Raw genomic sequence first — 72,089 nt, 5'->3', positions numbered from 1 at the left:
ACCGTTCCACCAAAACTGGTGACGTTTTTTTGACAATGTCACTCCGAAATGGATAAAGGTCCATGCAACGAGAATATTTAGTCTTTCACATGGAGTTGATAAAATCCCCACATGAGATATTTAACATGGAATGTGAAGCAACAAACTGTCAGGGATTGAGGCAAGATGACTCTTTAACAAAGCAGCTTTGGCAAAGCGTCACCTGGACTCGAAACGTTAGCTCTTTTCTCTCCCTACAGAGCTGCCAGACCTTCTGAGATTTTCCAGAATTCTCTCTTTGGTGTCACGGATTGAGAATTGGCTAAACAGAGATAAGGAATAAGTGTGCGATTCTCATGTGGCAGCCTTTGACTAATGGGGTACTGGAAGGATCAATACTTTGGGTTAAAATCAGAAAATTCCTGATAATCTCAAGAGATGTGGCAGCATTAGTGGATAGACGCAAAGTTCACGTTTTGGTTCAAAAGTTCCTGCTGCAGAACCATTGAATTCATTCTGCATTATCTGTTATTTTTGTTTCAGATTTCACGAAGCCGAAGTATTTTGCTTTTAGGTCAGTACGTAGGCCCCAGCTGTTCACAATCTATTACAATGATTTGGATGTGGGCGCCAACTGTAATATTTCCAAGTTCAGGCATGATACAAAACTAGATGGGAAGGTGTTTAAAAATCGAGCTTTGACAGAGGGTCATCTGGACTCGAAACGTTAGCTCTTTTCTCTCCGTACAGATGCTGCCAGACCTGCTGAGATTTTCCAGCATTTTCTCTCACTAGGTGGGAATGTGTTTTGTGAAGAAGATGCAAACTGATTACAGGAGGATTTGGACAGACTTAGCTAGCGAACGGGCAAGAACATGCAGAATGTGCAAAAATGTGGGGTAATTCATTTTATTAGAAGGAACAGATGTGCACAGTATTTTCTAAATGGTAAGAAACTAGAAAGCATAGGTACACAAAGGGAAGCCTGTGTCCTTGTCCAGAAGTTACTGAAGGCTAGTATGCAGGCGCAGCAAGTTACGAGAAGGCTGAGAGATTTTCTGCCTTTGCAGTAAGAGTGAGGTCTTGCTTCAACTGTATCGGAGTTCAGTGAGTAACTACTGTGCACCGATTTGATCCACTTACATCAGAAGGGATATTTTTCTCACGGAGGGGAAACAACAAAGGTTCACTGGACTTGTTCCGAGGACGGAGGGATTTACACAGGTTTCTTCAATTTATTAAAGAGGAATATACTGACATTGAAGGTTGTCCTGAGAAGGTTGCCCGGGTTGATTCCAGGAATTTAAAGTTATTTTTGAGGAACGGTTGGGCATATTGGATCGGAGACAAATGAGAGTTGACTGTAGCTGAAACCCACGTTGACAGTTGGTGTGTGGCGCTGTGATCGTACGGTGGTTAATACTCTGCGTTGTGGCCCCAGCAACCATGGTACCAATCCGAGCCATGGCAATTATATTCATTGGATTATATTCATTGGAGTTTAGGAGGTTGAGGGGAGGTCTAATAGAAGCTTACAAGATAACGAATGGCTTAGATAGGGTGGATGTAGAGAAGTTGTTTCCATTAGCAGGGGAGACTAGGACCCGGGGGCACAGCCTTAGAATAAAAGGGAGTCACTTTAGAACAGAGATGAGAAATTTCTTCAGCCAGAGAGTGGTGGGTCTGTGAAATTCATTGCGACAGAGGGCGGTGGAGGCCGGGATGTTGAGTGTCTTAAAGACAGAAGTTGATAAATTCTTGATTTCTCGAGGAATTAAGGGCTATGGAGAGAGAGCGGGTAAATGGAGTTGAAATCAGCCATGATTGAATGGTGGAGTGGACTCGATGGGCCGAATGGCCTTACTTCCACTCCTATGTCTTATGGTCTTATGGTCTTAATGGGTAATTTGCTGCATTATCTCCAAAGTGAATGCATTGAGGAATCAAACATTTTCGTTCGTAAATACATTTTTTTCATGACACACTCTACTTATTGTTTCCAAACTGAGTGCATGTCTATGCCCTTGTTAGTGAAATGGTGAAACATATTATCAAGGGACAGTAGCTGTGCTAGCCTATGTATCACGAATACTCAGGTCCCACAATTAATTCTCAATGTCAGTAAACTTCCACATTCATCAAAACGTTCACACAGTGGAAAAACTTTCTCCGATGAAGTCTGTAACCTCAGCTTTTCAGAATTATCGAGCCTTGTGAATCACCGGCGCATACACATGGGGGAGAAACAATTCAGATGCGAGGTATACGAAAAATCATTGTCAAAATCATCAAACTTCCTTTCAGATCAACAAAGTCAGATGGGGATAAACCATTGAAATGCGCTTTTAGCAAAGAAGCTTTTGTAAGGTATTCGAACCTTCAGATAGTCCAGAGAATTCACATGGGAGAGAAACCCTCAAAGTGTGAGATGCGTGATCAAACCTTTTTGAAGTCAGAGAAACTGCACACACATCAACACATGCATACTGGTGAAACCATTTAAATGTGACATATGTAACAGAGGCTTTGCACAATCATTGGCTCTGCTGGATAACTCTCAAATTCACACTGGTTAGAAAAACTTCGTCTGTGAGGGGGGAAACTGAACAGTCACAGGGTCATCGACCTACCGTGAAGGCTATCAGTTTCACATGGGGAGAAACCATTCACCTGAAATGTGTGCAACAAATCCTACTCCAGATGATACCAGCTTCCGCTCCATCAGATTTATCATTCTTGAAATAAAGAGACAGCAATGCATGCACACAGGAGAGAACTGACTATAGGGCGATGTTTGTGACGAGGCTCTCACCCACGACGCTGGCCTCCCAAGACACCAGCGATCGTACACGGGAGAGAACGTGTTCAATGTGAGAGGTGTGATACAATGTTCACTCACTCATTGACACTCCGCACACACCAATGTACGCTAACAGGGGAATGAATATTGTCCAAGGAGTACAAGAAATCCTTCTCGAGATCGTAAAATGCCCTGCTTCAGCAGATACGATCCTGGACCAGTCTGCAACAGTTGCTGGATTACTGGACAGAAATGCAAATATTTTATTTAATTTCGGAAGACTCTGATCTCCAGAATGATTTTTATGCACAAATAGGGATGTGTGGCGGGATTCTCCATTGTCTGACGCCGAAATCGGCAAAGGTGATTGGCCGGCGTATAAGTTCTGATGTCAAAATCGCAGCGGCCGTCACTTTGATGTCAAATTGCAATTCCCGTTATCTCAGCAACAGTGTCAATGCGGTCGGGAACGCCCGTACAGTAAACACCGTTGACATGGCCGCATGCTCTGATCCTGAGGCTAAGTGTTGATGCCGTCATAAATGCCGCCATGCGCATGTCTGGCCAGGGACCCAGCAATTCTCCGGAGCATATCGGCAGCTAGAGCCGCATGCTCTATGCTGCTGTCCTGCTCGCCCTCAGCAAAGTGGGAATCTGTGGCCCTTTCGCGCCAGTTTTCCTGGTGCACGGTTCCCACACCGGCGTGGGACATAACCCTAGAATAGGAGAATCTAGCCCAGGATAAATCTTCCACGCCGGCGGGAACTCGGCCCATACAGGGCTGAGCATCGGGTGATGTCCCGAGGCCGTCCAGACAGCGTGCAGAGTACTCTGCAAGTATGTTGTTTTGGACGGAGCGGAGAATCGCAATAGAGGCGCCACCCTCGATTTTGGACCACACGGGGATTATCCGGCCGATCACCAAATGGAATTTCGGCGTTGTAGACCAGAGAATTCCGTCTGGAGACTTGCACTTGGCACTGATGCTATGCCCTTAACAGTAGCCGGATCAGTCCATGTGCAGCGCCAGTTTTACTGGCATGAAAGTACTCGAATTCTGCGCCAGCATCAATGCTTAGTCTCATAAACGGAATATCCCACCCATGGTATATTAAAACAAATTTTATTACTGACACAATATTAGTAATTTTAGCATTACAAAGAAAATTACATACAATTACCCATTAATAATGTTTAACAATACAGTGAAAATAATACCCGTATTCTCTCACAAACAAAGGCATCTCAGGTCACAATACACTTTTAAACACAGTTGCAGAGGCTTACATACTGGTTTAAGAGATGTGCTTTGAGACTTTTTTCAGAGATAGGTCTGAACACTGACAGAATAATGCAGAAGCTTTGTGTGGCCTCTTCAAAAAACTGTCTTCATAGCTTGACTTGCAGGAACCAAACAGAAAGCTCTGCCTGGTACACCGCTAAAATGCCTGGTCACCTAACTTCCTCCATTAGTTATATCATGTTACAAAGATTAACACAATGTCTGCAACTATCTACTCCCCAGGGAACCCTCTTAAGACAAACAAAAAACCAAGAGCCCAAGCTTTTACGATGTTTTAATTGCACGTCTAGTTCCAACCCAGCTGCCATTCAAACCAGGGTTCGTTTAAAACCATGATGTATCAGTCACATACGAACACAAATTTGTAACGCTTACTGCAGCAAATACACATCATGCAATATATCTGAAATTCTGACATTCATCAAACCCCTTTAAAAAAATGAACCAACAATATGAAAAGGTGGCTTAATTGCTCAAAGCCTTTCAACTCTAAACATTACTGTTTACTAAACACTACCAATACTCTGTAAGATATATATCATGTTACATTTAAGCATACAAATTTAAACATGAGAATGGTCGATTTCAGTCGTTCTTTTCCACATTCCACCTTTCGAGTTTTGTCACATTTCAAAGTTTTGATAAAACATCTTCAATCATATTTCCCGTCCTTCTACATGTGAACGTTTGGAGTAAATGGTTGTAAGCAAAGAACTCCATCTGAGCAGTCTTGCATTTCCACCCTTCGTCTTTTCCCAAAAACTTTAATGGATTATAGTTTGTATATATAATTGCCTTCGATAAATGGTTCGCAACAAAAATGCGAAACTGTTGTAATGCCAATACCAAGCTCAATATTTCCTTTCCAATGTCCGAATATTATTTTGAGGCATTTTTAATTTCTGAGGAAAAATACCCCACACGTTGTTCTAATCATTCGTCGTCTTCCCACAATGGTACAGCACAAACAACCACATCACATGTAGCAATTGCTACCTTAAATTGGTTGGCATAATTAGGTGTCACCAACACTGGTTCCGTGGTTAAATCAGTCTTCAGATTACCTCCTGACATTATGATATCAAATACATTTCCTGGGCGGGATTCTCCGTTGGCTAACGCGATTGCGGAGAGAATCGGATCTGATGCCAAAATCGCGGTGGATGCTGATTTGATGCCAAATTGCAATTCTCTGCCACCGCGACAGTGGCATCAAACCACATGTACAGTAAGCACTGTTTGCATGTCATTAGGGGGCCCGACCAGTATTTTCCGAGCGAATCTCCATCTCTGATGGCTAAAGTCCCCGATGGCGTAGTTCAGTTGTGCTTTTAAAAATCGTGAAACCGGCGCGTGGCTGCCGAGGGAGAGAGCGAGAGAGCAGGTAGGTACCAGAGAACTGCGACTGGGGGCTGCCGGCCCGGACATTGGCTGGGCTGGCCGGGGCGGGGAGAGGCCCTTTCAGGGCCAGATGGGGAGGAGACGACGTGGACGGACGGCAGAAGAGGCCGAGTGATCGGGGTGACACCCCCCCCCACACAGGACCGGGGTGGTGTCCAGTCGCAGACTGCTATGACCGGGGCCTGCAAGCCAGCCATTTTGCTGCGCACCGCACTGACCACACACCCCGGCCCCATGTTCTGCAGACTGACACCGCATGTCTCGGTTCCCCAACCCCCCCCCCCCCCCACGCGCACATCCCACCCCCCGCCAACCCCCCACCACCCCCTCCCCTCCACCGCCACCCCCCACCCGGCCGCAACTTGCTGGCACCCCACCCAGGGCACCGCCCACAGTAGCAGCTGCGGAGGCCACAAATCCTACCGCTGCCTTGTATAGTGCTCGCTGATGGTACCCTCGCTGAAATCAGGGACAGGCGCCAGTGCCAGCAGCCCCGAACCTACCAGCCACCTGGGATGCAGGGATGGAGGGAGGGAAATGTGGGGGCAGAGTCCGCAGTGCAAACCGGGGCCACCATGTTGGGTACGGCAAACAAACCATCGTAACTTGTCAGCCTTTCACCCACTGCGGACAATGGATATTGGAAGTCAAGCAGTAATGGCGCCACTTCTTGCTCATCGTCACAGCCATGTGAGATACCCTACGGCTTTACAAGGATGCCCTGCTTGAGGACGAGGAGGAGTCTGCAACAGGGGGGCAGCCACCCAGGATGGAGAGCGAGCCACCCAACAGGCCGAGGAGGAGGAGGTGCAAACTAGGCACCACATCAGGCCTTGTGTGTAAAGACACCACCTGTCATTCGTGGATCTGCCGGACCAGGCATGCTGTCGTAGACTCCGGCTTTGCAGAGGGAGAGACAGTGTGACAAATCTGCCAGATGATGGAGCACGTACCAGAACGGGGACAAAGAGAAAGACACCCACTCCCGGTGGCATCAAGTCAATGTGACTGTCGCCTTGATCATTTACTCCACCGGGCCTTTCCATGCCCCGAATGGGACCCGTCCAGGAGCTCACAGACCTCAATGCACAGGTCCATCCATGCCGTCCTAGCGGGCCTATATGCCTGGCCGCGTCAATACATCCATTTCAACATGGACCAACTCCAAAGGACAGCCTGGGGAGCAGGGTTTGCCGCCACCATCAGGATGCCCTTGGGTGCAGAGGGTGATCAACAGAGTGCATGACACCCTGCGAGCACCTGCAAATCACATGCCGCTCTACACAAACCAAAAGGGGTTCCACACGATGAACGTGCACCATCAGATTCACATCATACACATCTGCACAAGATACCCGGACAGTGGACCTGACATCTTCACAATAGCAAACTCGACGATTTTCTGACAGGTTTGAGACCCCCCCCTCCCCCACCTCCCTCCACACACACACGCTGGGGGGATGGCATCTGGGTGACAGGGGTTATCCACTGGAGTCATTGAAAATGACGCTTCTCCGGAGGCCATACTCGAGACCGCTACAACGACGCCTGTGGAGCGATTAGGGGCATGATCACGCGGTGTTGAACCTCCTGAAGATGCGGTTCAAGTGCTTGGACAGTTCTGGAGGGGACCTCCAGCATGATGCTGAGAGAATCGCCAGCACAGTGGCGGCATGCTGTGTCGTCCACAACATCGCGCATCAGAGAAGCGATGATCATGAGGGTGAACGCCAGCCCTTGTCCAACGAGGAGAATGCCGGGGAGGGCGAGGGTGGGCAGGACATTTAGACTAGGCAGGCATGGTATGCCGCAAGACGTGTGCACCAGGGCCAACATGTACGTGACGCTCTGATCACCTCCAGGTTCACCAGTTAGGGGAGGGGCTGGCCAGCGATACAGATACCACATCCCCCAGCCAAACACCTTTACTTCCTCTCGCTGGCCACTCTCTCCTGCAACTTCCCCCCTCCATGTGACATACCTGTCACACTATGTAGTAGGGGCACTGGGTCGACAGGAACAGCGAGTCTTCTCCATTAGATGGGGGATGATGAAAACCCGCTCTGTGATGAGCTCTGGTGTCCTACATTATTTGGAAATTTATGACTCCTGCCCACAGTAACACTTTCCATCGTCCACCTGTGTGATTCCAGCATGCGAGCTGTCTATTCCATGAAAGAGTCCCATCGGATCCCTGGGATGACAGTGGTGAGGAAAGTCAGAGGTTGGGGGGGGGGGGGGGGGGTGGGGCAACCGATGTGTAGGCCAGGCACCCGACTGGGTCGGCCCATACCCCGAAACGTCCGACCATCCCCCCCCCCCCCCCCATGTCCTCCAATTCCCCCCACACTGCGGGAGTCACCGGCACTGGTCCCATCATTTCCTCCTCCTTCGGCGTGCTCGTTGGCTCCTGGGCTACCCCACGGGATGGGGGTGCGGGCGGAGCTAACCCCCGAGCTTCGCCGGCACCTGGCCCTGTCAGCCCTGAAGATCCGCCCTGGTCTCGGACAGGGTCCGCGCGCTCAAGACCATTGAGCATAGGGAGTGGACCATCGGTGTCTGGGACTGCGTCACATCACCCATTGACTGGGCCACCACCTTCTGGCATTGTGTCACATCAGCCAGTGACTGCGCATCTCCCTCTGGGAATGGGCATCTCACTCAATTTCTGCACCACATCAGCCAGTACCTGGGCAATGCCGCCGATGTTTCAACTCATAGTCCGCTGTGATTAGGTCACGCTCAGGAGCGTCACTACGATGTTCAGGTGGCTCTGACCCACGACTGTCTGTGAGAGTTCAAACGTGCATAGAATGCCCGAGTCCTTGGACATGCTGCTCCATAGCCACGACGTTCACCCTCTATGCCTCCACAACAGCGCCACACGTGCAGTATTAGGTTGGGTGGCACACATGGTCAGCACCATTCCCTGCACCTGTACGTGGTTGGACTCGTCCAACTGCACGTCGAGGTACTGGATGTTCGCCGATTTCCCCTCATGTAGTACCTGGCTCTGCAACTGTATCTCCACCATCGATGGGACTATCTGTCCAAGACACCCGGGACCCACCTGGGCGGCATCTAGATCCTCGGGCCGGCCTGCCCTCCGATCGTCCACCCCTGTGTATTCCTACGTGCACCTGTTGTACCGCATCAGTTGTGTAATGTCCACAGAGAGTGTCCCACGAAATTATTCACTCAAGTTCCCAACTGAGGTGAGTGTCTCTGGAATGGTGAATTGTGTTGGACACAGCTGTGATGGAGAAGCACTATCACGCTTCGCCCCGAGATCCGGGGTCTCTGAGGCTCGTGTGTACGAGCTACTCCCATCGCTGCTCAGCTCACGGTGGGTGGAGGGGGCTCTGGCTGTGGCACTGTCAGTGGGTGGAGTACACCAGATGGACCCATCCCATCAACAGCAGGTCCTGTAAGACTCAAGACAAGACACTTGATTAAACCCCAGTCCGGGGTGGTGTGTGGATGGCGCAGGTGAGGGTGGTGTGAAGATGAGCGTGGTGTGGAGGTGGCATTTGGGCGGAAGGTGAGGGTGTGAGAGTGCTCTGTGGGTGGAGTGGATGGGGGTAAGTGTGCTTTGCTGGTGAAGGGTGGTGTGGGGGTGAGGATGGTATGGAGATGAGGGTTCTGTGAAGGTGAGGATGGCGTTGGGGAAGGGGTGAGTGTAGTGAGGTAAGGGAGGTGTTGGATTGAGAGTGTTGTGGGGGTGATGGTGTTCTTGGGGGTGAGCGTGGTATGGGTTGAGGGTGGTGATGCGGGTCAGTGTGGTGTGGAGTGAGAGTGGTGTTGTGGGGCTGACTCACGTGTCACGGGAACCACAACTAAGGAAGGTCTCACTTCCTCACTCATGACAGAACTACACATTGGGCGACCTCCCTTTCCACCAGGCTGCCAACCACGCCCAGAGCCCTCTGCTCTGTCATGGTGAGGGGCCGCAGGCCCGGCGGTCCCCCTCCTATCTTCTCCCGCTGCCGGTATTTAAGCAAAGCCTTCTACTGTGCTGGCGGGGAATCATATAAAATTACTGTGCTAGACAGTCCGACTGATGCACGCCGCCCAGCGGTGTGTAGCTGCTGGGCGCAGTGGCCAGAACACCCGGTCATGGCGGCCGATATGGGTACCGGCATGTGAGGCAGGATGCGGGCTTGGCCGCCCTCCGAGTTGAGTGCGGTAGGGTTATGGGTGTGTGGGACTGGCGTTCCTGGCGAGGCAGTGTTGTCTAATCACCCTGGCCACTCTGAGGAGGTTGTACAGGTTTTTACGGCACTGCTGGTGGTCCGGACGGTGTTGCCCACAGCAGCCACGACCTCTGCCACCTATGCTCAGGCATAACAAACTGTGGTGGCTGGCAGTCTCCTTCCCATGCTGGGCATAGAATCATGCTCGTCTCCTCTATGGCATCCAGGAGGGTCTCCAGCCCGGTGTCAGTGAAACATGGGACTGCGCTTCTTGATTCCTTCTTGTTGGCTGGGATGGAACCTGTAGGGGAGAATTGTTTATTCCTGAGTGCCTCCTGAGTGACCATCGCGAATCCGGATAATCCGGAACCATTTCTGATTGGAATCGACTGTATCCCATGTGGCGCCAGTGCTAGCCCCTTAACAGTAGCGGAATCGGTCCAGGTACGGCGTCAGTTTTACTGTCATGAAAGTCCACCAATTCTGGGTTGGCATCAATACTTAGTCTCAGAAATGGAGATTCCCGCCCCCTATGCTTTTTCAGAGATCCAGTCAGTGGCGCAACCAGACTGCTAAAATTCAGCATGAATTCAGCATGAGAACGCTTCATACCTCTGTGCAGCTAGAAGTATTTCAACCTGGCTGTGTTCATTCGCATGCTCGCCAATTGAGCAGCGTACAGTAGTTTCACCCAGGCAGTGAACCTGATCCAAATCCAAACTATTCCAGTACCTTTATGAGGTATTTGTACTGAACTCTGTCAATGGTCTTTACTACATCCAAGGAGATGACCACTTCTGGTGTCCTCTCCCGAGATGGGGTCATCATAACATTCAGCAGGCGCCTGAAGTTCAATATTAGCTGCCTGTCCTTGACAAGTCCGTTTGGTCTTCCGCGACCATCTCTGGCAAGCAGCTCTCCAGTCGCCCCAACAGGGTGCTTGCCAGGGTTTTCACATCTGCAATAAACAGCGGGATGGGTCTGTCGGACCTGCACTCAGTCGGGTCTTTGTCTTTCTTTGATGTCAGCGATATTGCGGCTTGCGCCAGTATTGGTGACAGGGAGCCACTTACCAGCGAGTCTGCAAACGTCCCTTGCATGTAAGGGACACATATTTGCCCAAATCGTAGTAGACGTCCGTCAGGAATCCATTTGAGTCCGGCGTCTCCCCATCCCCCTTCCCACCTCCCCCGGCTTGGACTTTATACTCTGAATTACTTCCCCCAGTACTCCCAGGCCCCTCATCTATCTTGCCCCACGACTGTCATGTCCAGTTCAACGAGGGACAGATTCATCTTCGAATCCACCGAAGAGGGCGAGGAGGTGCATAGTCCCCTACAGAAGGCCTTGAATGCTTCGTTGACCTTTCCCAGTTGAGCTACCAGCCTGCTCTCTTATGGTTGCGTGCTGCGTCTCCAGCCGCACCTCTGCCTTTCCCAGGGCCACCTGCAACGTGATCTGTGCCTCTGCCACTGTCACTTTGACGATTGCCCTCATCGCTGCTTCGATGGCCTCCTTAAGGTACGAGTTATTTTGTAAGGAACATCCTCCATCCGTTATTCGGGGAAGGGGAGCTCTCTGCACGGGCCTGGTGGTCTCTGTCGGCCAGGAGTGGCCGGGGCCTCCTCACCCCACATGCTTATCTCCTCGATTCGTCATTCAGGCTTTTGCTGCCTTTTCCGTTCTTTCAGCCCCTGGACCTGCTGCTGCTCGGTATATCCAGTGCTGGTGTTGTTGGAAGAGGGCGAGGATTGTTTTGTACTGATTTTAGAGGGTATTTTTGAGCATACAGTGCTAAATTCCAAGTTTTCATGAGGAGACCCACCTTTCGTGCGTCTGTTCAGGTCATCCCCCTCACCAGAAGTCTGGTCCAGTTTCTCTTCGGACAAATCCCACCCCCCTTCCTAAGTTTTCAATTAGCTGAAACAATTTTCCCCAATCTACACGAGCTTGTCTCCTTAAAATCTTCAAAAACTTCGATCAGACTTTGTAATTTCAGGAAAACTAACCTTAGTATTTACAATCTTTCTTTTAAATTATCCCTTCGAGTCCATGCAATATTTTGGAAAAATTGCACTTTGTTCCGCTAAGCCATTATATTCTCGCAAGGTCTGCTTCCCGGTATCGCACAAAATACACAGATACAATCTCATCCATGTTTTGTACAGCTGAAACGTGATTCATAGAGTTTGACATATTTCTTCGAGATTCAAAGGGCAGAATTCCAGTAGATTTCCCGACGGCGCATTTCACCTGTGCTCTCAGTTGCCGGATGTCCCCAGCGCCACCTCAGACGGGCGGGAGCCGTGCTGCTGGTGGGGCGGGGGGGGGGGGGGGGGGCTTCAGCGAGGGCGAGGGGAATGGTCGGGAATGGCGAGAGTCCAGGGGGGCACGTCCTAGCAAGTCGGGTCCGCGTGCAGCCAGCGCCATGTTGTACGGCAAAACCGCTGCAAGTTGTCACCGTGCGCACGTGTGGCCACGGACCAGGCGATTCTCCAAGCGGGATGGTTGTCAATTCTTCGTGTCGCAGCTGCTTGCCCCTCACCGGTTCTGGAATCTGCTGGGGCCTCGTCGACATTTTAATCGCAAAACTGGACACATGCTCCGGAAATAGCCACAAAACCCGAACCAATGATTTTGTTTCCCTCCACCACAGTCAATGCCATCCAGTTTCAAACCAGTCAGTGCATAAAAAAGGTTTGTTCACATATCTTCATTTCTTGTTTCATCAATTTGAAATTATAATGTCCTCTGGTTTTCATGGATTCCACCAATTGGAAGATTTGCTCTCTATCTGCTCTGCTGAGAACCGTAATGGTTTTGAACATACCTATCCAATGTGCTTTCAGGCCTCTCTTCGCTAAGCTAAACAAATTTCAGCATGTACAATCTAACCATGTAGCTCATACATAGCTCATACATGACTGGTGAAATGATGGAAAGATATCCACGGGGAAACAGAGAGCATAGCGGCTCACTCTCTGCAGATAACCTGCTCCACCACGTCTCGGAACCCCAAGCCAGTATCATAAAGCTCTCAACGGAGTTTGGAACCTTTTCGTCTACAACCTCAGCCTGAATCCAAGTGAAATATTCCCGTGAACCTGCAAGGGAGAGGGACAACGCCGGGGTGATTACGATTCAAAGGAGCCAAAACAAATTCTGCTACCTGGGAATCCAAATTCCCCGCGACTGCACACCGCTGCACAAATGGAACCTGAAGAATCATTTCGAAAGCAGTGGCAGGATCATTCAGAGTCAGCATGGATTTATGAAGGGAAAATCATGCTTGACAAATCTGTTGGAATTCTTTAAGAGGTAACCAGTACAGTCGATAAAGGGGAGCCAGTCGATTTGATATATTTGGTCTTTCAGAAGGCGCTTGACAAAATCCCGCATAAGAGATTATTGTGCAAAATGAGAGCGCATGGGATTGGGGGAAATGTATTGAGGTGGATAGAAAACTGATTGGCAGAGAAGAAACAAAGAGTAGGGATTAATGGGTCCTTTTCAAATTGGCAGGCAGTAACCAGTGGGGTACCACAGGGATCGGTGCTGGGACCCCAGCTATTTACAATATATATTAATGATTTGGGTGAGGGAACAAAATGTAACATCTCAAAATTTGCAGATGATACCAAATTAGGTGGGAGGGTGAATTGTGACGAGGATGCAGGGATACTACAACAAGATTTGGAGAGGCTGAGCGAGGGAGCAAACCAATGGCAGATGCAGTATAATTTGGAATAGTGTGAGGTTATTCATTTTGGAATCAAAATCAGGAAGCAGATTACTACCTGAATGGTTGCAAATTGGGAGAGGGGAGTGTTCAGCGGGACCTGGGTATTCTTGTGCACCATTCGCTGAAGGTATGCATGCAGGTGCAGCCGTCGGTAAAGAAGGCTAATGGTATGTTGGCCTTCATTGCAAGAGGTTTCGAGTATAGAAGGAGCGATGTGTTGCTGCAATTATACAGTGCCTTGGTGAGGCCACATTTGGAGTATTGTGTGCAGTTTTGGTCTCCTTCTCTGAGGAAGGATGGTCTTTCTCCAGGGATGGCGGGACTGTCATATAAGGAGAGATTGACTAGGTTGGGATTGAAGATGGAGCCAGTCCCAAAAGTGGCCTTTTTCTGGGTAAAATCAGCCACAGATTTATAATGCTCCTAGTTTGACTATGTGCTTTCTTTATCTTGTTTTCTGTTTTGTATGTTCCTTCTCGTTTTTTAACGACCTACTGCACAATTGTAAATATAAATTTCTCTCTGGTTGTTTGGCTCAACAATATGCGCTTTGATGAACTCTGTAAAATATAAAAGTACAAATTTGGATGTGTAACACAAAATGTGAAAACCGATAAAAACATTTCCAAAAAAGGATATAGAACCGATCCTTCAGTAGTGAATTTGGGAACGACTTTGACATACAAAGGGTGTTTCTGACGTCTTTCCACAAACACATTTTCATGATCGATAAATTTAAAACTGACATTGATTTTTGTTCGCCAGAGGTATCAAAGGTTCTGAGGCAGAGGAGGGGCATATAGAGTTAGACTGCAGATCTGCCATGATCGCATTGTGGCAAAGCAGCCTCGAAGGGCTAAACTAACATCTCTTATTCCGATATTATGGTTGTTACCGGATCAGTCAACGTTCTGATCTTCTCTTAATGTCCTTCCCAATGAAAATGGACTTGGGGAGCGGTGGTAAAGCATCCCCAAATGAAAGATATCACCAGTCTGACATTATCAACACATGTAAATATTATAACCATTGATTGCCATTGGGAATAAAATCAGGCAAGCATTGAAACAGGCAGTGAAGCAGTTGAGGCTCCTTCTTTAAACGTTTTTAAGAAAAAGATAGATGTCTTTCTAAAGAATAAAGGGATTCGGGGGTATGGTGTACGGGCCGGAGAGTGGAGCTGAGTCCACAAAGATCAGCCATGATCTCATTAAATGGCGGAGCAGGCTCGAGGGGCCAGATGGCGTACTCCTGTTCCTAGTTCCTAGTTCTTATGTTCTTTACTGTTTCCTGTAATCAACAGTGACTTTGTCCAAAACTAATTCTGTCTTTATTGGCATTTATCTAGATTGAGTCTTATTCCTTCAATAATTGTGTCATTTTACAGATATGTTGAGCAGACAGAAGTGGAGAGAGACAGCAAACAAGACAACATTTTAACGTGTCATTGAGTTTCAATTTCCTGGAGGCACTAACTTTATGAGAGTCAACGGAATTTAAGAATACGTTTTCATTCCTCTCTGAATTTAGCCTGAGCCACTGCATAGATAACTGTATTTGTCCATGAACTCAAACACTGAAGCATATATCCAGTCTGCTCCGTGATGGCGAATGTGTCATTATAATCTGTGAGCATAAACTGAATGCCGGCGAAATGTTTAAATACAGAATGAAGAAAAGTCACCATTCATAACAATATAAAGCAGTCAGAGGTGTTCAGCATTAATATGATCTATTTTCTTTGGTTCTCCATCTCTGGGTCGTTGTGCTCGTCACCAGTATTACTCCGACTCCGGCCCTTTCTCACTCTGTTTGCCTAACACTGTGTCTGATGATGAAACATTGAGCAGCACAATCAATACAGCGGTGCAAATGGAGTGCAGGTGATGTCAAAGAAGAGGTATGCTACCCATAGAGGTAAATTGGAGAGGCTTGATTTCACACTGCAGAACCAGGCTACAGTATCAATCATCCCCAAATGCTCGGTTTCAAAGTACATCGGAATGTTTTCCACAAAGCTCAGTCCAAACCCAATGGCTAAAACTACGTTCTCATTTCTTTCATTCCATTAGTTTTCTTTCAACCTCTGGCAACAAATGGCGATGAATGAATCAAAGGTGAACCAGACAGTTAACCAGACCGAACAATCAATGGCTGTGAAAACCAGAACACCGTTGAGACGGCAAACGGGTGTGTAGTCCAAGAATGACTATGAGAGATAAATCTCATTCATTTCAGAACGTATTACATAAAATATTATCACCAGTAGATCTGCCACTGACATGGCACCAGGAAACAAGTGATACATTTGGAAAGATGCCATATTCCACAAGAGAGAATAACAATTGCCATTAAATTACCTGCAGGAAAAGGGAAAATAAAATGATGCACTTCACAGCAGTAATCAGTTTGAGAATATGTTAGACGTACATTGTGTGGCATGAAAAGAGTAACCATGGCCATTTTGAATGGACATCTATCGAAAGGAAACCCGGTGTACAGGGGCACATCCTCAAGGTGAGTATGGGTGATCCCGCAGGAACAGAAACCACCCACCAGGATAGTCACCTGAAACTTTGGGGGATTTATCGGCACAGTGAAAACATAGAACATAGAAAAATACAGCACAGAACAGGGCCTTCGGCCCATGATGCTGTGCCGTACTTTTGTCCGAGATTGAGAACAAATTAATCTACACCCCATCATTCTACCGTAATCCACGTACCTATCCAATAGCCGCTTGAAGGTCCCTAATGTTTCAACCTCAATTACTTCCACGGGCACTGCATTCCATGCCCCCACTACTCTCTGGGTAAAGAACCCACCTCTCACAGCCCCCCTATATCTTCCACCATTCACCTTAAATTTATGTCTCCTTGTAATGGTTTGTTCCACCCGGGGAAACAGTCTCTGACTGTCTACTCTATCTATTCCCCTGATCATCTTATAAACCTCTATCAAGTCGCCCCTCATCCTTCTCCGTTCTAATGAGAAAAGGCCTAACACCCTCAACCTTTTTTTCGTAAGACCTACTCTCCATTCCAGGCACCGTCCTGGTAAATCTACTTTGCACCTTTTCCAAAGCTTCCACATCCTTCCTAAAATGAGGCGATCAGAACTGCACACAGTACTCCAAATGTGGCCTTACCAAGATTTTGTACAGCTGCATCATCACCTACGGCTCTTAAATTCAATCCCTCTGCTAATGAACGTTAGCACACCATAAGCCTCCTTCACAGCTCTATCCACTTGAGTGGCAACTTTCAAAGATGTATGAACATAGACCCCAAGATCTCTCTGCACCTCCACATTGCCAAGAACACTACCGTTAACCCTATATTCCGCATTCATATTTGTCCTTCGAAAATGGGCAACCTCACACTTTTCAGACTCTCTTTGCAGCCGCCAACAGCCCTCCTCACGATCCACATCTCCACCAATCATTGTATCGTCTGCCAATTTACTGACCCACATATCAACTCCCTCATCCAAGTCATTAATGAAAATCACAAACAGCAGAGAACCCAGAATTGATCCCTGCGGTACGCCACTGGTAACTGGGATCCAGACTGAATTATTGCCATCCACCACCACGCTCTGACTTCTATCGGTTAGCCAGTTCATTATCTAACTGGCAGAATTCCCCACTACCCCATGCCTCCTTACTTTCTGCATACGCCTACCATGGGGAACGTTATCAAATGCCTTACTAAAATCCATGTACACTGCATCCACTGCTTTACCTTCATCCACATGCTTGGTCACCTACTCAAAGAATTCAATAAGACTTGTGAGGCAAGACCTACCCCTCACAAATCCGTGCTGACTAACCCTAATCAAGCAGTGTCTTTCCAGATGCTCAGAAATCCCATCCCTCGGTACCCTTTCCATTACTTTGCCTACCACCGAAGTAAGTCTAACTGGCCTGTAATTCCCAAGGTTATCCCTCCCCTCTTTTTTGAACAGCGGCACGACATTCGCCCCTGATCCAGAGTTGTGAATATGTACGTGCCCAACTGGGATGACACAGAATTTATAATGAAGACCATGGTGGAAATCCCTGATAGATACGCAACGTCTGAAGTTTGGGGGCGGGTGGGGGGAGAGAGGGGGGGGAGGGGAGGACTTTAACTGTGCACAGGATCTGCTGATGGACAGATCAACCACTAGAACAGGGAAAACGGCAGGCTGGTAGGGAACTGGGAAGGTTCATGAGGCAGATGTGGGCAGTGAATCCATGGTGTCATCAGCGCACAAGGTCTACACCTGTATCGACTTATTTCCAGTGGGGAAATTCGTGCTTCCAGAAAAAGTAAGTGTGGAATACTCTGCGATTCTAATCTCTGACCAAACTCCACTTTACATGGATCTGAGGTTGGAGACGGGCCATGCCCAGCACCCCACATGGATGTTTTACAGGATCCTCTTGGTCGACACGATCGTCTCTGAGAAATTAACTCAGGCCACAGGCGGGTATGTAATAAGCAACTGCAATGGGGAAGTCTGACTGTCCACATTCTGGGAGACATTGAAGGCTGGAATTAGGGGAAATACTATTGCCTACAAGGCACGCAGAGATAGGGAAGATAAGGCGGCTAGGCAGCAACTGATCGACTCCACACCAAAGACCGACAGACCGTACTCCGAGGTCCTTACCGTAGATTGCCTGCGGAGAGCAAGACGCTACAAATGGACCATTACCTGCTTTCCAACAGGGAAGTTCTGTACCAACTCCGCCACACACAGCGGACCTTTTGTGGGCATGGAGACAACGCTAGTCGCTCGCTGGCTCACCAGCTGAGAAAGCAGGTAGCCACGAGGGAATAGCCAAGGTAAAGGACAAAAGAGGCAGAAGGTGGCACGGTAGCACGGTGGTTAGCACTGATGCTTTACAGGTCCAGGGTCAAAGCTTGGGTCACTGTCTGTGCGGAGTCTGCACATTCTCCCTGTTTCTGCATGGGTTACTGCCTGATGCTCCGGTTTCCCCCCACAGTCCAAAGATGTGCAGTTTAGGTGGATTGGCCATGCTAAATTGTCCTTAGTGTCCAAAAACTTTAGGTGTGGTTACTGGGTTACGGGAATAGGGTGGAGATGTGGCCTTAAGTAGGGTGCTCTTTTCAAGAGTTAGTGCAGGTTCGATGAACTGAATGCCTCCATCTGCATTGTAAGTTCTCTGATTCTCTGATTATATGGTAGACAAACCAAAAAATGTCAACAAAGCAGTTGAGATGTTCTACTGGGGACACCTACGAGCCACCGACAGGGACTCGGCGATAAAGTGGGTTATCAATGGATTGGGCTTGCCAGTCGTGGGGTCTCAAAGATGGAGGGAGCTGGACGCACCATTCTTACCGGGAGAGGTCATGAAGAGCAGCAACTCTATGCAGGCGGGGAAAACTCTGCGCTGACTTTTACAGAATATTCGTGCCAGCACCCGAGGGAGATGTTTGCAGACTCACTCGTGAGGGTCACTCTGCCTCCAATGCTAACACAGGCCACTATATTGCTGGATCATACAAAGCCATTATGCTGCTCAACGTAGCCGTAAAAATACCCGCAAACCTCCTGGCCAAGAGACTACAGAATTGCATAACACAGGTGGTCACAGAAGACCAGACAAGGGTAGGCAGCTAACTGCGAACATCTGACGTTTGCTGAATGTGATATTAACCTCATCTATGGAGGGAACACTAGAGGTATCGTCTCCCTGGACGCAGAAAAGGCCTTCAACAGAGTACAGTGGAATTACCTCTTGAAGATGCTGGAGTGGTTTGGGCTGGGGATAGGGTTCACCTCATGGGTGAAACTCCTATATGACACTCCTAACATGAGCGCATGGACCAATCCAACAGTCCTAAACACCTCCAGCTGCACAGAGGCAAAAGACAGGGATGCTCGCTGTCCCTGCTCTTATTAACCCTGACAATTTGCCATTGGCAATCACTGTGCAGGAATCAGGAGGCTGGAAGAGAATCCGAAGAGGAGCCAGCGAGCACAGACGCAGTAGCTCTGATGTAGCTCTGGCGTCCACCCTCAACCAAGAGGGCAGACCCGTGGCCTTCTTCTCTCGTACCCTCCATGATTCCTAAATCCTCCACTCCTCAGTCGATGCCCAGGCCATAGAAGAAGCTTTGCGACATTGGAGGCATTAGCTTGCCGGCAGGAGATTAACTCTCCTCACGGACCAACGGTCGGTTGCTTTCATGTTTGATAATGCACAGCGGGGGAAGATAAAAAACGACAAGATCTTGCGGTGGAGGATCGAACTCTCCACCTTCAACTACGAGATCTTGTATCGTCCCGGGAAGCTAAACGAGCCTCCTGGCGCCCTGTTCCGCGGGACATGTGCAACCACACAAGTGGACCGCCTCCGAGCCCTCCATGAGGACCTCTGCCACCCAATTTTACCATTTTGTCAAGACCCGCAACCTGCCCTGCTCCATCGAGGAGGTCAGGACATCCCCCAGGGACTGCCAAATCTGCGCGGAGTGCAAACCGTACTTCTAACGACCAGAGAAAGCGCACCTGATAAAGGCTTCTCATCCCTTTGAACGACTCAGTATGGACTTCAAAGGCCCCCTCCCCTCTCCCGACCGCAACACGTACTTCCTGAACGTGATTGACAAGTAATCCCGGTTTCCATTCGCCATCCCCTGCCTCGACATGACCGCAACCACCGTCATCAAGGCCCTCCAGAGCATCTTTGCACTGCTCGGGTTCCCCGCTTACATACACAGTGGTAGGGGTTCCTCCTTTATGAGTGACGAACTGCATCAATTCCTGCTCAGCAAGGGCATCGCCTCGAGCAGGACGACCAGTTACAACCCCCGGGATAACGGACAGGTAGAGAGGGAGAACGGAACGATCTGGAAGGCCGTCCTATTGGCCCTATGGTCCAGGAACCTCCCAGTCTCCCGCTGGCAAGAATTCCCCCGGATGCCCTCCACTCCATCCGGTCACTGCTTTGTACGACCACCAATCAGACTCCTCACAAATGCCTCCTTGTCTGCCGTAGGAAGTCCTCCTCTGGGACCTCGCGCCCGACCTAGCTGGCAACACCCGGACCCATCCTGCTCCGAACATACGTGCGGGCGCACAAGTCGGACGCGTTGGTCGAGAGGGTCCATCTGCTCCATGCTAACTCAGTACGCCTCCGTGGCGTACCCCGATGGCCGACAAGATAGGGTCTCCCTACGGGACCCGGCGCCTGCCGGAACCCCACGCACTTCCCAGCCACCACTCCCACCCTCCCCTCCACGGCAGCACCTTACAGGAGGCTCGGTCCTTCCACCGGCCCCGTCTAGGCCCCCCACCCACGGACGCCCCCGCAGGTGCTTCGTTTTCCCCACCAGCCGAAGGGTGCCGAAGCTGCCATGGAGATCGAAGCCACGCTCCCGGAGTCACAGACGCCCAAGCCTCCACCGGAGTCACCACCGAAGCTCCGACGATCACAATGGACGACCAGGGCCCCCGATCGACTCATTGCTTCATTTCAATTGTAAACTGTAAATATAAACCATCAAATGTACATAGCTATTAGAATTGTAAATAGTTACTAAACACTCTACGGAGGTATTATGGTGCCTCCAGAACTAATTATACCACGTTGCCATGTTTTGTAGTTTCAGGCCACCACCCCCGCTGGACTCATTGTTAACTGGGGGGGGGGGGGGGGGGTGAATGTGGTATTATAGGTATTACGGTACCTGATAGGCTGAAGCACCATTGGTGGAAACTGTATGCTTTCTATTGTTTAGAATGTATGATAGCTCCGCCCTGCTAGGCGGGGGTATAAGAACCAGTGCCTCCCCTGCAGCCTTCATTCTGGACCTGAGCTGCTGGGGGAAACATCTAACTTATTAGAGCCTTCAGTTGGACTACAACCTCGCTTTAGTGGTCATTGATCGTGGATCACCCAATTAAGAGACGGTTGCACGAAAATTATTCAATTCCAGTCCACCGCAGACCCGCACAGCTTCTTTGAGGAGGTGCGCCAACAAATGGTTCTGTACGGCCTAGATGAAAGGGTAGTAACGCTAATACTTATGAGCCTTAGCCAGTCCGTAAGGTCAGCCCAGCCAGAATCCCAAAATGTAGCAGGAAGAACCCTACAGGAAATGAAAACAGCCATATTAGATGGCATCGGGTATAACAAATAAGAGCCAGTTGGGGGTTTAAATCACTGCAGACAAAAGTAGAGAGAACACCCGACCGCGTTTGCTCGTCGTCTCTGGAGTCATTTCATGGCAGCCTACGAACAATTGAGCCGCACACACCTAAATGAGGAGGACACCTTAGTCTCGCATGCCACAGACGCAGGTCAAAAGGCTTGTGCAAACTACGACCCCACAGACAACACACACACAATGAGGTTTGGTTACTTAAACGACTTTCTAGAGCATGGGAAACCACCCTACACCGACGGACAGATCAGGACGATATAGAAGCAAACATGCACGGTAGCACAGTGGTTAGCAATGTGGCTTCACAGCGCCAGGGTCCCAGGTTCGATTCCCCACTGGGGCACTGTCTGTGCGGAGTCTGCACGTTCTCCCCGTGTCTGCGTGGGTTTCCTCCGGGTGCTCCGGTTTCCTCCCACAGTCCAAAGACGTGCAGGTTAGGTGGATTGGCCATGATAAATTGCCCTTAGTGACCAAAAAGGTTAGGAGGGGTTATTGGGTTACGGGGATAGGGTGGAAATGACGGCTTAACTGGGTTGGTGCAGACTCGATGGGCCAAATGTCCTCCTTCTGCACTGTATGTTCTATGTTCTATGCACCCAGTGAGGACTAGCCAGTGGCCCGCATGGCTAAACGAGGGTCGAGGAAAGTCACATATCCCAGGGAACCATACCCAAGGGAGCAATACACCAGAGAGCCTGCTCCACCTTACGCGCCCCAGGAGTCATGTTACAACTGTGCGCAGTCAGGACACTTCGCCAGAGATTGCAGGAGCACCAGCTGGACCAGCACCCAGACATGAAAGAGAACACCACCATTAGAAGCTACAAGGCCCCAAATTGTCAGGGGGATAGGAAAACGAGCGGTAGTCCAGAAGCCAGTGTTGAGAGTAGTGAGGTATTGAGGAGGGTATCAAGGTCGCAGGAGTGACCGGCAGACAGGAAGGTGTTTTGAAGTGTGTCTACTTCAATGCAAGGAGCATCCGGAATAAGGTAGGTGAACTTGGAGCATGGATTGGTACTTGGGACTGCGATGTTGTGGGCATTACGGAGACATAAGACCATAAGACATAGGAGCGGAAGTAAGGCCATTCGGCCCATCGAGTTCACTCCACCATTCAATCATGGCTGATTTCAACTCCATTTACCAGCTTTGTCTCCATAGCCCTTAATTCCTCGAGAAATCAAGAGTTTATCAACTTCTGTCTTAAAGAGACTCAACGTCCCGGCCTCCACCGCCCTCTGTGGCAATTAATTCCACAGACCCACCACTCTTTGACTGAAGAAATTTCTCCTCATCTCTGTTCTAAAGTGACTCCCTTTTATTCTAAGGCTGTGCCCCTGGGTCCTAGTCTCCCCTGCTAATGGAAACAACTTCCCTACATCCACCCTATCTAAGCCATTCATTATCTTGTAAGTTTCTATTAGATCTCCCCTCAACCTCCTAAACTCCAATGAATATAATCCGTGGAGCCTCAGACGTTCATCACATGTTAGGCCTACCATTCCTGGGATCATCCGTGTGAATCTCCGCTGGACCCGCTCCAGTGCCAGTATGTCCTTCCTGAGGTGTGGGGCCCAAAATTGCTCACAGTATTCTAAATCAGGCCGAACTAATGCTTTCTAAAGCTTCAGAAGTACATCCATGTTTTTATATTCCAAGCCTCTTGAGATGAATGACAACATTGCATTTGCTTTCTTAATTACGGACTCAACCTGCAAGTTTACCTTGAGAGAGTCCTGGTCTAGGACCCCCAAGTCCCTTTGCACTTCAGCATTTTGAATTTTGTCACCGTTTAGAAAATAGTCCATGCCTCTATTATTTTTTCCAAAGTGCATGGTTAGAACAGGGACAGGAATGATTGTTGGAAGTTCCGGGGTATAGATGTTTCAGTAAGAGTAGGGAAGGTGGTAAAAGAGGTGGAGGAGTAGCATTGTTAATCAAGGATAATTTAACGGCTGCAGAAAGACAGTTCGAGGGGTATCTGCCGACTAAAGTAATATGGACTGAAGTTAGAAATAGGAAAGGAGCGGTCACTTTTTTCGGAGTTTTCTATAAGCCTCCAAATGGTAATAGAGATGTGGAGGAAGAAATTGCAAAACAGATTATGGATAGGAGTGGAGGTCTCAGGGTAGTTATCATGGGTGACTTTAACTTTCCGTATTTTGATTGGAACCTCTATAGGTCGAACAGTTCGGATGGGGCAGTTTTTGAACAGTGTGTGCAGGAGGGTTTCCTGACACAATATGTGGATAGTTTGACAAGAGGTGGAGCCACATTGGATTTGGTACTGGGTAATGAAACGGGCCAAATGTTAGATTTATTTGTGGGAGAGCACTTTGGAGATAGTGACCACAATTCGGTGTCTTTCACTGTTGCAATGGAGAGGGATAGGGCCATACGGCAGGGCAAGGTTTATAATTGGCGGAGGGGTAATTATGATGCGATTAGGCAAGAATTCGTGAGCAAAAGATGCGAACAGAAACTGTCAGGGAATGGCACAAATGAAAAGTGGAGCTTGTTCAAGGTACAAATACTGCCTGTCCATGGTAGGTATGTCACTGTCAAGCAGGGAGCAAATTGCCGTGTGAGTGAACTATGGTTCAGAAAAGAGGTTGAATGTCTTGTCAATAGGAAAAAGGAAGCGTATGTAAGGCTGAGGAAACAAGGTTCAGTTGGGTCGCTTGAGGGTTACTAGGTAGCAAGGAATGAGGTAAAAAAAAAAGGGTTTCGGAGAGCTATAAGGGGGGCATGACAAGTCCTGAGCGGGTCGGATCAAGGAAAACCCTAAGGCTTTTTACTCTTATGTGAGAAATGAAAGAATGACCATGGTGAGGTCAGGGCTGGTCAGGGACAGTCGAAGGAATTGGTGCATGGGGTCAGAGGAGATAGGAGAGGCGTTGAATGAATATTTTTCTTCAGTGTACACCAAGGGGAGGGGCCATGTTTCTGAGGATAAGAGTGTGATGCAGGCGGGTAGGCTGGAGGAGGGAGATGTTCTGAGGAAGGATGTATTAGCAATTTTGAAAAACCTTATGGTCGACAAGTCCCCTGAGCCAGATGGGATATATCCTAGGATTCTTTGGGAGGCAAGGGATGAGTTTGCAGAGCCTTTGGCTTTGATCTTTGGGTCCTCACTGTCCACGGGGACAGTGCCAGAGGAGTGGAGAGTGGCGAATGTTGTTCCTCTGTTCAAGAAAGGGCATAGGTATGACCCTTGTAATTACAGGCCGTTTAGTCTTACTTCGGCGGTCGGTAAGTTAATGGAAAAGGTCCTGAAGGATAGGATTTATGACCATTTGGAAAGATGCAGCTTAATCCGGGATAGTCAACACAGATTTGTTAAGGATAAGTCTTGCCTCACAAATTTGATTGAATTCTTTGAGGACGTAACTAAGTGTGTAGATGAAGGTAGAGCAGTTGATTTTAGTCAGGTGCTTGGTAAGGTTCCCATGGTCGGCTCATGAAGAAAGTAAGAAGGTGTGGGATAGAGGCACATTTGGCCAATTGGATAAGTAACTGGCTATCACATAGAAGACAGAAGGTGGTGGTGGATGGAAAATTGTCAGACTGGAGACCAGTTACCAGCGGTGTACGACAGGGATCAGGGCTGGCTCGTCTGCTATTTGTGGTTTTTATCAATGATTTGGAGGAGGGGGCTGAAGAGTGGGTCAGTAAATGTGCTGATGACACCAAGATTGGTGGAGTAGTGGATGAGGTGGAGGGCTGCTGTAGGCTGCAAAGAAACATCGAAAAAACATAGAACCAAGAACATTACAGCGCATTACAGACCCTTCGGCCCTCGATGTTGCGCCGACCTGTGAAAACACTCTAAAAGCCATCTACACTATTCCCTTATCGTCCATATGTCTATCCAATGACCATTTGAATGCTCTTAGTGATGGCGAGTCCACTACTGTTACAGGCAGGGCATTCCACGCCCTTACTACTCTCTGAGGAAAGAACCTACCTCTGACATCTGTTTTATATCTATCTCCTCTCAATTTAAAGCTATGTCCCCTCGTGCTAGACTTCACCATCCAAGGAAAAAGGCTCTCACTGTCCACCCTATCCAATCCTCTGATCATCTTGTATGCCTCAATTAAGTCACCTCTTAACCTTCTTCTCTTCAACGAAAACAGCCTCAAGTCCCTCAGCCTTTCCTCATATGATCTTCCCTTCATACCAGGCAACATTCTGGTAAATTACCTCTGCACCATTTCCAATGCTTCCACATCCTTCCTATAATGCGGCGACCAGAATTGCACGCAATACTCCAAATGTGGCCGCACCAGAGATTTGTACAGCTGCAACATGACCTCATGGCTCCGAAATTCAATCCCTCGACCAATAAAAGCTAGCACGCCGTATGCCTCCTTAACAACCCTCTCAGCCTGGGTGGCAACTTTCAGAGATCTATGTACATGGACACCGAGATCTGTCTGCTCATCCAGACTGCCAAGAATCTTACCATTAGCCCAGTACTCTATCTTCCTGTTATTCCTTCCAAATGAATCACCTCACACTTTTCTGCATTAAACTCCATTTGCCACCTCTCAGCCCAGCGCTGCACCTTATCTATGTCCCTCTGTAACTTGTAACATCCTTCCGCACTGTCCACAACTCCACCGACTTTAGTGTCATCTGCAAATGTACTCACCCATCCTTCTACGCCCTCCTCCAGGTCATTCATGAAAATGACAAACAGCAGTGGCCCCAAAACAGATCCTTGTGGTATACCACCAGTCACTGGACTCCAGTCTGAACATTTCCCATTAACCACCACCCTTTGTCTTCTTCCAGATAGCCAATTTCTGATCCAAACTGCTAAATCACCCTGAATCCAATGCCTCCGTATTTTCTGCAGTAGCCTACCGTGGGGAACCTTATCAAACGCTTTACTGAAATCCATATACACCACATCAACTGCTTTACCCTCATCCACCTGTTTGGTCACCTTCTCAAAGAACTCAATAAGTTTTGTGAGGCACGATCTACCCTTCACAAAAACATGTTGACTATCTCTAATCATAGGATGTAGAGCTGGGCCGCAAAATGGCAGATGGAGTTTAACCCTGATAAGTGCGCGGTAAATCATTTTGGTAGGAAAAATTTGAATGCGGATTACAAGGTCAACGGCAGTGTTCTGAGGAATGTGGAGGAACAAGGAGAACTTGAGGTTCATGTCCACAGATCTCTGAAGATTGCCACTCAAGTGGATAGAACCGTGAAGAAGGCCTATAGTGTGTTAGCGTTTATAAACAGGGGGCTTGAGTTTAAGAGCCGTGGGGTTATGCTGCAACTGTTCATGAACATGGTGAGACCACAGTTGTGTGCAGTTCTGGTCACCTCACTATATGAAGGATGTGGAAGCATTGGAAAGGGTGCAAAGGAGATTCACCAGGATGCTGCCTGGTTTGGAGCATAGGTCTTATGAGGAAAGGTTGAGGGAGCTAGGTCGTTTCTCTTTGGAGTGGAGGAGGATGAGAGGCGACTTAATAGAGGTTTATAAGATGATGAGGGGGGATTGATAGAGTGGACGTTCAGAGACTATTTCCTCTGTGGATGCAACTGTTACAATGGGGCATAACTATAAGTTTCAGGATGGGTGATATCGGAGGGATGTCCGAGGTAGGTTCTTTACTCAGAGAGTGGTTCGGGTGTGGAATGGACTGCCTGCTGTGGTAGTGGAGTCGGACACTTTAGGAACTTTCAAGCGGTTATTGGATAGACACATGGAGCACACCAGAATGACAGGGAGTGGGATAGCTTGATCTTGGTTTCGGACAAGGCTCAGCACAGCATCGAGGGCCAAAGGGCCTGTTCTGTGTTGTACTGTTCTATGTTCTGTATTCTATGTCCCAGCTGCCCCCAGCACACTGTGAGCACTTTCCCGCCACTTCTCATGGCAGGGACACTTCAGCAATGCCACTTTATTTTTGTTTCTCTCCTCCTTCCTCTCTTCTTCGGTCACACTACACTGACTCCATATGCCAGTTACACCCCAGGCCAAATGTAATTGCGGCTAAGAAATATAGAAAACTGACCGCCTAGCAATTCGGCTGGTTAAGCAAAGCCGCAACCTCCCATGGTTGTGAGCTAAGATGGAAACTGGTCGAATAAATTGTCCACCCACTCCCCGCATCGACCACAAGCTGCGAGTGTCTCTGCATTTTATAAATTTACATTTCTTGTCTCTCCAAAATGGTATTTTTTTTAAAAATGAGGGAGTCACACATTCATAACGGGAGTAAGGAGAGACAGACTAATAAAATGAGATATTAACCAAAGATAATAATAGATACTATGCTTGCATCCCCAGAATTACACGGAAAACAGAAAACACAGGATGAAGCAAGGACTGCTGACATGCGTTTGGATCCTCGCTGGACTTCTAAAACTGCGCGCGCAACGAAATTTCGTTAGACACTATAGCAGCCCCGAACCCTACCACCCAACAGGCCACCACCAGCCCGGACACTACACCACACATAAAGACAGACATAGAAACCCCCGCCTGGTGCAAAACCATTGCCAAATGGAACCCCCTTCATACATAGTAGACGCCGTTCTATTAATTGCAATAATCTACAGTGTCATTCAGACACTCCGACTCTGTAAATGGTGAGCAAAATCCTCCCGTTCCTCGATATACACAGTCCGAGCCCCCTTCTTTGGAATTCAACAAAATTGAACTCATGGAATCATCGCTGCCAAAAATAAACCACGTACCTCTTTTACTTTATTAGGATTAAGTAGAAATGTGATGCTTCTGTTTAAAATGTTGTACTGTATATAAGTTCTTTGCTATTCACCAGCAGCATGAGAGTAGCTTAGATAGCCTTAGCTAGAGATGAACTGTGCGGATAAACTAAATGTTATAGTGACCTAAATGATAGTAACCGTTAGAGATGAATTAATTTATGAATATATTCATGGAATATTAGGTAAATGTCCCAAACTATAAGATAGACTAGAGTAGAACCTTGTCTTTACCAAGGGTGACCGGTCCACCAAGGATGAACAAGGATCAATAGTGTGATCCACCACACTTCACGCTCAGGATCAAAAGGACGGAATGTATCCATCTAAGATGGCCACCTGCAAATCCACATGGACCAACCCAGGACTCAGATAGAAAGTATATGTGTTTCTCAAACACAGGTAAACAGACCTGACCGAAACCCCCCGCTCGTTTCCATTTTAACGGCCCATTTTCCCAGGATACTAGAACTCCAATCAAGCAACCAGTACAGCCACAGACTGATCGGTGCCACTCCATTGCTCAGAAAGCACAACTGACAAGGTCAATGACAGCTTAGTACCCGCCCAGCTACCAAGGCTCCCACCCCTTTATTGGCCGAAATCAAGAGAGTGATTAGGGTCCTGTCGAACTATTGGGTCCAAGGATTAGGACCACACCAATAGGCGTGAAATGCCAGTGGGATAAAGGAGAGCGCAGCCATGTGTTTTTTGGATCCGACCTGTGCCAACCCAATTGCAACAGGAACAGCCAGCTAAGTTCAAGACCGCTACCTGGTGGATGAGGCCAGCAGAGACAGAGCCACTTTCTTCGAACCAGCCAAGTGAAATCCAGATAAAGAACTTGAATCATTTGCACAGTGCCGGTCGCCCTGATGTTAAGTATAGGTTATTGTAGCTGATAGGCGTAGTTTAACTCGTAGCAGTTATTGTGTTTGCATGTTGAGATAATTCTTGTGTCTGTAAATAAACCATCTTTTGAACTAACTAACTGGTTGTGTGGTAATTTGATTGATATAAGGGAAAGGCTTGTGGTTCACAGAGATAAATAGAAATACCCACAGTATTGGCGACACTATTGGGACCTAGAAACAGAACAACAGCTAGCAGTGCCCTGCAGTAAAGTCTATTTAAAAAGGGTCCCCTAGTAAAGTCTATGTAACCAGTACCCTTCAGTAAAATCTATTTCACAGTGCCCTGCAATATAGTCTGTTTCAACAGTGCGCTAGAGTAAAGTTCATTTAAACAGTGCCCTGCAGTAAAGATTATGTAAACAGTGCCGTACAGTAAAATCTATGTAAACAGTGTCCAAGAGAAAAGTATATGTGAATAGTGTCCCACAGTAAAGTCTATGTAAACAATGTCCTACGATAACGTATTCAGAAATGTCTACGTAAACAGTTCCCTACAGTAAAGACTATAGAAACATTGTCCTACAGTAATGTCGATGTAAAAAGTGCCCGACAGTAAAGTCTAGGTAAAGCGTGCATGCAGTGAAGCATATTAAACAGTGCCGTATGCTAAAGTTTATGTAAGACTGCCCGACAGTAAAGTCTATGTAAACAGTGCCCTGCAGTAAAGCCAATGTAAACCAATGCCCTCAGTCTATCTAACCAGTGCCCTTGAGTAGTCTATGTAAACAGTGCCCTACAGTAAACTCTATGTAAAGTGCCCTCGTGATGGACCTACCCCGCCCCCCGCCCCCCCAACCCCACACCCCCACCAGGGCGGCCGCAGAATAAGTCCGCAGCCGCCACTCCGAGCTCCCGTCAGGTGGAACCATGAGTGCACCACACCGGCGAGAACACGGCCACTTGTCGGCGGAGAAACGCAGCGAGAAAGAGGCAGCGGCCTCTTTCAATGGCCCCCACCCGGTGTCACGTCAACCGTGCACGCACGATTGGCTGCAATTCTCCTTTGGACCCACGGATGAGGGGGGATGAGGGGGGATTGATAGAAACCATCCCACCATCAGCCTCACAATGAACTACTCTCCAGAATCCGTTACATTCTTGGAGACACTCATCTCCATCAAGGGCGGTCACCTCAGCACTTCGCTTTCCCGCAAGCCCACGGATAACCTCACGATGCTCCACTTGTCCAGCTTCCACCCTAAACACATTAAAGAAGCCATGCCCTCTGGACAAGCCCTCTGTATACACAGGATCTGCTCAGATGAGTAGGAGCATAACAGACATCTACAGAAGCTGAACGATGTCCTCATACGAGCGGGATATTGCGCTCGACTTATCGATCGACAATTCCAACGCGGCACAGCAGAAAATCACACTGACCTCCTCAGAAGACAAACCTGGGGCGCAACCGACAGAGTACCCTTCGTCATCCAGGTCTTTCCCGGAGCGGAGAAACTACAACATCTTCTTCGCAGCCTTCAACATATCATCGATGAAGACGCGCATCTTGCCAAGGCCATCCCCACACCCCCACTACTTGCCTTCAAACAACCTCACCGTCTTTGCAGCAAACTACCCAGCCTTCAGAACAGCAACCACAACATCACACAACTCTGCCACGGCAATCTCTGCAAGACGTGCCAGATCATCGACATGGGTACCACCATTACAAGTGAGAACACCACTCACCAGGTACGTGGCACAAACTCGTGTGTCTCAGCTGATGTTGGCTACCTCATACGCTGCAGGAAAGGATGTCCTGGAAAGTGGTACGTTGGCGAGACCATGCAGGCGCTGCGACAACGGATGAACAGACATTGTGCGACAATCGCCAGGCAGGAATGTTCCCTTCCAGTCGGGGCACACTTCAGCAGTTAAAGGCATTCAGCCTCTGATCTTCGGGTAAGCATTCTCCAAGGCGGCCTTCAGAAAGCGCGACAACGCAGAATCGCCGAGGAGAAACTTATAGCCACGTTCCGCACACATGAGAATGCCCTCAACCGGGACACCTTGGATTCATGTCTCATTACAGTCCCCCCCCCCCACCCCCCACCATCTTGCCTGGGCCTGCGGAATCCTACCAACTATCCTGGCTTCAGACAGTTCATATCTCTTTAACCTGTAATTATCCCTCGCTCCAGTTGCTCCGTTTGGACCTGTAAAGACGTAATTACCTGCAAAAACTCGCATTCAAAGTATCCTATTGCATCTTTGACTTTGTCTATATAAATGTTTCTGGAGCATACCTCTTCATTCACATGAGAGAGGAGCAGGGCTCCAAAGCTAGTGATTCAAAATAAACCTGTTGGGCTTGAACCTGGTGTTGAAAGACCTCTTACCATGTAAACTGTGTCCTACAGTAAAGTCTATTTTACAGTGCCCTACAGGAAAGTCTGTTTGAACAGTGCCTTACTGCAAAGTCTATTTAAACAGTAAAGTCTTTGTAAATAATGCCTTGCAGGAAAGTCTATTTAACAGTGCGCAACAGTAAACTCTTTTTCACAGTGCCATACATTAAGTCTATTTAAACAGTGTGCTAAAGTAAAATCTATTTAAGCAGTGCCCTACAGTAAAGTCTAATTAATCAGTGTTCTACAGTAAAGTCTATGTAAACAGTGTCCTACAGAAAAGTCTCAGTAAATAGTACTCTACAGAAAAGTCTATTCAAACAGTCCACTAAAGTAAAACCCAGTTAAACAGTGCCCTACAGTAAAGTCTGTTTAAACAGTGTCCCACAGTAGTCTATCTAAACAATGCCCTATCTAAATACCTTGTAAACAGTGCCCTCGATTAATGTCGATGTGAACAGTGTCCTAGAGTAAAGTCTATTTCAAGGATTCCTGCAGTAAATTATATTTAACGTGCCATACAGTAATGTCTACTTAATAGTTCCTTCCAGTAATTTGTATTTAACATTGCCCTACAGTACAGTCTATCCTGGGCTAATGGTAAGATTCTTGGCAGTGTGGATGAGCAGAGAGATCTCGGAGTCCATGTACATAGATCCCTGAAAGTTGCCACCCAGGTTGAGAGTGTTGTTAAGAAGGCGTACGGTATGTTAGCTTTTATTGGTAGCGGGATTGAGTTTAGGAGCCATGAGGTCGTGTTGCAGCTAAACAGCACTCTGGAGCGGCCGCATTTGGAGTATTGCGGGCAATTCTGGTCGCCGCATTATAGGAAGGATGAGGAAGCAAAGGAAAGGGTGCAGAAAAGATTTACCAGAATGTTGCCTGGTATGGAGGGAAGATCTTATGAGGAAAGGCTGAGGGACATGAGGCTGTTTTCGTTAGAGAGAAGAAGGTTAAGAGGTGACTTAATTGAGGCATACAAGATGATCAGAGGATTGGATAGGGTGGTCAGTGAGAGCCTTTTTCCTCGGATGGTGATGTCTAGCACGAGGGGACATGCCATTAAATTGAGGGGAGATAGATATAAGACAGATGTCAGAGGTGGGTTCTTTCCTCAGAGAGTAGTAAGGGCGTGGAATGCCCTGCCTGCAACAGTCGTGGACTCGCCAACACTTAGGACATTCAAATGGTCATTGCAGAGACAGATGGACAATAATGGAATAGTGTAGATGGGCTTTAGAGTGGTTTCACAGTTTAGTGCACCATCGAGGGCCGAAGGGCCTGTACTGCACTGTAATGTTCTCTGTTATATGACTCTGAACGGGTAGCGGGCATCCTGAAGGGGGAGGTCAAACAGGCATTGGTCGGTGTACATATTAGTACTAACGACATAGGCAGGAAAGGGCGTGTGCTCCTGCAGCAGGAGTTCAGGGAGCTAGGCAGCAAGTTAAAAGACAGGACCCCTCGGGTTGTAATCTCGGGATTACTCCCAGTGCCAGTGAGGCTAGAAATAGGAAGATAGAGCAGCTAAACACGTCGCTCAGCAGCTGGTGTAGCAGGGAGGGTTTCCGTTATCTGGACCACTGGGAGCTCTTCCGGGGCAGGTGGGACCTGCATAAGAAGGTCGGGTTGCATCTAAACTGGAGAGGAATGAATATCCTGTCTGGGAGGCTTGCTAGTGTCACAAAGGAGGGTTTAAGCTAGTATGGCATGGGGGTGGGTACCGAAGCAATAGATCAGAAGGTGAAAGCATTGAGGGAGAACCAGGGAATAAGGCCACTATGGCTCTGAAGAAGAGAAGGCCGGGAGATGTTTCTGAAAACAGCTGATCTGGTGGCCTGAATTGCATCTGTTTTATTGCAAGAAGTATTACGGGTAAGGCAGATGAATTTAGAGCTTGGATTAGTACTTGGAACTATGATGTCGTTGCATTTCAGAGGCCTGGTTGAGGGAAGGAAAGGATTGGCAGCTAAACGTTCCAGGATTTAGATGTTTCAGCCGGGATAGAGGGGGATGTAAAATGGGTGGCTGATTGCGCTACTGGTTAGGGAGCATATCACAGCTGTACTAGACTGGTGTGTAGACTGGTGCAAAAGATGAAGTCACATGGGATCAGGGGTGAGCTGGCAAGATGGATACAGAACTGGCTCGGTCATAGAAGGCAGAGAGTAGCAATGGAAGGATGCGTTTCTAATTGGAGGGCTGTGACTAGTGGCGTTCCGCAGGGATCATTGCTCGGACCTTTGCTGTTCGTAGTATATATAAATGATTTGGAGGAAAATGTAACTGGTCTGATTAGTAAGTTTGCAGACGACACAAAGGTTGGTAGAGTTGCGGATAGCGATGAGAACTGTCGAATGATGCAGCAGGATTTAGATAGTTTGCAGACTTGGGCGGAGAGATGGCAGATGGAGATTAATCCGGGCAAATGTGAGGTGATGCATTTTGGAAGCTATAATGCAGGTTGGAAATATACAATGAATGGTAGAACCCTCAAGAAAGTCAGAGAGATCTAGGTGTACAGGTCCACAGGTCACTGAAAGGGCCAACAAAGGTGTAGAAGGTACTCAAGAAGACATACGGCATGCTTCCCTTCATTGGCCGGGCATTGAGTATAAGGATTAGCAAGTCATGTTGCTGCTGTATAGAACCTTAGTTAGGCCTCACTTGGAGTCCCGTGTTCAATTCTGGTCGCCACACTACCAGAAGGATGTGGAGGCTTTAGAGAGGGTCCAGAAGAGATTTACCAGGATGTTGCCTGGTATGGACGGCATTCGCTATGAAGAGCGGTTGAATAAACTTGGTTTGTTCTCACTGGAACGACGGAGGTTGAGGGGCGACCTGATAGAGGTCTACAAAATTATGAGGGGCATAGACAGAATGGATATTCAGAGGCTTTTTCCCAGGTGGTCAATTACTAGGGGGCACAGGTTAAATGTGCGAAGGGCAAAGTTTCGAGTAGATGTACGAGGCAAGTTTTTTTACACAGAGGGTAGTGGGTGCCTGGAGCTCGCTGCCGGAGAAGGTGGTGGAAGTAGGGTCGATGGTGACATTTCAGGGGCATCTTGAGAAATACGTGAATAGAATGCGAATAGAGAGATACGGACCCAGGAAGTGTACAAGATTTTATTTTAGACGGGCAGCATTGTCGGCACTGGCTTGGAGGGCCGAAGGGCCCGTTCCTCTGCTGCACTTTTTTTGTTCTTTGTTCTATGACTCCTTTCCCCAGTTTCTTTCCCTCGCAGGCAGAAACTGATGTCGGAAACCAAACTTTGATTTATGAACTAATTCATAATGATCTGACATTTCTGCTGCTAATCTCGCTTTTAACCCTCTGCTCTTCCAGATGAGTTCTCAATACATTAGGAATTTAAACTCCTCCAAAATTACCATTTCTCTAAGAGGTTCATATGTTTGGACTATTTTCAAAGCCTTTATTCACATGGCAAAATTACTCTGTTTGATCCTTTCAAACTCCATGTGTGTTTGACCAAGTTCTTTCCTTAAATTTCTAAACCTTTGTCTGTAGGCGTCAGGCACTAATTCATATGCACGTAAGATGGATTTTTTCACCTCCTCAGCCGCCCCAGATACCGCCTCTGATCGTGATGCAAACACTTCAGTATCTCTACCTACCAACTTTGTTTGAATCAGTAATATCTGCATATCCTGTGGGCATTTCATTTGGTTAGCTACCTTCTGAAATGAAATGAAAACGGCTTCTACATACATCTCATCAATCTTGGCAGTGCTGCGACATATTTAATTAGAACCCCACCAATCCTTTGACTGTGACACTCTTTCTCAATATCCTCATCGCTATCCTAAGACTGTAAATTTCTCTTTACCTCTGCCAATTGTAACTGACTTTCACGTTTCATGGCCAGTTTCTGAAGTTCAAAGTCTCTCTCGTTTTCTTTTTTCTCTGTCTCTTTTTTTTCTCTGATCTACATCTCCCTTTCTCTGGCTTTTTTGTTCTGCTCTGGCTATTCTTTCTTTTTCCCTTTCTTCTCTCGCCTTTTCTTTTTCCCTGATCTTTACCTCCCTTTCTCGTTCTTTCTCCCTCCTTTCGTATTCGAGCTGCTTTAATTATTTTTCATCTTCAAGCTGCTTCATCTGTAATTGAATCCTTGCAATTTCCAATGATTCTGACTGTGTTTCAGGCAATTTTAAATGCTCAGCGACCGCCGCAATTATCTCGTCTTTTTTTATATTTTCAGGCAATGTTAACTGCAATGTCGTTGCCAAATCTGAAAACATTTTTTAGCTCTCCATTTGTAAGGTACTGCATGTGACTTTCTCCACCCACCGCCACCGCCCCCCCCCCCCCCGCCCAAAATAACTTCTGAGCCCGTGAATGAGCCATTGTACACAAAACACTCTCTATTTAAACTTGAATACAACACCTGACAAGCAAACAAATATATGCTCACTCCTCACTGTCCTTCAGTTCACAATGTCAACCCAATCATGAAAGATAGACTTTTATCCCGGACGAGCCCCCCTATATATTATGGACCAGGGTTTAGAAAACTCCAAAGGAGATCTTAGAGTTCACCAGACCTAGAACTTTTTATTGAATTTGCCTAGGATGAGCAGAAGAGCCTGTCTTTCAGATGTTATTCAACAGAGTTGTTATGCACTTTTAATCAAAAAAACAAGCTATCTTCAACGAATTTAGTTAACATTTGTATAAACACATACAGCAAACCGTTTTATCAGCTCCAAAAAAAAACAGCCACACACAGCGACAGCAATCTATGTTTAATCCTTGATGTGTTCCCCCTTGACTGTTCGAATTCAATAACAAAATCCAAGTAAAACCAAAAACTCCTTTTCAAAGGTGTGGCCCATCACATGGCATTCTGACTGGTATAAGACTTGTTATTGATAATCGGTTCCCCTTTTCAAACAGCAGATTTGAATTCCTTCCAGGAAGCAATTGTTTGTTTTACGTTACCAAGTATTCTGGACACAGGTTTAAAATGAAGATAGAGAAACACTTATTTCAAACTGTGGAGTTGAACAAAGAACAAAGAACAAAGAAATGTACAGCACAGGAACAGGCCCTTCGGCCCTCCAAGCCCGTGCCGACCATACTGCCTGACTAAACTACAATCTTCTACACTTCCTGGGTCCGTATCCTTCTATTCCCATCCTATTCATATATTTGTCAAGATGCCCCTTAAATGTCCCTATCGTCCCTGCTTCCACTATCTCCTCCGGTAGTGAGTTCCAGGCTTCCACTACCCTCTGCGTAAAAAACTTGCCTCGTACATCTACTCTAAACTTTGCCCCTCTCACCTTAAACCTATGCCCCCTAGTAATTGACCCCTCTACCCTGGGGAAAAGCCTCTGACTATCCACTCTGTCTATGCCCCTCATAATTTTGTATACCTCTATCAGGTCGCCCCTCAACCTCCTTCGTTCCAGTGAGAACAAACCGAGTTTATTCAATCGCTCCTCATAGCTTATGCCCTCCATACCAGGCAACAGTCTGGTAAACTTCTTCTGCACCCTCTCTAAAGCCTCCACATCCTTCTGGTAGTGTGGCGACCAGAATTGAACACTATACTCCAAGTGTGGCCTAACTAAGGTTCTATACAGCTGCAACATGACTTGCCAATTCTTATACTCAATGCCCCGGCCAATGAAGGCAAGCATGCCGTATGCCTTCTTGACTACCTTCTCCACCTGTGTTGCCCCTTTCAATGACCTGTGGACCTGTACTCCTAGATCTCTTTGACTTTCAATACTCTTGATAGTTCTACCATTCACTGTATATTCCCTACCTGCATTAGCCCTTCCAAAATGCATTACCTCACATTTGTCCGGATTAAACTCCATCTGCCATCTCTCCACCCAAGTCTCCAGACAATCTAAATCCTGCTGTATCCTCAGACAGTCCTCATCGCTATCTGCAATTCCACCAACCTTTGTGTCGTCTGCAAACTTACTAATCAGACCAGTTACATTTTCCTCCAAATCATTTATATATACTACAAAGAGCAACGGTCCCAGCACTGATCCCTGTGGAACACCACTGATCACAGCCCTCCAATGAGAAAAGCATCCCTCCATTGCTACCCTCTGCCTTCTATGGCCTAGCCAGTTCTGTATCCACCTTGCCAGTTCACCCCTGATCCCGTGTGACTTCACCTTTTGTACTAGTCTACCATGAGGGACCTTGTCAAAGGCCTTACTGAAGTCCATATAGACAACATCTACTGCCCTACCTGCATCAATCTTCTGAGTGACCTCCTCGAAAATCTCTATCAAGTTAGTGAGACACGACCTCCCCTTCACAAAACCGTGCTGCCTCTCACTAATACGTCCATTTGCTTCCAAATGGGAGTAGATCCTGTCTCGAAGAATTCTCTCCAGTAATTTCCCTACCACTGAAGTAAGGCTCACCGGCCTGTAGTTCCCGGGATTATCCTTGCTACCCTTCTTAAACAGAGGAACAACATTGGCTATTCTCCAGTCCTCCGGGACATCCCCTAAAGACAGCGAGGATCCAAAGATTTCTGTCAAGGCCTCAGCAATTTCCTCTCCAGCCTCCTTCAGTATTCTGGGGTAGATCCCATCCGGCCCTGGGGACTTATCTACCTTAATATTTTTTAAGACACCCAACACCTCGTCTTTTTGGATCACAATGTGACCCAGGCTAACTACACCCCCTTCTCCAGACTCAACATCTACCAATTCCTTCTCTTTGGTGAATACTGATGCAAAGTATTCATTTAGTACCTCGCCCATTTCCTCTGGCTCCACACATAAATTCCCTTGCCTATCCTTCAGTGGGCCAACCCTTTCCCTGGCTACCCTCTTGCTTTTTATGTACGTGTAAAAAGCCTTGGGATTTTCCTTAACCCTATTTGCCAATGTCTTTTCATGACCCCTTCTAGCCCTCCTGACTCCTTGCTTAAGTTCCTTCCTACTTTCCTTATATGCCACACAGGCTTCGTCTGTTCCCAGCCTTTTAGCCCTGACAAATGCCTCATTTTTCTTTTTGACGAGGCCTACAATATCACTCGTCATCCAAGGTTTCCGAAAATTGCCGTATTTATCTTTCTTCCTCACAGGAACATGCCTGTCCTGTATTCGTTTCAACTGACACTTGAAAGCCTCCCACAAACCAATGCAAACTCAAAGCGAATGTAAAATCCACAGGCCACAGCCCAGCTCCACCCACACAATGAATCGCTGAAGCCTTGTGATAAGGCAAAAACATGTTGTAAAGGGGCATGACAGCCCCCACATTGTCAGCGGGAAATTGAGAAGCAAATATGTAAGGAAATTACAGATAACTGCAGGAAAAAATAGGGTTGTTAATAGTAGGGAATTTTAACTTTTCAACATTAACTGGTAGCCATAGCATATAGAACATAGAACATAGAATTTACAGTGCAGAAGGAGGCCATTCGGCTCATCGAGTCTGCACCGGCTCTTGAAAGAGCACCTCGCCCAAGGTCCACGCCTCCACCCTATCCCCATAAACCAGCAACCCCACCCAACAGTAAGGGCAATTTTGGACACTCTGGGCAATTTAGAATGGCCAATCCACCTAACCCGCAGATCTTTGGACTGTGGGAGGAAACCGGAGCACCCGGAGGAAACCCACGCACACACGGGGAGGATGTGCAGACTCCACACAGACAGTGACCCAAGCTGGGAATCGAACCTGGGACCCTGGAGCTGTGAAGCAGCTATCCACAATGCTACCGTGTTGCCCTAAGGGTTTGGGTTTGGATGAAAACATATTTCTCGAGTGTTTTTCGGGAGAATTCTTCATTCAATATGTGGATGGCCCGACTCTAGAGGGGGAAAAACGTGACCCCACCCCCTCTTGGGGAATAAGGAAGGCAGGTGACGGAGATGTTGGTGAGGCATCACTTTGGGACCAATGACCACAATTGCATTAGTTTTAATATCGCTGTGGAGAATGATCGTTCTGGCCGAAAAGTTAAAATCCTAAATTGGACCAAGGCCAATTTCGAGGGTATCAGGCTTTGGAACTCTGCTCTTTGTCGTTTTTATAAATGACTTGAATGACGGAATGGAAGGGTGGGTTAGTAAGCTTGCCAATGACACGAAGGTTGGGGGATTTGTAGATAGTGTTGAGGTTGTTGCAGGTTACAGCAGGGTATTGACAGGATGCAGAGCTGGGCTGAGAGTTGGCAGATGGAGTTCCACCATGGTAAATGTGAAGTAATTCATTTTGGAAGGACGAAAAAGAATGATGAATACAGGGTTAAAGGCAAGATTCTTGGAAGTGTGGAGGAACAGAGGGGTCTTGGGGTCCACGTACATGGATCCCTCAAAGTTGCCACTCAGGTTGATAGGGTTGTTAAGAAGGCGTATGGTGTGTTGGCTTTTATTTAAGAGCCACGAGGTTTTGCTGCAGCTTTATAAAACTCTAGTTACCACAGTTGGAATATTGTGTCCAATCCTGGTCGATTCAGTATCGGAAGGATGTGAATGTTTTTGAGAGGGTACAGAGAAGATTTACCGGGATGCTGCCTGGACTGGAGGGCATTGCCTTATGAAAAAAGGTTGAGGGAGCTCGGGCTTTTCTCACTGGAGCGAAGAAGGCAGAGAGGTGACTTGATCGAGGTATACAAGGTGTTGAGAGGCATGGAGAGAACGGATAGCCAGGGATTTATCCCCAGGGCGGAAATGGCTCTCACGAGGGGACATAATTTTAAGGTGATTGGAGGAAGGTGTAGGGGCGATGTCAGAGGTAGGTTCTTTATACAGAGAGTGGTGTGTGTGTGGAATGCACTGCCAGCAGAAGTGGTGGAGTCAGAGTCAGAAGGGACATTTAAGCGACTCTGAGGCAGACACATGGACAGCAGTAAATTGAAGGGTTCTTCTTTGATTAGGATAAATGGTCGGCACAACATTGTTGGTTGAAGTGCCTGCACTGTGCTTTTCTGTTCTATGCTCTATGTTCTGTGATAACTTTCAAAGGTAGATTGGGGTGCCAGTTTACAGGCAAGGGGATACAGCTGGTAAGTGGGAGTCTTTCAAAAGGTGTCAACTAGGGTTGAGGGTGAGCACATTCCTCGTAGAGTAAACTGGTAGAAGGATGGAACCCTGGATGACTTGGGATATTGAGGGCATGGTTAATAGGAAGAAAAGGCAAATGGCATGCATCGGCAGCTGGGATTAATGGATTCTTTGAAGAGCATACGGCTTGTCGGAGTGGAGTTAAGAGAGAAATCGCAGGGCAAAAATGGGACATAAGAACATAAGAACTAGGAGCAGGAGTAGACCATCTGGCCCCTCGAGCCTGCTCCGCCATTCAATAAGATCATGGCTGATCTTTTGTGTACTCAGCTCCACTTTCTGGCCCGAACACCATAACCCTTAATCTCTTTATTCTTCAAAAAACTATCGATCTTTATCTTAAAAACATTTAATGAAGGAACCTCTACTGCTTCACTGGGCAAGGAATTCCATAGATTCACAACCCTTTGTGAAGACGTTCCTCCTAAACTCAGTCATAACTCTACTTCCCCTTATTTTGAAGCTATGCCACCTAGTTTTGCTTTCACCCGCCAGTGGAAACAACCTCCCACATCTATCCTATCTATTCCCTTCATAATTTTATATGTTTCTATAAGATACCCCCTCATCCTTTTAAATTCCAACGAGTACAAAGAACAAAGAACAAAGAAATGTACAGCACAGGAACAGGCCCTTCCGCCCTCCAAGCCCGTGCCGACCATACTTCCCGACTAAACTACAATCTTCTACACTTCCTGGGTCCGTATCCTTCTATTCCCATCCTATTCATACATTTGTCAAGATGCCCCTTAAATGTCCCTATCGTCCCTGCTTCCACGACCTCCTCCGGTAGTGAGTTCCAGGCACCCACTACCCTCTGCGTAAAAAACTTGCCTCGTACATCTACTCTAAACCATGCCCCTCTCACCTTAAACCTATGCCCCCTAGTAAAGTCGCAGTCTACACAATCTCTCCTCGTAATCCAAACCCTTCAGCTCTGGTGTTAACCAAGTGAATCTCCTCTGCACACCCTCCAGTGCCAGTATGTCCTTTCTCAAGTAAGGAGAACAACACTGAACACAATACTCCAGGTGTGGCCTCACTAACACCTTATAGAATTGCAGCATAACCTCCCTCATCTTAAACTCCATCCCTTTAGCAATGAAGGACAAAATTCCATTTGCCTTCTCAATCACCTGTTGTACCTGTAAACCAACTTTTTGCGACTCATGCACTAGCACACCCTGGTCTCTCTGCACAGCAGCATTTTTAATATTTTAGCATTTAAATAATAATCCTTTTTGCTGTTATTCCTACAAAAATGGATAACCTCACATTTGTCAACATTGTATTCCATCTGCCAGACCATAGCCCATTCACTTAGCCTACCCAAGTCCCTCTGCAGACGTCCAGTATCCTCTGCACTTTTTGCTTTACCACTCATCTTAGTGTCGTCTGCAAACTTGGACACATTGCACTTGGTCCCCAACTCCAAATCATCTATGTAAATTGTGAACAATTGTGGGCCCAACACTGATCCCTGAGGGACACCACTAGCTACTGATTGCCAACCAGATAAACACCCATTAATTCCCTCTCTTTGCTTTGTATTAACTAACCAATTCTCTATCCATGGTACTACTTTATCCTTAATGCCATCCATCTTTATCTTCTGCTGCAACCTTTTGTGTGGCACGTTGTCAAAGGCTTTCTTGTAATACAGATATACCATACCCATTGGCTCCCCGTTATCTACCGCACTGGTAATGTCCACAAAAAAATTCCACTAAATTAGTAAGGCACGACCTTCCCTTTATGAACCCATGCCGCGTCTGTCCAATGGGACAATTTCCATTCAGATGCCTTGCTTTTTCTTCCTTGATGATAGATTCCAGCATCTTCCCTACTACCGAAGTCACTGGCCTATAATTACCTGTTGACTGCCTACCTCCTTTTTTAAACAGTGGTGTCTCGTTTGCTAATTTCCAATCCGCCAGGACCACCCAGAGTCGAGTGAATGTTGGTAAATTATCACGAGTGCATTTGCAATTTCCCTAGCCATCTCTTTTAGCACTCTGGGATGCATTCCATCAGGGCTTGCCCATCACTACCTCCTTAGTGATAACTATCCTCCTCACCTGTCAAAGCCTCATTTCTATCAGTCACTGGTATGTTATTTGTACCTTCACTGTGAAGACCGACCCAAAAATCCTGTTCAGTTCCTCAGCCATTTCCTCATCTCCCATAACTAAATCTCCCTCCTCATCCTCGAAAGGACCAATATTTACCTTAGCCACTCCTTTTTGTTTTATATATTTGTAGAAACTTTTACTATCTGTTTTTATATTCTGAGCAAGTTTACTCTCATAATCTATCTTACTCTTCTTTAGAGCTTTTTTAGTAGCTTTCTATTGCCCACAAATGATTTCCCAGTCCTCTAGTCTCCCACTAATTTTTGCCACTTTGTATGCTTTTACCTTCAATTTGATACTCTCCCTTATTTCCTTAGATATCCATGGCCGATTTTCCCTCTTTCTACCGTCCTTCCTTTTTGTTGGTATAAACCTTTGCTGAGCACTGTGAAAATTTCACTTGGAAGGTTCTCCACTGTTCCTCACTGTTTCACCATGAACTCTTTGCTCCCAGTCTACCTTAGCTAGTTCTTCTCTCATTGCATTGTAACCTCCTTTGTTTAAGCACAAAAGACGAGTGTTGATTTTACCTTTTCACCCTCCATCTGTGTTTTAAATTCCACCATATTGTGATCCCTCCTTCCGAGAGGATCCCTAACTATGAGATCATGAATCAATCCTGTCTCATTACACAGGACCAGATCTAGGACCGCTTGTTCCCTCGTAGGTTTGATTACATACTGTTCGAGGGAACTATCGCAGATACATTCTAGAAACACCTCCTCAAGACTGCCTTGAACGACCTGGTTAAATCAATCGACATGTAGATTAAAATTCCCCGTGATAACTGCTGTACCATTTCTACATGCATCCGTTTATCTTTAGTTATTGCCTGCCCCACCATAATGTTACTATTTGGTGGCCTGTAGATTATTCCTATCAGTGACATTTTCACCTTACTATTCCTGATTTCCCCCCAAATGGATTCAACCTTATCCTCCAAAGCACCAATGTCATCCCTTACAGTTACCCGGATGTCATCCTTAAATAACAGAGCTAAACCACCTCCCTTACCATCCACTCTGTCCTACCGAATAGTTTGATACCTTCGAATATTTATCTCCCAGTATTGACCATCCTTTAACTATGTTTCAGTAATAGCCACTAAATCATAATCATTCACGATGATTTGCACCATCAACTCATTTACCTTATTCCGAATACTACGAGCATTAAGGTAAAGTACGCTTATATTGGCTTTTTCCCTCTGTTTTGAATCTTTAACACCTCAATCAATAACCTCTCCTAAGTTATATTTCCGATGAATTTTTCTCCGAATTTTCCTTGTCATTGAACCTATATCTTCATGTAACAACCTGCCGCGTCGCTGACCATTAATGTTTATCCTCCCGTTTTGTTCCTTTTCGTATTACTGGGCCTATTCACTGAGCTCTCCTCAGTCACTGTACCTTGTACTGTCGTCCTTTTTGATTTTTGTCTCTGGCTTCTCTGCCTTACACTTTCCCCCTTACTGCCTTTTGTTTCTGTCCCTGTTTTACTACCTTCCAACTTTCTGCTTCGGTTCCCAGCGCGCTGCCACATTAGTTTAAACCCTCCCCAACAGCTCTCGCAAACACCCCCCCCCCCTCCTTCATGACATTGTCTTGGCAGATAAGGCAAAGGAAAATCCAAACAGCTTTTGCTGATACATGAAGGGTAAAAGGGCGACGAGGGAGAGGGTAGGGCCTCTTAACCATAATGAGGGTCATCTCTGTGCAGATCCACAGCGGTTGGAGAAGTCCTAAATGAATATTTCTCGTCAGTATTTGCTGCTAAGAAAGGCACGAATGTTAGGGAAATAGGGGAAATAAAAAGTGATGTCTTGAGGAGTGTACATATTACAGAGAAGGAAGTGCTGGAGGTACTAAAGCGAATCAAGGTAGATAACTCCCCAGGACCTGATGCACTGTATCCCAGGACGTTTTTGGAGGCTAGGGAGGAAATTGCCGGCCCCTTAGCTGAGATATTTGTATCGTCGACAGCCACAGGAGTGGTACCTGAAAATTGGAGGTCAGAAAGTTGTGTGCCCTTGTTTCAGAAGGGACGTAGGGATAAGCATGCGAACTACAGACCGGTTAGCCTTATGCCTGTAGTGGGTAAATTGTGAGAAGGTATTCTGAGGGACAGGGTCTACAGGCATTTAGACAGGCTGTCTTTTAGGGAAAGTCAGCATGGCTTTGTAAATGGTAAGTCATGTCTCACGAATTTGATTGAGTTTTTTGAAGGGGTAACCAAGAAGAGAGATGAGGGCAGTGCAGTCCACGTTTTCTACATGGACTTGAATAAGACCTTTGACAAGGTACTATATGGTAGGTTGTTGCAAAAGGTTAAATTTCATGGAATCCAGGGTGAGGAAGCGAATTGGATACAAAATTTGCTTGGCGACTGAATCCAAAGGGTGGGTGTGGTGGGTTGTTTTTCAAACTGGATGCTTGTGACCAGTGGTGTGCCTCAGGGATCGGTGTTAGATCCACTGTTATTTGTTGTTCATATTAATGATTTGAATGAGCATGTAGGAGGCATGGTTAGTAAGTTTGCAGATGGCACAAAGATTGGTGGCATAGTGGATCGTGAAGAAGGTTATATAAGGTTGCAACATGGTCTTGACTAATTGGGCCAGTGGGCTGATGAATGGCAGATTGAGTTTAATTTGGATAAATGTGAGGTTATGCATTTTGTTGCATTAAATTGGGGAAGAACCTACTCAGTTGATGGTAGGGAGTTGGGGAGTGTTACAGAACAAAGGGATCCATGAGTACAGGTTCATAGCTCCTTGTAGGTGGAGTCGCAGGTGGACAGGGTGATGAAGAAGTCATTCAGCATGCTGGGATTTATTGATCAGAATATTGAATACAGGAGTTGGGACCTCTTGTTGAAGTCGTACAAGACATTGGCAAGACCGCACATGGAATCGTGTGTTCAGTTCTGGTCACCCTATTATAGGAAGGATATTGTTAAACTAGAAAGAGTGAAGAAGTGATTTACAAGGATCCCACCAGGATTTAATGGTCTAGGTTACAAGGAGAGGCTGGACAGACTTTTTTTCCTGGAGCGTAGGAGGCTTAGGGGTGATCTTATGGAGGTCTATAAAATAATGAGGAGCACAGGTAACGTAGATAATTGACAGTTTTTCCCAACAGTAGAGGAATCTAGAACTAGAGGACATGGAGATACAACAGAGACCAGCGGAGAATTTGTTTCACACAGAGTGTGGGAGCATCTGGAACGGGCTGCCAGAGGCAATGGTGCAGGCGGGTATAATATTTTCCTTTAAGAAGCAGTTAGACAGTTACATGGGCAGAGAGGGCATAGAGTGATATGGACCAAATGCGGGAAAGTGGGACTAGCAGTGATAGAAACTGGGCGGTATGGACAAGCTGGGCCGAAGGGCCTGTTTCCAATCTGTATACACCTATTACTCTATGACACAGGAGATAGTTTTATTTGTGGTGTTACGAACCGTCTTAAATACTCAATGCACAGTGAGTTTGAATCCACACTTTCACTATGATATCTTGTATCCGCCGTTCAGTCGAGTGCTCTGTCTGGGAGAACTGGTCCCTCTTTTTAGAATTGTGCATCTCGGGCTAATATTTGACTTAATTTTATCAATTACAATGATAATTATTATTGTCAGAAGTAGGCTTACATTGACACTGCAATGAAGTTATTGTGAAATGCCCCAGTCGCCACATTCCACCATCTTTTCCGGTACACAGAAGGGGAATTTCGAATTTCCAAATTACCTAACAAGTAGTCCTTCAGGACTTGTGGCAGGAAACCAGAGCACTCGGAGGAAATCTACGCAGACAGAGGGAGAAGATGCAGACTCCGCACATCCTGTACCCAAGCCGGGAATCGAAACTGGGTCCCTGGCGCTGTGAAGTGACAGTGCTAATCACTGTGCTACCATGATGCCTAAAGGGGAGACACCGTCCCTATATATGGACAGGTTTAGCATTGCTGGGATCTAAGGATGAATGACGATTCATTAAGTTAATATTATATGCCTGATTGATTAGTGGGGGCAGATGGTACAGTGGTCAGCACTGCAACTTACGGCAATGAGGACCCGGGTTTGAATCCCGGCCCTGGGTCACTGTCCCTGTGGAGTTTGCACATTCTCCCTGTGTCTACGTGGGTTTCACCCTCGCAACACAAAGATGTGTACGTTAGGCGGATTGGCCACGCTAAATTGCCCCTTAATTGAAAAAATAATAATTGGCCACTCTAAATTTAAAAACAACATGTGCAATTTTGTATCTCATTCGTTGGGTTGGACCGGTTGCTGCTGGATTACGGTTTCTCCGAGAGTGTGGTTTCAGTGCTCACATTCCTAATTCCATTCAGATGAAAGATACATCTCGATTCGCCTCTCCCAAATGATGCGAATGCATGGAAACCATTCTATCTGTCCAAAGGTAAAGTTGGAAATCAAACTCAAGAATGTACATCTATGGGGAAGATGAAACAGCGAAGAATCATCCTGCTCCATCTTTAGTTAGAACCACTTAACACATTGATTAAGCAGTTGCTTAGATGCACGGATCACAATAACAAAGTTTCAATAAATATTAGTCACTGCATATATGTAAACAGCAGTTTGAATAATGTTGTATCGGTGCCATTGAATGTAACATGCTGTTTACATATATGCAGTGACTAATATTTATTGAAACTTTGTTATTGTGATCCGTACATCTAAGCAGATAAAATTAAAGCAGCAACAAGAACAGTAATACAACCACATTGTGGAAATGAAAGAAGAGCCGATGGTGGTAACTTACAGGAACGCCAACCAGTGCAAGAATCGGATAGTAAATCGCTTCCATCTGTGGAATTATAGGTCGTCCCATTTTTTTTTAAGAGGTCGATAAACCTCTTGCTAAAATTCACGCACGGATTAGACAGATTGAACTGAACCAGATTTATAGCTTTGAAAAATCTCAGTGGAGACAATTAGAACTGATGTTAGTTAGAACCACTTAATACATTGATTAAGCAGCTGTTTTTGTTGGAATGCTCAGTGGGGCCGGAAAATAAACATTCACATTTCTCAATGGAAATGATAAACATTAACAATCGACACTTCATTGAATTAATCTTGAATGTTCAGCTACCTTTAAAGTTTCGATTCCTGAGTCATAATCACCAAGTCGACGGATTTCAGCCATGTGTTTATTGACATTAGCATGTGTGTTATGTTTGATGTCATACACGTTCGTTTGTCAGCAAATAAGCGCTTTCAGTATTTGCAGCCAGTGATATTCACCAAAAAAGTCGTACCTTCGGGTGTTGGATCATCCGAGCTTACATACATCAGATGAATGCTGTGCAACCAGACTACACGGGCTGCAGAATTTTGCTGTGAATTTATCATCGGGCAAAATTGGGGCACAGGCTCCATTAACTCGAAAAGGATGCCAGGCTCTCCAGGAAGTGCTATCGAGGCAAGCAATTCTCACGATGGGAATCAATCTGTGACCAAGTACTGCTGTCATTCGCAAGTCTGCTTTCACTGGCCACTATAGGCATTAGGATTCCTACAGCATTGGGTGATTGTCTATCAGTAAATAGGGCCCGAAACGGTTTTCCACAATGCAGACTTCACTACAAAATAAAATGCAGCAAAGGCACCTTGCTGGAAAATGCCTACTCCAATTAGTTCATTGCTCACTGTGCACACTCATGAATGGGCTTTAGTCCGCCAATTTCAGACCTGAGACATGTCCAGTCCACCGTACATTGCCCGGGGTGTTTAAGACATCTCAAAAATATGAGCAGTCGGTGAAGGGGACCACTTGAGCTGTTACTATATTGAAGAAATGTGGGTGATATATTCCATCGGAGAGTTACTAGCACGAAGCCAATAATATGTACTGCGCACCACAGAAATGAGTAATGTGAAATGTTACTTTCAGTGCCAGTGCGATGTCAGGTTTATGGGCCGCAGGCTGCCGGTGGCGGCCATGAGCTGAGCAGTCGCACGAAAAGTGGCTTCTGCCATTAAACCTGCCTTGGACCCGAGGAACGAGCAGCAAACCCGTAAAAAGGCAAAACCAATCGGACCCCCATCAACAACACGACGGCTTAGGGATGCAGGCAAACCAGCAGACAGGTCGCAAAGGGAGGGAGCGAAAAACCCCAACATCGGAGCCAGGGCAGCCGCGTGGCAACGTAAATCTGAACATGGCGGAGCCAGCGGAGTTGCTAAAGCTGTCCCAGTTATCAACTGTGAGGTCGATGGAGTTCATCCTAAGAGAAGTCCAAAAGCATAAGAGGGAGTAAAGGAGGACCTACGGACGGCGATGAAGAATTGGAATGGAGGCTGCGCTGGCCCCTGTACCCGGGTTGGTGGACACGATGAAACAACAGCTGGAAGTGCAGGAAGTGACGATGCGGCAAATGGAGAAGTCTGTCACCGAGAATGACGAACAAATCTGGTAAATCAGAATCATGCAAGCGCCGAGGGGATGCGGTGGGATTCCGGAAGGGAGAGAACATCTGCCAGGGTGGGGGGGGGGCGGTATGTTAGCGGGCTGAGGGAGGGGGGAAGTGATTGCAGGAAACGAGGAGTTGGGGTGGTTGTGGAGGAGGCCGGTCGAGGAGAGAGTAAATCTCTCGATCGGTGGGGATTTATGGGAGGGGGAATAGATAGGTGCGTAGACAGGGAGCAGAATAGACATGGATGGACGAAGAACAAATTCAAATTCAAACATACAGGGGCATGTCCACGAACAAGCATGGCTGACCACATGGGGGGCAGGTGGACAGGACCACCCCGGCAGGATAGACAGCTGCAAGGTGAGGGAACGTAATGGTCTCGGTCTTCCTCCACCTGAAAAGCCTGAGTGTCGACGTAATCTCTCTCCAGGAGACCAAGGTAAGGAATACCTGGATGGGACAGGCAGATCAAGCGAGCTTCGATACCAGGGCAAGGGGTTGACAATTCTATTTAGCAAGATGATAGTCTGCAAGGCGGCCAGCACGGTAACATACCCGGGTAGATGGTACATAATGGTGAATGGGGTACTGGAAGGGTATCTGGTCGTACTCGTGTAAATGTGTACACCCCAAACTGGGACATTGCTGAATTCATCAAAAAAGACAATAGCAGAGATTATGACTTCGACTCCCAACAACCCATCATGGGGGAAACTTAAATTGTGGCCTGGGCCGATGGCGAATAGCTTGTGCCCCGAATCAAGCGCAAAATCCGTAATGGCGAAGGAACTGCCCATGTTAAAGGCACAGATAATTCAGCCACCCAAAGGAGAAGGACTTCTAATTTTTCTTCCATTTCCACCTGGCCTATGCCCGAATAGACTTATTTCTGGGAGGGAAATCAATGTTTCCAGGGGCAGTAGGGACAGAATACTGCACAATTGTAATCTCAGACCACGTATCATACTACTTTGATATGAGGTTGGAGATACTTTGGGCCCATCGTTCCCCATGGAGGGTCAACAAGGCCTACCCCGCCAACAATTTTTTTTTGTAAGGACATCACCAGCCATCAACAGGTACATGTGCTGCAAGCAGAACAGGGACGTCTCTCCCTCCACAATCTGGTAGGCACTGAAGTAAGTGATGAGGGGAAGATAGTAGCATTAAGGACTCTTAAAGATTGAGAGGAAAGGCAACCAGACCGGTTGATAGACTCCATGCTGCAAGTGGATCGGCAATACTCCGCGATCGTACCCCTGGAGCTGCTCCGGAGAGGAAATGATTACAAGTGAAATTCGATCAGTTTTCCCCACTGCAAAGCAGCGAACAAGCTCTACTGGACACAGGGGTCATCCACAAACAAGAGGACAAGGCCAACCGCCTGCTGGCACACTAATGGAGAAAACAGGCAGCCATGCGAGCGACATTACATCCCAGGCTTGCCAAGCTACAGAGAAGATCAATGGATCCTTTGATATCTTCTACCAGGGATCATAGACATATGAACCCTGCTTCGAAGATGAAGCAGTTCCAGGCTACTCTTGCCAGTTTTGAAGGAGGAAAAGGGAGAGGGACTGGAAACACCGCTAGGTCTAGAGAAGCTCACACGGTGTATGAAATCCATGCAATCCGGGAAGGCCCGGGACGTGATGGGTTCCTTGTGGACTTCTACTTAAGGTTCACGCGAGTACTGTCCCTGCATGCGGTGGCTATGTTGACCTTGCTGTCCAGCCGACCCTGTCGCTCACATTGGCACAGGAAAGGCCACTATCTCACTGATGCCGAAGAAAGATGAAGACCCAGTGGAGTATGGGTCAGACCTTAACATTTAACTGACACAAATGTCTTGATGAATGCTCGGACAAGAAGATTGGAGGGTTGCTTGCCAGAAGTGATGGCAGAGATCAGACCAGGTTTGTCAAGGGCAGACAGCTGATGGCAAACATCAGCCGCCTGCTCAACGTGGTCATGTCCAAACCCAGAGAGGAGATACCAGAAGTGATCATCTCCCTGGATGCAGAGAAGGCCTTCGAATAGGTGGGGTGGATGGGCATTATTGAGGTTCTGGAGCGATTTGAGTTCGAGCCAGTGTTCACGTCATGGGTGAAGATGCTGTGCAGTGCTCCCGGGGGTGTAAGGTATTTGTAAGCGATGTCAGGGTGATCCGCCAAACCGTGCCTACATAATACGATAAGACCATACGGCATATGAGCAGTATTAGGCTACTTAGCCCATCGAGTCTGCTCCGCCATTCAATCATGGCTGATATTTTCTCGTCATTCTCAAGCCTTCTCCCCTCAATCCCTGATCCCCGTATTAATCAAGAACCTATCTATCTCTGTCTTAAAGACACTCAGTGAATTGGCCTCCACAGCCTTCTGCGGCAAAGAGTTCCACAGATTCACCATCCTCTGACTGAAATAAATCCTCCTCATCTCTGTTTTAAAGGATCGTCCTTTTAATCTGAGATGTTGCCATCTGGTTCTAGCTTTTCCTACAAGTGGAAACACCCTCTCGCGTCCATTCTATCCAGGCCACGCAGTATCTTGTACGCTTCAATGAGATCCTCTCTCATCCTTATAAACTCCAACGAGTACAGACCCAGAGTCCTCAAACACTCCTCATACGAAAAGCTGTTCATTCCAGGGATCATTCTTGTGAACCTCCTCTGGACCCTTTCCAAGGCAAGCACATCCTTCCTGTGATATGGGCCTCACAACTGCTCACAATACTCCAAATGGAGTCTGACGAGAGCCTTATACAGCCTCAGAAGTACATCCCTGGTCTTGTATTCTAGCCTTCTTGACATGGATGCTAACATCGCATTTGCCTTCTTAACTGCCGACTGAACATGCACATTAACCTTGCTAGCCACCCTGTCTACACCTCTCATGATTTTGTAGACCTCGATGAGCTCACCCCTCAACCTCCGTCTTTCTTATTAAAATAATCCTAATCTACTCAACCTCTCTTCATAGCTAGCGCCCTCCACACCAGGCAACATCCTGGTGAACCTCCCCTGAACCGTCTCCAAAGTATCCACATCCTTTTGGTAATGTGGCGACCAGAACTGTACGCAGTATTCCAAATGTGGCCTAACCAAAGTCTTAGACAACTGTAACATGTCCTGCCAACTCTTGTACTCAATACCTCTTCCGATGAAGGAAAGCATGCCGCATGCGTTCTTGACCACTCTATCGACCTGCGCAGCCACCTTCAGGGTACAATGGACCTGAGCACCCAGATATATCTGCGTATCAATTTTCCCCAGGGCATTTTCATTTACGGTATAGTTCGCTCTTGAATTGGATCTTCCAAAATGCATCACCTCGCATTTGCCCGGATTGAACACCATCTTCCATTTCTCCGTCCAGGTCATAAGAGCTTATCGCACGCCTAGGGAGAAGAGAAAAAGGGCCGCCGGGCTGTGGCCCGATCGAGTCCACACTGAGAGCAATGTCCGCCATTGCCCCATCTGCAAGAAACACAAATTTTCGGTAGCATTACCAGACGGCACCTTTAAACGGTGGTGACAGGACGACGTGGCAAATACATACACGGTAGGTTGGCGACCCCGTGGAACTGATGGACAAAACTCAGCAGCCGAAAGGGAGCGAGTTCTGATGGCAATAAACTTCCTACTTAAGGAGCAAATACCGTTCCCCGATTGCCAAGACAGCCCCTACTGGATAGACCTCTGACCACGGGGGACCAGAAACTGGCGGACATGTAGGGAGGACGACTGGAAGATGTATGTTCACCACTGGACGATATATAAGAGAAATGGGCGGAAGAGTTAAGTGTAGTGATTGTGCAGGTCTCCGGAGCGAAGCACTGCACAGAGCGAACTTCACCTCCTCATGTGCAGGGCTGAGCCTAACGCAGCTGAAAGTAGTGCACAGGGCGCACTTGACGAGAAAACGCATGGATGGGTTATTTCTAGAGGTGGAGAACAAATGTGGATGATGCCAAGGAGGCCAGGCCAACCACACACACATGTTCTAGCCCTGCCCCACACTGATTCCATGAATACAATTTACTACTATTCCTCCTCCATCCTGTGGTACAGTTCAAGGCAGCTCAGCAATGCGGCTGATCTGATAACTTGAGAACGGTTTCTGGAATAGTGTTGTCCTCCATCAATAATCCTTTTCAGAAATTTCGACGCCGTTTGAGCATTTCACCTTCAACTGTGCAGCTGACCCTCCTTCCTGATGCTGCCATGGTGCAGCACACTGCCAATGACGATCCTCCAACAATACATTACACCAGCAAAAATGGCCGTTGCCCCCTCTGCACCAGGGTTGTCGAGTATGGGTCTCCTTATTTAAGGAAAGATTCAAATTGGGTTGGAAGCTGTTCAGTGGAGGCCTGTTAGACTAATACCTGTTATGGGGGTATTTCTTATGAAGGAAGGTTGAACAGGCTGGGCTCGTATCCATTGGAGTTTAGAAGAGTAATAGAGGCCTTGATTGAAACATATGTGGCCTGAGGGGTGGGTAGATATGGAAAGTGTGTTTCCTCATGTGAGAGAATCTAGAACAAAGAGGGCAGTTTTTTTCAGGTCACCTTTTAAGATAGCGATGAGTAAATCTTTCTCTGAGGTTCTTGGATCTTTGTTACTGACTTCCTCAAAAGATAGTTGAAGTAGTGTATTTGAATAATTTTAAAGCAGAGTCGGATAAACTATTCGTAAGCAAGGGGGTGAAGGGCCATTTGGGGACAGGTGGAGATATGGGTCTGAGGTTAACATCAGGTCAACCAAGATAGTAATGAACGGCGGAGCAAGCTCGAGTAGCTGAGTGGCTAGTCCTGCTTCTAATTCGAATGCATGCTAGTATATGACTTCCCAAAGCACGAAAGTCACCACTCTGAAAAGACTGCAATTGAAGAGGCGATCCAACACCAGATCAGCAGTTTCAGATCAGCCATCGACAAACTGCGGCAAAGTGTTTGGCAACAAAACCTTCCAGTGAAAAGAAAGCATTTGTCATCACATCACTCACTAGGTGCTGTTTTCTTAAATCTCAAGTGGCAAACGTTGATTCGTGGGACAAAGAAGCTGATTCAAAGACACCCGAAATCATTCCGGCAGGCACAGTAAATTCCGATTACTAACCAGGTGGAACATGTTGCCTATTTGATTTGATTTGATTTGATTTATTATTGTCACATGTATGAGTATACAGTGAAAAGTATTGTTTCTTGCATGCTATACAAATAATGCATACCGTACAGAGGGAAGGAAGGAGAGACTGCTATCAGAGCAAGGTGTCGCGAAAAGATCAACTTCATACGAGGTAGATCCATTGAAAAGTCTGATGGCAGTAGAGAAGAAGCTGTTGTTGAGTCGGTTGGTACGTGACCTCAAACTTTAGTATCTTTTTCCTGATGAAAGAAGGTGGAAGAGAGTATGTCCAGTGTGCGTGGGGTCCTTAATTATGCTGGCTGCCTTTCCGAGGCAGCGGGAATTGTAGACAGTCAATGGATGGGAGGCTGCTTTGCCTGATGGATTGGGCTACATTCACGACCTTTTGTAGTTTCCTGTGGTCTTGGGCAGAGCAGGGTCTATACCAAGCTGTGATACAACCAGAAAGAATGCTTTCTATGGTGCATCTGCAAAAGTCGACGCTGACATGCCAAATCTCCTTAGTCTGAGAAAATAGAGTCGTTGGTGGGCATTCTTAACTATTGTGTCGGCTTGGGGGGGGGGGGGGGCGGTGGACCAGGACAGATTGTTGATTATCTAGACACCTAAAAACCTGAAGCTTTCGACCCTTTCTACTTCGTTCCCATTGATGCAGACAGGGACATGTTCTCCACTACGCTTCCTGATGTCGATAGCAATCTCCTTAGTTTTGTTGACATTGAGGGAGAGATTATTGTCCTCGCATCAGGTCACCAGATTCTCTATCTCATTCCTGTACTCTGTCTCGACATTGTTTGAGGCCCGACACACTACAGTGGTGTCATCAGCAAATTTGAAAATCGGGTTGGAGGGGAATTTGGCCACACAGTCATAGGTGTATAAGGAGTATAGAAGGGGGCTGAGGACACGGCCTTTTGAGACACCGGTGTTGAGGATGATCGTGGGGGAGGTGTTGTTGCCTATCCTAACCGATTGTTGCCTGTGGGTTAGAAAGCCCCGGATCCAGTCGCAGAGGGAAGAATTGTTCAAATGGTAACTACTAGTCCATCAAGCTGCATTGTTATTTCAGTCACAGCATCTAAATTATGTGGCAGAGCCGCCGGAGACAAACAGAGAACATTAAGCATTGCATGCACAGTTTATTCCACTCTCCCGTACGACATCATGTCCCATGCAAAAAGATCCGCAGGCCGGAAATCATCCATGACAGTCACAGGAAGACGCATGGCAGAAATTCGCTCCATGATAAAGAATCGAGTGACAGCCAACGCCGTTGATGACATCATTAGTACTCATCCCACCTACCTCACTGAGCGTGTTGCACTCAATCAGTACTGACCCTCTGACAATTTATCACTCTCTGCCTATTGGTCAGTCGAAATTGCTGCATTATCTCATTACTGCGCTTTCGACAATACATCTCTGCCTCAGTCAAACACTGTTAGCTCAGGCGCATTTTTTCTTCTGGGATTTTCAGTCAGCAGAGCTGTTGTTAATTTTATTCTCCAATTTATCTGAGTATGGTTATTATACAGTAGTCTTTTAGCTGTTCTGTGTTCAGAAATGACATATTGTCATTTGCAGGATTTCTTCCAATCACTACAGGCTCCTCAGACTCCACCCTGATTTGGAACTATATCTTCATCCCTTCACTGTTGATGCTTCAAAATGCTGTAACTCCCACCATTACAGTGATTTGGATGGATATACGGTTCCAGGGGGCGGTTCCGCACTACTTCCTCAACGTAAATAAGGACGGAGACTGCCTAATGTCCTTGTCTGTGCCATTAACATCCCAAGAACAAAAAAATAATAATTTATGGCTCTGCGAGTCTCCACCACCCGACAGAATATTACAATTCCTACTTGGATAGCTATCATTGATGATGACCGGTTCTTGAACACAGTTTGGAGGTATAGTACAGAATATTATGTTTTTATTTCATATGTCAGAACCCATCTCTAGCTATCTAAACAAACTTTTATCAGCTTCGATATCACAAGTCAGCGTTTTTTCCGATGTGGCTTCATGATAACCAAACACAGTTAATAATATATATTAACGGCAGCACGGTAGCATTGTGGTTAGCACAATTGCTTCACAGCTCCAGGGTCCCAGGTTCGATACCAGCTTGGGTCACTCTCTGTGCGGAGTCTGCACATCCTCCCCGTGTGTGCGTGGGTTTCTTCCGGGTGCTCCGGTTTCCTCCCACAGTCCAAAGATGTGCAGGTTAGGTGGATTGGCCATGATACATTGCCCTTAATGTCCAAAATTGCCCTTAGTGTTGGGTGAGGTTAGTGGGTTATGGGGATAGGGTGGGGGTGTTGAACTTGGGTACGGTGCTGTTTCCAAGAGCCGGTGCAGACTCGATGGGCCGAATGGCCTCCTTCTGCATTGTAAATTCTATGATCTCTGATGATTCATATGTAGGTTGCTCTTTTCATGAGTTTCTGGTGCACTAATTTGCGATCATGGATTTCAAATAATCAAATTGGATGATGTGTGAAAAATGTGCAAACATATTTCAGCCGGTTCATCACTTCGCTTTTTGTCATATCCACCTCTCCTGTAATATCAGTGATCCTATTTGAGAACAGTATATTGGGAATGGTAGATAGTTCTTGGTATTTCACCGCCAATGGTTAAAGTTCGCGTGGAGCTCCAGTTGAATTCACAGGAATATTGTCATTTAACATGGACAATCCACCTAACCTGCACATCTTTGGAGTATGGGAGGAAACAATGCTGTCATTCAACATGGTCAATCAACCTAATCTGTGCATCTTTGGACTGTGGAAGGAAACCGGAGCAGGCAGTGGAAACTCACACAGACAGGAGGAGAACGTGCAGACTCCGCACAGTGACCCAATGCCAAAATTTATCCCGGGTCTCTGGCGTTGTAAGGCAGCAGTGCTAACCACTGTGCCACCGTGTAAACAATGTCCAGTAGAGCGTGGGAATCTTTTATGATGAGCGGATTGGAAGGCACGCAAACACTGGACACGTGCAGCTCATTTCAAGGAAACATGGAGAAATTAATTATATTCATGCCAGGCAAGCTGACGGTAGGAATGCTTCTTAAGTGCACAATGGCAGAGATAGCATTAAGGCAGTGATATGCTCCACCTGCCAGATGTGGGCGATTAAGAAGCTTTCTTGCGTTCCTGACGACTATGTCTGTGGGAATGTGTGATTAGCTGCATCTCCTCACAGACAGCCTAATTCAGTTGGAGCAACAGCTGGACACATTGCGGAGATTACAGGGTCCTAGAGTGTGATAGAAACTAGCATCATGGATATGGTCACGCCGCCGCTTCAGACAAGTAGATGGGTGACCTCCAGGAGAGGCAGGCAGGTTAGGCAGTAGCCTCCTGTGGCTATTCCACTCTCAAACAGGTATACCATTTTGGATACTGTTTGGTGGGGGAGGGGGGACGTCAGCGGACGAAACCAGCAGCAACCATGTCTGTGGCATCACGCTGTTTCTGCTGTTGACCAGGGACGGGCTAATTCCAGCGGGTGGTCGTGGTAGGAGACTCGATAGTCAGGGGCACAAACAGGCGTTTCGATGGCCGCAAACGGGACTCCAGAATGGTGTGTTGATTCCACAGTGCCAGAGCCTTGCATGTCTCTAAATGGCCACAGAGCAAACTGACAGATGTCAATGTCCATATTGGTACCAATGCCATAGGCAGGAAGAGGGAAGCGGTCCTGCTAAGACAATTCAGGGAGTTAAGTCGGGAACTAAAGAGCAGGACCTCTAGGGTAGCAATCTCAGTATTATCCCTGTACCACGTGCTAGTGAGGCTTGGAACAGGGAGATAGTACACGTGGCTCAAGAGCTGTTGTAGGAGGGGGTGGGGGGCTTTTGATGAATGAATCACCGGGATGTCTTCTGGGGGAGGTGGGATGTGTATAGGAAGGACTGGTTGCACTTGAACTGGAGGGACACCAATACCCAGGGCAGCAGGATTGCGAGTGCTGCTCGGGAGGGATTAACCTAGTATGACAGTGGGGGGACCGGATTAACTAGTCAGAAAGTGGAGAGACTGGGGACAAATGTGAGACTGAGAAAAACATAGCGTAAAGTAAGTGCAGGCAGAGAGAAGCCGCATGACTCAGTGGAACTGTAGGTCTGGAGTGTGTTTGCTTCAATGCAAGGGGTATAACAGGTAAGATATTTGAACTAAGAGCCTGGGTTACGGCATGGAACTATGATGCAATTGCAATTACGGAAACAAAGTTAAAGGAGGGACAGAACTAGCAGCTTAACATTTCAGGATGTCGTTGTTTTATTCTCGACAGAGGAGCAAACAAAAGAAGTGGGGGAGTTGCAATGCTAATTAGGGAGCAGATCACAGCTGTGATGAGGGAGGACACTTGGGGAGGATCTTGAGTGAGGCATCATAGGTGGGGCTCAGGAATAAGAAGGGTGAAATCACAATGGCGGAATGTACTATAACTTCTCAACAGCTCGCAGGGGCAGAGGGGCAGTTGTGTAGTCAGATCCTGAAAAGGTGTAAAAAAGCAGATAGTTGTGATGGGTGACTTTAACTTTCCCCATAGTGACTGGGAATCCTTACAACATGGGCTGCGATGGAGAGCAATTTGTTAGATGTGTGCAGGACTGCTTTTTGATGGAGTACGTTGACAATCCTACCAAGGAGAAATCAATACTAGAGTTGGTATTGGTGATTGAGCCAGGCCAAGTGATTGATGTTTCCGTGGGGGAGCATTTTGGGCTGAGCAATCATAATTCCATAAGATTGGATAGTCATGGATCAGGACAAGAGTGGCCCATGGATGAGGCTGCATAATTTGGTGAGGGCCAAATACATCCAAATTAGACATGAACTGGCGAATGTGGATTGGGAGCGGCTCTTTGAGGGCAATCCAGAACTGCCATGTGGGAAGCTTTAAACGACCAGTTGATTGACGTACAGGACAGGCATGTCCCTGCAAAAATGAAGGATAGCAATGGCAGGATTCGGGAGCCGTGGATAGCAAGGGAAATTGTCATCTTCGTCAAAATGAAAAAGGAAGCATTCGATAGGTCTAGGCATCTGAAAACTGACAAAGTCCTTGAGGAGTGCAGTGAAGAAACTTAAGCGTGGAACCAGAAGGCCTAACTGGGGTCATGAAATGTCTTTAGGAAACATGGTCAAGAAGAATCCCAAGGCCTTTTATATATATAAATTAGTAACAAGAGGGAAGCAATAGAAAGAGTAGCACGCTCAAAGGCAATGGGGGGTGGGGGGGGGGGGGTGGGGAAAGGGAAGTAATGCATGAAACAACAGGAAGTGGGTGAAAGCATACATCAGGGACAAGGACATGATGGGTGTTGAGGTCAGGGTTAGGCGTCTGGACCCTCTTGAGAACGTCAATATATCAAAGGAGGAAGTGTTGAGTATCCTAAATTGCAAGATGGTAGACAAGTCCCCGGGGCTGGTTGGGGTCTATCCCAGGTTACAGCGGGACCAACGAGAAAATAGTGTGGGCCTTTTCCAGCAGAGGATAGTAGAGCGGAGCTTCTGATTGGCTGTTGCGGGGGAAATGTGCATACGTCCGTGTGCTCACCCTAACTTGAAGGTGTACCTGAGCAACAGGCCCTAGCTGTTCAAGTGAAGACAAGCAGCCAGTAGAGGGAAGTAGAGTGGAGCTGCTGATTGGCTGTTGCGGGGGAAATTTACATCCGTCCGTGTGGTCACTCTAATTTATGAACTAGGTCATAATGATCTGCCATTCCTGCTGCTAACCTCGCAGTCTTAACCCCTGCTCTTCCACATGAGTTCGTCCAGATGAGGAATTAAATGTTGAAACTCCTCCAAAAGGAACATTTCTCGGAGAGATTCATACGTTTGGTCTATTTTCAAAGCCCTTATCCACCTATCAAAATTACTCTGTTTGAGGGCAGCACGGTGGCGCAGTGGGTTAGCCCTGTTGCCTCACGGCGCCGAGGTCCCAAGTTTGATCCCGGCTCTGGGTCACTGTCTGTGTGGAGTTTGCACATTCTCCCCGTGTTTGCATGGGTTTCGCCCCCACAACCCAAAGATGTGCACGCTAGGTGGATTGGCCATGCTAAATTCGCCCTTAATTGGAAAAAGTGAAGTACTCGATTTTTAAAAAATTACTCTGTTTGATCCTTTCAAACTCCATGTATGTTTGATCAGGTTCTTTCCGTAAATTTCTAAACCGTTGTCTGTAGGCTTCAGGCACTCGTTCATATGCACCTAAGATGGTTTTTTCACCTCTTCATACGACTCAGATACTTCCTCTGATAGTGAGGCAAACACATCACTCGCCCTACTTACCAGCTTTGGTTGAAGCAGTTCATAGAACATAGAACATGTGGCGCAGAGGGAGGCCATTCGGCCCATTGCGTCTGCACCGACCCATTTATGTTCTCACTTCCAACCTATCCCCGTAACCCAATAATTCCTCCTAACCTTTTTGGACACTAAGGGCAATTTATCATGACCAATCCACCTAACCTGCACATCTTTGGACTGTGGGAGGAAACCGGAGCACCCTGAAGAAACCCACGCAGACACAGAAAGAATGTGCAGACTCCACACATCCAGTGAGCCAGTGGGTAATGAAAACTGGGACCCTGGCGCTGTGAAGCCACAGTGCTAGTCACTTGTGCTACCATGCTCAGTAACCCCTTTAGTAATACCCACATGTCCTGTGGCCATTTCATTTGTTTAGCTACCTTCTCAAATGAAATGAAAAAAGCTTCTACCATGGCCATTTTCTGGTTCAAACTCTCTCTCTTTTTCCCTTTCCTCTCTCTCTCCTTTTCTTTTTCTTCTCTATCTCTTCCTCTCTCATTTTCTTTTTCCCTGACCTGTACCTTCCTTTCCCTTTCTTTTTGTTCTGCCACGGCTATTCTTTCATTTTCCCTTTCTTCTCTCTCCTTTTCTCTCATTTCGTGTTCTAGCTGTTTTAATTAGTTTTCATGTTCAAGTTGCTTGATTTGTACTTGAATTTTTGCCATTTCCAATGAGCCGACTGTATCTCGGGCAATGTCAAATGCTCAGCCACTGCGTAAGCACCTCTTTTCGTATTCTGTCAGATAATGTTAACTGCTAAATTTTTGCCAAATCTAAAAGCCTGTTTTTAGTCTCTGTTCGTAAGGTACTGCTTCTCCACCCCCCAAAACTTCAGAACCTCTGATAGAGCCATTGTCCACAACACACTCCCTACTTGAACTGGAATACCACACCTGAAAATCAAACACACATGAAATGAAAATCGCTTATTGTCACAAGTAGGCTTCAAATGAAGAAACTGTGAAAAGCCCCTAGTCGCCACATTCCCGCGCCTGTTCTGAGAGGCTGATACAGGAATTCAACCTGCGCTGCTGGCCTGCCTGGGTCTGCTTTAAAAGCCAGCTATTTAACCCACTGTGCTAAATCAAACACACATATGCTCACCCCTCACTGTCTTAAATCCACTAAGTCAACCCAATCACGAAAGATAGACTTTTATCCCACAAAGCCCAATTTGTCATGGGTCGGGTTTTCGAGAACACCAAATTATATCATAGAGTTCACCCGACCCATAACCTTTGACAGATTTTGGTTATGGGGCGCACAAGGGGTCACTTTACAGATGTGATGCAACAGAGATCGAAAGTATTTTTAAAAACAAAACATTTATTTTATGAATCCAATTAAAATTTTATAAACCCACAGTAAACATCTTACCAACAACCAACACTGATAATCCCCCAAAAAGATACAATACTCTATAGGTAACCCTTAGTAACCTTCCTAACAACATCCATGAGGCAAAACACTTCTTAACAAAGACAGTAGGTTGAATTCTCCACAGAGAACATTTATCACATCGAAATTATCAAGTGATCTAAGCACCTTGTTTAACATACAAAGCGAAACCACAATACATTGGCTTGGTTTGAATGCAGCTCTGCAACGGAAAGCGAAATTAAACACAGAGCCAAAAAGAGCTTCCAGCTCAAAACGAAAGTAAAAAGCAGAGCAGAGCCCAGCTTTACCAATAAAATGGCAGCCATTTGATAAAACACACTTTTCTTAAAGGGACTCTCACATGACAAAATGGACTTGATGATTGATATACAGGTTATAATGTCGCAGTTAAATCTTTTATCGGAATTTATTGCACACAAACAAATGAAGCTGCAGTCAACCGATCCACCATCTGTTTCCCCACGCATTCATGGTAATAAAAATCAGTAGGAAAGAATAATGATCAGGCAATCCAATGCTGCCCAATCAGTTACTTTCTCAAATTCCTCAAATTTTATTTGCAATGGAAACAATGAAAGCAACAAAGGGAAAACTGGAAAATGAGATGTCATGACATTATCGTCCGTTTACATGCATGCAAACTAGTGGGGCAGGATTCGCCGTCGGCCGACACCGAAATTGGGAAAGGTGAGGGGCCAGAGAATCGGTCAAGAAGCCAAATAGTGGCGAGTGCCGTCTGCACGTCAGAATACCATACTTCACTGCCTCAACAGCGGTGCCAAGGCATTCTACCAATGTACGGAGGCGGTGGATATGGCGTGCGACATACTCTGCGAGGACGCCGCATTTCAGGGGGAGGAGCATAGCAAAAGCGGGGAGTCATCGGGGATTCTCCGCCCCATCGTCGAACTCGATTTTGGCATCGTGGATCGCAGAATTAAGCCCAGAAAGCTTCACTTGTAGTTTTTAAAATCAGGAAACAGACGTTGTGGCCGATGCGGGAGAGAGTCGAGGATAGACTTGCCGAAGTGCGACTGTGGGCTGCCAGCCATGCCCCTGGCAGGACTGGCAGAGGGTGGATTTTGCCACACCTGGGGGGGACAGTGGGGGGTTAACAAGGGATGACATGACACCCCACAGTACCAGACTGGTGTATCCTAACCTCCATTATAACAAGCAGATGGGGCCAGTCTCTGGTGTGGGATTTTACAACCCCGGGCGGGGTCAGAGCATCGCCGGGGGGTTGGGGTGCAATTCACGTGACGCTGCTCCCACACCGGTCCGCCGATTGGTGAATAGGAGACATTGGCGTGGTAGCGGCCCCCCCGAACTTAAAACATACAAAAATACAGCACAGAACAGGCCCTTCGACCCACGATGTTGTGCCGAACCTTTGTCCTCGATTAATGATAGATTATCATCGAGTTAACAGTGCAGAAGGAGGCCATTCGGCCCATTGAGTCTGCAGCAGCTCTTGGAAAGAGCACCCAACCCAAGGTCAACACCTTCACCCTATCCCCATAACCCAGTAACCCAACCCAACACTAAGGGCAATTTTGAACACTAAGGGCAATTTATCATGGCCAATCCACCTAACCACCTGCACATCTTCGGACTGTGGGAGGAAACTGGAGCACCCGGAGGAAACCCACGCACACACGGGGAGGATATGCAGACTCCGCACAGACAGTGACCCAAGCTGGAATCGAATCTGGGACCCTGGAGCTGTGAAGCAATTGTGCTATCCACAATGCTACCGTGCTGCCCTTATGAACACACTAATCTACACTATAGCATTCTACCCTAGTCCATGTACCTATCCAATAGCTGCTTGAAAGTCCCTAATGTTTCCGACTCAACTACTTCCACAGGCAGTGCATTCCATGCCCGACTACTCTCTGGGTAAAGAACCTAGCTCTGACATCCCCTCTATATCTTCCACCATTCACCTTAAATTTGTGCCCCCTTGTAATGGTTTGTTCCACCCGGGGAAAAAGTCTCTGACTGTCTATCTATTCCCCTGATCATCTTATAAACCTCTATCAAGTCGCCCCTCATCCTTCTCCGTTCCAATGAGAAAAGGCCTAGCACCCTCAACCTTTCCTTGGAAGACCTACTCTCCACTCCAGGCAACATCCTGGTAAATCTCATTTTACCTTTTCCAAAGCTTCCACATCTTTCCTAAAATGAGGCGGCCAGAACTGTGCACAGTACTCCAAGTATGGCCTTACCAAAGTTTTGTACAACTGCATCATCATCTCTCGGCTCTTAAATTCAATCCCTCTGTTAATGAACGCTAGCACACCATGGGCCTTCTTCACTGCTCTATCCACTTGGGTGGCAACTTTCAAAGATGCATGAACATAGACCCCAAGATCTCTCTGCTCCTCCACATTGCCAAGAACTCTACCGTTAACCCTGTATTCCACATTCATATTTGTCCTTCCAAAATGGACAACCTCACACTTTTTAGGGTTAAACTCCATCTGCTACTTCTCAGCCCAGTTCCGCACCCTATCAATGTATCTTTGCAGCCGACAACAGCCTTCCTCACTATCCACAACTCCACCAATCTTCGTATCGTCTGAAAATTTACTGACCCACCCTTCAACTCCCTCATCCAAGTCATTAATGAAAATCACAAACAGCAGAGGACCCAGAACTAATCCCTGCGGTATGCCACTGGTAACTGCGACCCAGGCTGAATATTTGCCATCCACCACCACTCTCTGACTTCTATCGGTTAGCCAGTTCGTTATCCAACAGGCCAAATTTCCCACTATCCCATGCCTCCTTACTTTCTGCATGAGCCTTTCATGGCGAACTTTATCAAATGCCTTACTAAAATCCATGTACACTACATCCACTGCTTTACCTTCATCCACATGCTTGGTTACCTCCTCAAATAATTCAATAAGACTTTTAAGTCAAGACCTACCCCTCACAAATCCGTGCTGACAATCCCAAATCAATCAGTGTCTTTCCAGATGCTCAGAAATCCTAACCTTCAGTACCCTTTCCATTACTTTGCCTACCACCGAAGTAAGACTAACTGGCCTGTAATTCCCAGGGTTATCCCTAGTCCCTTTTTTGAACAGGGGCACGACATTCGCCACTCTCCAATCCCCTGATACCACCCCTGTTGACAGTGAGGACGAAACGATCATTGCCAACAGCTCTGCATTTCATCTCTTGCTTCCCATAGAATCCTTGGATATATCCCGTCAGGCCCAGGGGACTTGTCTATCCTCAAGTTTTTCAAAATACCCAACACATCTTCCTTCCTGACAAGTATTTCCTCGAGCTTACCAGTCTGATTCACACTGGCCTGTCCAACAATATGGCCCCTCTCATCCGTAGATACAGAAGAAAAGAACTCGTTCAAGACCTCTTCTATCTCTTCAGACTCAATATACAATCTCCCGCTACTGACCTTGGTCGGACCTACCCTCGCTCTAGTCATTTTCATATGTCTCACATATGTGTAAAAGGCCTTGGAGTTTTCTTAGACCATACCCGCCAAAGATTGTTCATGCCCTCTCTTAGCTCTCCTGATCCCTTTCTTCAGTTCCCTCCTGGCTATCTTGTATCCCTCCAACGCCCTGTCTGAACCTTGTTTCCTCGGCCTTAGATAAGTCTCCTTCTTCCTCTTAACAAGACATTCAACCTCCCTTGTCAACCATGGTTCGCTCACTCGACCATCTCTTCCCTGCCTATGTATGACACATGTCCTTGATATGTATGACATATATCATACATATATATCATATATGTATGATATATGTCATACATATCAAGGACACGTAGTACCTGTTGCTTGAACAAGTTCCACATTTCACTTGTGTCCTTTCCTGACAGCCTATATGCCCAACTTATGCAATTCAATTCTTGTCTGACAACATCGTATTTACCCTTCCCCCAACAATTGTAAACCTTGCACTTTTGCACGCACCTATCCCTCTCCATTACTAAAGTGAAAATCACAGAATTTTGGTCACTATCTCCAAAATGCTCCCCCACTAACAAATCTATCACTTGCCCTGGTTCAATTCCAAGTACCAAATCCAATATGGCTTCCCCTCTGGTCGGAATCTACATACTATGTTAGAAAAGCTTCCTGGACACACTGCACAAACACCACCCCATCCAAACTATTTGATCGAAAGAGTTTCCACTCTATGTTTGGGAAATTGAAGTCACCCATGACTACTACCCTGTGACTTCTGCACCTTTCCAAAATCTGTTTTCCAATCTGTTTGTCCACATCTCTGCTACTCTTGGGGGGCCTATAGAAAACTCCTAACAAGGTGACTGCTCCTTTCCTATTTCTGACTTAAACCCATACTACCTCTGTCTGTAGATACTCCTCAAACTGCCTTTCTGCAGTTGTTATACTATCTCAAATTAACAATGCCACCCCCACACCTCTGTTACCACCCTCCCTAATCTTATTGAAGCATCTATTAGCAGGGACCTCCATCAACCATTTCTGCCCCTCTTCCATCCAAGTTTCCGTGATGGCCACCACATCGTAGTCCCAAGTACTGATCCATGCCTGACGTTCACCCATCTTACTCCTGAAGCTTCTTACATTGAAGTATACACACTTCAACCCATCTCCGTGCCTGCAAGTACTCTCCTTTGTCAGTGTTCCCTTCCACACTGCCTCACTCCACGCTTTGGCGTCCTGAATATCGGCTACCTTAGTTGCTGGACTACAAATTTGTTTCCCATTCCCCTGCCAAATTAGTTTAAACCCTCCCGAAGAGTACTAGAAAACCTACGTCCCAGGATATTGGTGCCCCTCTGGTTCAGATGCAACCCGTCCTGCTTGTACAGGTCCCACCTTCCCCAGAATGCGCTCCAATTATCCAAATACCTGAAGCCCTCCCTCCTACACCATTCCTGCAGCCACGTGTTCCACTGCTCCCTCTCCCTATTCCTCGCCTCGCTATCACGTGGCACCGGCAACAAACCAGAGATGACAACTCTGTCTGTCCTGACTTTTAACTTCCAGCCTAACTCCCTCAACTCGGTTATTACCTCCACACTCCTTTTCGTACCTACGTCGTTGGTACCAATGTGCACCACGACTCCTGGCTGCTCCCCCTCCCCCTTAAGGATCCTGAAGACACGATCCAAGGCAACACACCTTCCGGGAGTCTCGCCCGCGTCCACAAAATCTCCTATCTATTCCCCTAACCATTGAATCTCCTACTAGTATTGCTTTACTGTTCTCCCCCTTTCCCTTCTGAGCCCCAGAGCCAGACACAGTGCCAGGGACCTGGATGCTCGGGCCTTCCCCCGGTAGGTTATCCCCCCCCCCCCCCAACAGCATCCAAAACGGTAGACTTGTTTCGAAGGGGAACGGCCACGAGGAATCTCGGCACTGTCTGCCTGTTTGTTTTCTTTCCCCTGACTGTAACCCAGCTACTCTTGACCTGTACCTTGGGTGTGGTTACCTCCCTGTAACTCTTCTCTATCATCCGCCCGGATGATCCGAAGTTCATCCAGCTCCAGATCCAGTTCCCTAACACGGTCTTCGAGGAGCTGGAGTTGGATAAACTTCCCGCAGGTATAGTCAGCGGGGACATTGGTGGTATCCCTCACCACCCACATCCTACAGGAGGAGCATGCAACTGCCCTAGCCTCCATCCCCTCTTACCTTACAGAATATAGCTGCCCTGTGGACCAACTGGACCCCTGCTCTCCGACTCTGCTCCCAGTCAGCTGCACTCTCTGTAAACTCCTGGCTCCCTTCTCGCTCTTTGCGGAAATGTCGGAAACAAAATAAAGGAGCACATTACTCCCTCCTCACCTAACTTCCTCAGTCACCAAACTCTCACTATAGCACTCAAATGCACCAAATTCAGCACTCCCTCAGTAAATCACTCCCCGAGCGATTCTCCGTGTGCATTGGGCCGAGTGGCCGCCGGGATAGGCCGAGTCTCGCTGGCGCCATTCACGATTGGTCCGATCCTGCGTCCGCCTGCGGCCTGGTTGGGGAGGGCGGATCTGACCCCGGGGTGGCCTCTACCATGGCCTGGCCCGGGTTCGTGGCCTACCAATCGGCGGGCCAACTGCTCTTGGTGGGGGTCTATTTTACTCCGTGCTCCGATAGCTCTCTTCATGTTGCGTCGGGCCCGGCGCTGAGAAGGCAACCATCGCGCATGCGCGAGCTCGCGCCAGTCGTAACGCGCATGCGTTATCGGCAGCTGGTATCGACATCGAGAGCTGCCTGAGTCGCTCCAGTGCCATGCTGGTCCCCTGTGAGGTGCAGGATCGCTGCTACTGGGGGCCTGTTGATGCCGTCGTATAACGCTATGGCGTTTACAACGGAATCAACACTTAGCCTCAGGATCAGAGAATCCTGCCCCGATTTCTCCACCAGGAAACATCAGGGTTGACTTGGTGAAAATAACCAAGCGATCCAGAGCCTAATGGAACTTCAGCGCAAAGTTTTCATTTGCTAAAATTATAATTATCTTTATTCATGTCACAAGTAGGCTGACATTAACACTGGAATGAAGTTACCGTGAAAAACTCCAAGTCGCCACATTCCGGCGCCTGTTCGTGCACACAGAGGGAGAATTCAGAATGTCCAAATTGCCAAACAGCTCGTCTCTCAGGATTATGGGAGGAAAGTGGAGCACCCGGAGAAAACCCATGCAAACACGTGAAGAACATTCAAAATCCGCACAGACCCAAAGGGAAATCGAACCCGTGTCCCTAGCGCTGTGAAGCAACTGTGCTAACCACTGTGCTACAATTGAAATACTTTAAAATTATCCTGGAAATACAGCCAATAGAGATCTCGGACTGGAGGTAGATTTCGCAAATAGAATCCGAACATTCTGGATTTCTCAAACGCTTCCTCTCCTTTTTTGAACTGATCGATACTTACAGCGAATGAAATGAAAATGGGGAGAAGCGAATGATGAGGGACAGAAACACAAGGAGTCTGAGCTTCCCCGGAGTGACTATCAGGAACAGACTGCCTTTCTACTTCTACTTCCTTATCTTGAATGTTTCCTGATACTGGACCTTCCCACTCAGGCGGGGCAAGTGCTGTCCAGAGCAGCGCTGTCCTGAATCTATCAGTCCCGCTCTGCAAAATCGCCCAGAGAAGGACACATACATCTTTCTAAAACACCGACTGCCTTAAATCAGACTCGTTTAAAGATGCTGACGCTTCCAAGACAGAAAGACCGAATGGTTATCAGGTGATAGGTTATTTTGTGAAGTAGGGGGCGGCACATGAGGCAGTGGTTAGCACTGCAGCCTCATTCGCCCGGGTCTGCGTGGTTTTCACCCCCGCAGCGCAAAGATGTGCAGGCTAGGTGTACTGGCTACGCTAAAGTGCCCCTTAATTGGATTTTGATTTACAGTGTGGTAGAGGTGGACCAATGAGGGTTGATAGGGTTCGCCAATTAGGAGGGGCCAGGGAGCGATGTCCACCAAACAGCAGGTGGGGGTTGGTGGTGGGCGGCAGGCGCGGGGGGGGGGGGGTGTATTGTTAGCCAGCCGGGAGTGCTGTATTACACAGTAAATATACAACCTTTGTGATTTGCAGAAGAGATCATAATGATATCTTTGAAGCTTCATTTCTCAATGTCTACATTGTCGTGAAGATGGAAAGCATTAAATATTACATGGGATACATAATGTGAGAGAGGGGGTATTGAAAGTTTTGAACGCAAGGACATTCAATCTGGATTTGTTAAGTGAGTTAAAGTCGGAGCAGTTTGATTGAAAGTTCTATGGGGGTGAGAAATAAGGTGGACGTGGTAGCGCGGTTGATATGAATTTTAGCAAGGTTTTTGACAAAATTCCATATGGCATGCTCATAATAAAGCACAGTCCTCCCATGTAAGGAACAAAGCAAGTAGATTGCGAGCGTAAAACCGCGGCTGGGACAGAGTATTGGATGATGTGGAGTCGTTTTGCGAATGTAACCTCCGACCAGCAAAGATTTTGGACGCTGACTACTGGACCTCCTAGTTTTTGTCGTTAATATCCACGATTTAGATCCAAATATCCTGGTGTGATCAAGTAGTTTTCAGATGACATAAACATTGGCCGTAGATTTGATCGTGAAGTGGCGAAGCGTCATCCAAAAACTCAGGGTAATGCTCCGGGGGTGCGGGTTCCAATCCACCAGGGCAGATTGTAAAATTTGAATTGAATAAAAAATATTCCATTTTAAACACAAGGCTAGGGATGACCTTGACAAAAATGTTTATAAAAAATTCCCGTGGTTCGGTAATGTCCCTTATGGAAATAAATCTGCTCCGGATTGCCTGGCCTGACCGACACTAGACTCCAAATGTACAGCAGTGAAATACGCTCTCAACTGGCCGTGCGAGCCACTCAGTTCAAGGGCCAACTTGGGCTGAACAACAAATTCTCACGAATGAAAGATAACAATCAGATCGGGGAAGATATAAATTAACTGGTTGGTTGGGCAGAATAGTGAAAAACAGATTGAATCCGAAACCAATATATTTTAGGGAGTGCAATAAGCGAGGGAATTCTCAATAAATGCTGAGTAGGGGCAGCACGGTGGCGCAATGGATGGCACTGCTGTCTCACGGCGCCGAGGTCCCAAGTTCGATCACGTCCTGGTCACTGTCCGTGTGGCGTTTGCACATCCTCCCCGTGTTTTCGTGGGTTTCGCCCCCATAACCCAAAGTTGTACAGGGTAGGGGGATTGGCCACGCTAAATTGCCCCTTAATTGGGAAAAATGAATTGGGTACTCTAAATTTATCAGAAAAAAATGAAAATAAATGTTGAGCAGTATGAAAGAACAGGGGGGCATTGGACTGCCTGCCCACAGATACTTAAACAAAGATAAGTTGATTAAGTAGGCAGATGCTATGCATTTCTTTTTTAACCCAAGTGTAAAATTTAAGGGCAGGGAGGTTATACTAAGAGTCTGTGCAACTCGAAAAAAAAGACGATCTCAGTACTGTGTACAGCTCTGGTCATAGATGTCAGGAAAGACGTGATCTTACAGGAGAGAGTGCAGAAGAAATTTTTGAAGGCATTTCTGGGTCTAGAAAATGTTATCAGTGCGGAAAGATTGGATGGGTTGGGGTAGGCCAAAAAAGGCACAGGGAGGCGTCTAAAATGATACGTGACAGAGAGCCCAAATGGGTAATAGGGAGCTGGAACTCGCTCCCTGGAAGATTGGTCGAGGCAGATGCCTCAGCACAATTAAAGAATACGCCCACCTGGAGAATTGGGACCGGCAGGGCTGTGGAACATCGTTACTTTCCTCTTAGCACAGACAAGATGGATCGAATGGCCTCCAGTGTGGTGACTTTTAATGCTTTTGTGATATGATATCCTCCCTCTCCAGCTCTGTAATATTATCCTTAATCATACCCACTCCTCCTCCTTAGTCTTCTTCCCTATGTTCCGTGAAACATCTTTAGCCAGGAACATTTTGTAATCTTTCCTGACCTTCTCCGAGACCAGTCTCTCTTACTCCCACATCCAATGATCCCCCATAATGATCGAGACGTAAGAGCCACGAGTGTAATCAGGGAACAGTTGACACACAGAGTGACAGATATTCGGACTTAATTTCCACAGTGAATGGTGTTATAATCAATTGGTAATGTTATATCTGAGGTTGAGAGATTTTGGAATATAGAAATTTTGATCCTATAGACCTTACACAATCTGTTTGTTTGGTGATGTGAACATTATCAGTCTCTCTGGGACCAGTCCGTTCCATCAAGGGGTTTCTCTTCACAATAAATAAGGGATTCATTTCAATGTTATCTCACGGAACAAGACAACTTGTGGTCTCAAACAGATGGACCAAATCGCGGGAAAATCGCACGGGAGTTCATCATCTTCTGAAAAACCGACAGTTCCTTGGAACATTCAGTTAGGGGGAACACTCGAGAAAATCGAGGAGGTAT

This window comes from Scyliorhinus torazame, chromosome 14, assembly GCF_047496885.1.
Source record: "Scyliorhinus torazame isolate Kashiwa2021f chromosome 14, sScyTor2.1, whole genome shotgun sequence".
NCBI classification, from domain to species: domain Eukaryota; kingdom Metazoa; phylum Chordata; class Chondrichthyes; order Carcharhiniformes; family Scyliorhinidae; genus Scyliorhinus; species Scyliorhinus torazame.
The sequence above is the reverse complement of the archived record's forward strand: the minus strand, read 5'-3'. Positions refer to the sequence as shown.